This window comes from Cyprinus carpio, chromosome B14 (genome assembly GCF_018340385.1).
Source record: "Cyprinus carpio isolate SPL01 chromosome B14, ASM1834038v1, whole genome shotgun sequence".
Classification (NCBI taxonomy): Eukaryota; Metazoa; Chordata; class Actinopteri; order Cypriniformes; family Cyprinidae; genus Cyprinus; species Cyprinus carpio.
In genome coordinates, this window is record NC_056610.1 from 9,493,552 (window position 1) to 9,550,719 (window position 57,168).

At 35.1% G+C, this 57,168-nt stretch overlaps 1 protein-coding gene across 5 annotated transcripts; it reads right to left on the reverse strand.

Annotated features, from left to right (window-relative positions):
• Window positions 1-269: 269 nt before the first annotated feature.
• On the reverse strand, window positions 270-56,678 carry LOC109112056 (gamma-aminobutyric acid receptor subunit alpha-2-like). Of its 5 annotated transcripts, none has more exons than XM_042737989.1 (10): window positions 56,369-56,678; window positions 55,918-55,995; window positions 50,315-50,430; window positions 40,155-40,222; window positions 25,362-25,582; window positions 21,858-21,940; window positions 21,610-21,753; window positions 13,264-13,416; window positions 6,368-6,570; window positions 270-578 (listed from the first exon to the last, which is right to left on the reverse strand). In XM_042737989.1, exons 2-10 carry the CDS (start codon window positions 55,977-55,979, stop codon window positions 273-275), a joined length of 1,356 nt encoding a protein of 451 aa, XP_042593923.1. In that variant the 5' UTR covers window positions 55,980-55,995; window positions 56,369-56,678; the 3' UTR covers window positions 270-272. The 5 variants fall into 5 exon arrangements, with proteins under 5 accessions (XP_042593923.1, XP_042593921.1, XP_042593922.1 ...); XM_042737987.1 differs by lacking the exon at window positions 56,369-56,678 and adding an exon at window positions 56,248-56,319; XM_042737988.1 differs by lacking the exon at window positions 56,369-56,678 and adding an exon at window positions 56,072-56,190.
• Between the last annotated feature and the right edge of the window lie 490 nt (window positions 56,679-57,168).

Consider the following 57,168-nt stretch of genomic DNA (forward strand, 5'->3'; position numbering starts at 1 on the left):
CTCACAGAGCGCAACACAAACACGTCATTTTCATTTTCACTACGTACATATGTACAAAGGCAAATGTCATTTCAAAAGCACTGCTGAAAAAGCTGTAGAAAAGAGTGACGAGAGATAGAGAGAGATAGAAAGGCATCTTGCAACAATCCATGACACGTCTGTGTGGAGCAGATGGGAAAGAGTGTCGGAGCGTGATTATATTCAGTCCCTGGGTGGTTTTGGCCTAGTCTTTAGTCCTGCTTAGTGGAACCCGTCGCAACCCTGGACACCGTCTAATAAGAGGGCATCATGTCTTTGATCACGGGTTCTCTGTTCAAATATGTCGCCCAGTAAACCAGGTTGAATGTCCCGAAGAGAACCGGGAACATGATGCGGGACATGCGGTCGATTTTACTCACGCTGTTGAAGGTTTTCTTCGCCTCGGCTGGTTTCCCGTCAGCTTTGGTCTTTCCTTGTTCGGCTATGCTTCCCTTTGCGATGGTGGGGAGCACAGTGTCCTTGGTGATGTTTGGGGCATAGTTCGCCACGGCGACGGCGTAGGCATTGTTCTTCTTGATGACTGAAGCTTTCTCCTTTTTCTGTAGGGAAAGTAAGAGTTTGTCACTTTTAAAAAGAAATTCACTTGTCAGTCCTATTTGGAGTCCTATTTGGAAAAAACTCCGATATTTTTTATACATTTTTCAGAAACTACAAACCTGGATTCAATGTAAAAAGTAAAAATAAAAATCGATTCATGTTTAAAGAAGCAATGACCTACTCATCCCTTGCCAAACTGCAAATGATGTAGAACCACAAAAAAACTACATATTAAACATATAAATGTTAAAATGTATAAATATTATGAATAAATATTAAAAATAAAACCATTTAAGTGTGACAAAGCAGAAATAAAATACAGATATTCTGCAATTAAACAAAACTTACAGAAGTCAAATTAAATTGCTATTTATAGCCAATTTTACTTCTGTAAAAAGACAAATTTGTGAAATAGAATATCCAAAACAAACAAACAAACAAACAAAAAAACAATAAAACTACATTAAATATGATTGCTAAAACAATGATTAATATCTATGTACTGTATGCTCTTGGTTAACATTCTCTAATAGTCTGTATGGCTTAAGTGATTAAAAGAATAGGATTGGCTGCCATTCACACTGACAGATTTCAATCTGAACAGGACAATCCCAGTCTCAAATATGAATGCCAATCCCAAACACTGTGGGAATGCAGTCTATGTGTGTTATACATCATCCGTTTGCCAGAGAAAACCACACAAGTTGCAAAACACGAGTGGTATTATGATAAGGAGTTGATGGGACAACTGGAGGTGTCGAGCATGAGCAGACTCATGATGAAGAACGGGAGGAAGATTCATGATTCAATAAGTTATTGTCATAACAGCAGTGGGAAAATTCAGCTGTGCCTGCGCCACTCACACACAGAAATATAACAAGATCCCACACAAAACAAACAGTCATTAATAATAACTTTCTCTCTCCATTAACATGTGCGTACACACACCCACACACCCACACATAAAAAGAGACACATGCAATTTACACAGATAAGCCTGGGAAATATAGGTTTATATATATAAAACTATCCTTTTACATACAGTATATTTTTTTTATATATATTTACATTTACATTTAATCATTTAGGTTTTATTTTTACTTTAGTAAACTATAATAAGCCTGACACACACCACTATCATACATAACATTTTTCATGACCATATACACACACACACACACACACACACACACACACACACACACACACATGTATATATATATCATTAAAGTTCTGTCATGAAACTCTAATTGGTGCAGGCCGATAGGTTCTAACTCAATCTGACATAGGTTTCTTTTCTTATTAGCAGCCAATGATCTGCTACTCAATATTCAAATACTTGGCTAGTATTGGTTGTGCAAGTGACAGCACATCTCAGAAACCCTCCACCTTCCCCAGCTCCACCTGTATAGATTTGCTAAGGGGGAATTTCATGTATGTTATATATGGAGGTTATTTCACATATGTTAGATGTGCAGCAGCAGTATTTCTTACATGCTCACAGCAGCATGTCTATGGTTGTATTGGCAGTAGCAAGTCTTGGCACTTGCTCTGTCGCAGCAGCAGCGTAGCAGATCTATTCAGCCAAGACCAAAACACATTAACATTGCCATGTATATTCCCATGCTTAACTCTCAAAGAATTGTCATGACAAAAATACTCCCCCCAAGCATCCTGTTTCACATGGAAAAAAGTCATATCATGTGCAGGTGTTTTGATGGCGAATGCGCTGAGCGTTCAGTATGTTTCTCCAGCTGTGTTTCTTCAAAATGCCACAGACAGCACTCCACCTCCCCCCTCATCCCAAGAGCAGAACCTCTCCCTGACGCGCTGATGAATGCGCTGTGGTAATTAAAGAGACTGACAGGAACTAGTAATGCATCAGGCTAAATGCAGGATGGTTACTAAGAGAGGGATGTTTGATATACACTGTCGGCTCAAACTCCACTGAAATTCTGCACTTAAACAATACATGATCACTGCAAATGAGTCTGACAGCTTGCTGCTCCGTAGACATCACTTGCATACCTTAGTTCAAATCAATGAAGATCTCCTAAAGGTTCTGGTTGGGCTGAGATTCAGATTAGAGTGCAATACAAAGTTTGATAGCATTGAAAACCATGTCTTGTTTAGCTGTGCATGTAAAAATGAACACTGACAACGTGAGCATATTGTCAAACAGCCTTCAGTTAAATGAAATTACACTTTAAAATCCCACAGAGCCCATTTCATGCTTAAATAATTTATTTATATGTTGTTTTAGAAAATTTATGTGGCAGATTCTGAGTAAACAAGTCAGACACTATGTGTATGTGTGAAGTGTGTTTTCTGTGCCTCTCGGAAATTAATCTAACAAAATCTATCAAGAAAATAAGCCAAAAATCAAAGTAAAAAAGGTTTTGTTTAATATATATATAATAAAATGTATGTTTATGTATATCAATAAATACATAAGTAAATACACGCATACATGTATTAAGCATATTTTTGGCTATTTAAGATATTTTTGTACAGTGATATCTTTTGGGATTACAGTAATGAGATTTGTTTGCATTGCAATGAGTATAGGGCTTCATTTTATTTTAATTAAACATTTTGGAGTGAAAACATGACTTTATCTTAAAAGTTTATAAAATGATTACTGTAGTGGCACCAAATCTATTAGACAGATGAAATCTATTTTAGGTGCATCAGACACCAAAAACTTGGACTAAGAAACCAAGAAATGAACATGTACTCTCTGTGATTGTGACGGAGGAAGACAGTGACGAAATCTGCATAAACATGACAGTTCTACAGGTTGTCATTTCTGATTGGCTGACTGACCTTTAGTGGGAAAAATGTGATTTGTGGAGATTTGAAGGCTCATGAATAAGCAATGATCTAGTGCTACAGAGTCTGTCTAGGGGAAGGAAGAGACCCTATGAAACCGATATTAATCAATCCCAGATAATGAGAATAAGACTCCAGATTTGATTCTGTGGATGTGAGGACAGATGGAAAAGAAGTCTGTCAGAAAAACAGGGTGATGGTAAATTTCAGGGTTGACCTCACTGAATTGCAATAATTCTTTGCAGAGTACTAAAATCTCAATAGTCATTAAAATCATTTGACTGGAAAATAGCACATAATGCAGTTTTGCTTGGGCTTAATTTTAAGTGACTGTGCTGTCATAAATCTTGTCTGCAAATAAATGTCCAATGCTGGTCTTGGATCATCTTTCTCTCATTATTGGTTTATAAATGAGTTTAAAAAAATCTTTAAGGTTAAGTATTAAACTTTGGAGCATAACTTTTCCCATACAGTTGGTATTTTGAACATGAATTTCAAACATGACATTTCACACCATATCTGCATCATGAACCATATCTAGACCATGAAATCATTTTTGACCTCAGCAGTAAGCAACCATCTAGTAACCACCCTAGAACACCCCAGCGACATCTAGAACATGTTAGTAACACATAGAACATGCTAACAACCCCAAATTAATGCCTAGAACTCATCAGTAACCCCATAGCAACACAAAGAAGATGTTAACAACAACACTGTAACACCTAGAACTCATTAATAACCCCATAGCAACACCTAGGATATGTTAACAACAACATTGTAACACCTAGAACTCATTAGCAACACCATAGCAACACCTAGAACATGTTAGAAACCACATAGCAATGCCCTAGCAATGCCTAGAACTTGTTACAACCCATTGCAACACCTGAAACAAATTAGCAACCACACTGCAATACCCTAGCAACACTTAGAAGTTGTTAGAACCCCCATAGCAACACCTAGAACATGTTAATAAACCCATGGTAACGCCTGAACTCATTAGCAAACCCATGGCAACAGATAGAACATGTTAACAACTCTATAGTAACACCTAAAACTAATTAGCTCTCCTTTAGCAACACCTAGAACATTTTATAAACCACATAGCAATGCATAAAGCAACACCTAGAACCCCCACAGCAACACCTAGAACACATTAGCAACCACATAGCAATGCCTTAGAAACACCTAAAACTCAGTAACAACCTATAACAAAGCCTAGAACATGTGAGCAACCACATGCAATTGCACAGGCAATCACTACAATTTCTTTATAAACCATAAAAATGACATTTTCTTCTGTAATCAATCAGTCCAGAATGTCTGCATGAATAATCACTAATGAATCTGTACTAATTAGATTTAGACAAACCCTCAGTGTTATCTGAGTCTCTGTAGTTTCCCCTGGCTCAAATGAGCAGGATATGAGTGAAGTCTGCAGTGCTCCATGATAAGATCATAATGGACTAATCTATGGTTATTTCATCCGGACCTGCAGCAGAAGTACAAAGAGCTACATGTATCATAGACGGTATCAGAATGGCTTTACAGTCAGGATATCAGTGAAGTGTCTTATAGCTGCTGTTCAGCATATAAAATCAACACCTATCTATTTTAAAAAAGGCAAACCATAATGAGACACCCACATTTTTTTTTCTAAGGTTCCCTAAACAGTGGGAGGAACATAATGGAAATGCAATAAAGCATAAAATGTAAAAATAAATTAATTTACAATATGCATAAGCATTAATTTAGGTATCAACTTTGTCTCTGATGTTTCTCGTAAAATAAACGATTGTCAAAAAGTTGAATTTGACAAGAAATGTTTCATATAAAAATTCATATCAATATCTCAGATGTGAGATTATTTTTTATTAATACATTTATAATTATGGCCTGTTTTTCAGGAGGAACATCTGAGAACCACGCAATTAAGTCTCTGTTTAACACTGTAAAGTCTGACATATATTAAATAATTGTTAGAAGAAATCAAAAACCTTATTTTTTAAATTTACACCATTTTTGAATCTTTTGAGAAAATCTTTAAAAAAGTGTGTTTTTTGGAGTATTATATTTGATGCATCAGTCTTTTATGACTCATATACAGTAGAATGATATATGAGAATATGGAGCTCATATGAAGAGGAAAAAAAAATCTCAGTTTTTTTCAGAGGCCCAAACTGAGCAAAAATAACCAATTTGTATTTGGCCAAATAGTAAGATGAAATTCTAATAGCTTGTAACATAAATCATTGCGATCCTAATAACAGTATTGCTGACTAGTTAAATAAAATGATATAAACATCAGTTGCCACTCTATATCTCCCAATAATATGACAAAACATATAATGCAATGCAATACAACAATGATTGAAAGATAACAAAATAAACATTCCTCAAATGCCTGATGATCATATTTGTTAATCACATTTGAAAATGATTCTTCTAAAGAATGATGTCTGGATAATCAAATACACCTAAGTTGCTTCAGTCCAATAAGTGTTCATCTTGAAATATTACTAACAATATAAAATGTATTGTTATGTTTACTTTACAAAAATCAGTCAAGATTTCACAGCAAAAAGACACATGAACCACAACCTGAAAGTAGGTGTATTTATAATTACAGTATACTTAAAGGTCTTTTACTTCCTAAAAAAAAGCTATCAATATCAAGAAGACAACAGAAGGCATGCAATAGATATTGTAGGCTTTATAGGGATAATCACGTTGCTGTCCAGGAGACAAATAAATGAGGTATTCAGGTGTTCTACTAGACAAGCCAAATTCACATCAACCTGAAGTGCTCTTAAATTCCCATCAGTCACTTAATTTTTTCAGAGATGTCACATCACTCAAAACTTTACCGCACTGTCACCACGTCAATCAATCTGTTCCAAACGCCACCCCACCTGAACAACACAAAGCATGCTGGGACATGATTAATGATAATTACCTTGTCATTGACCACGCTCTTGCCATCCCAAGCCCAGCCACGTTTGGTGAAGTAGTTGACTGTGGCGAACTCAATCAGGGCGGAGAAGACAAAGGCGTAACACACGGCAATGAACCAGTCCATGGCTGTGGCGTAGGCGACTTTCGGTAGGGAGTTACGGGCGCTGATACTCAAAGTGGTCATTGTCAGTACAGTGGTCACACCTGAGAGGAATACAAACAATGACAACACAATGCAAATTATGATGATAAACTAATGCAGAGCTCTATTCAACTCAGAATGTCAGAATTACTTGAAATTGGAATTTCTACTTAAACTTGTAGAAATCTTGCATCACATGAACGCAACTGCACTTGATTCCACCACTGCATGAAAAATAAAACCTGTTTAGCAAACGTTTGCAGAAACAGTTGTGTAAAACATGGTTTTGACAATCACACACACAAAAACAAATGTGTAGTAAAAAGAGTTATAAAGAGTAAAACATCATTAAACAACTGAATGAATGAATGAATGAATAAAAGTAAAAGCAAGTAATTAAGTATATAAATAAATAGATTTTTTTCCAACTTGTGGACTTTTTTTAAAAAGTCAAAATTGTTCCCAAAAACATTTTACATCTGCCACTGGTTGTAAAATGCAAATAAATAAATAAAACAGTAAATAAATTAATAAAACAATAAATTAATGAAAAAAAAGAATAAAATGATAGAGAAATTGATAAATATATAAAACAATAAATAAAGCAATAAAACAATAAGTAAAAAAAAATGAATGAATGAATGAATTTTTCAGACTTTTTCAAACTAGTCAAAACTGTTGATAAAAAATGAATGAATGAAAAAAAAATATATATAAATACCCCCACCCCCAAATCAAACTTGTTGAATTTTTCAAAACAGGTCAAAACTGTTCCCAAAAACATTCTACCTCTGCTATTGGTTGGAAAATACAAATAAACAATAAATGAATAAAACAATAAATAAAACAAACTAATTTAATTAATTGCACACAACAGATCTTTATACGTCTTTAAGGAGCAACCAACCCAATCTCATGGCAATTCGTACATATTTTACAAGGTGGCTAATTCGTTCAAATTCGTATGACCTGATTCATATAGGAATTTGTACGAAGGACCACCCCTAAACCTACCCATCACAGAAATCGTACAAAAACATACGAGTGAGGTCATACAAATACGTATGAATTTGCCACCTCGTAAAAATACGTACAAACTGGTCATGAGCCCCAGGAGAAAGTGTTTTAACATCACAAAAATTACATCAACTTCAATGACTTTGAAAGACTGAACACCTCTTAAGCTTGAGTCTGTAAGGACCCTGCTGTTATATCTTCAGTGCACCACATTTATTTCCAGTCTTGGGGCTTCAAATCATTCAAAAACATGACAACCCTTTGGCCTCTAAACGCCTGAATTCTTTTCCATTTCTGTCCCTTTCTAAGATCTGTGCTGTGTTTACTGAAATGGAAGTATTCTTAGAAAGTGCCTTGTGAATTACAAGGAAGGCCTCTGTTTTTGAGGGGAATAATACAAGAAGATGACAGCCTTGTTCAGTCATGGGTCCGGGGAGACAATAACCTTAATGAGAATCCTCCAGCATTTTCACGCTCTCAGATGAGACTCTGTGGCATCGTAAAGGGATTCTGGAGAGGAACCTGTGCGTTCCTGACTCCTGCCTGATCCAGGTCGCAATGACAGATAGGCCTGACAGACGGCAAGCTTGGGGACTCCGATCGCGACCATACTCGTAAACAAATGCCTCCAATTAATTTCCATCGCCGTCAAACTCTCCAGTATTCAATCCCAGGTGGGATGAACATGACAGCAGTTTGAAACGGGCTGACTACCAGAGAAGAGCAGATAGGGAGTGTAGGGTGGATCACCTTCCCCTAGCCATATTGCAGATATCCATCCAATGACAAAGCAGTCAATGCATCAGTCAGAAATATGCTGCAGTGAAATGCGAAAGAGATCAATATAATCTCACACAGCAGATACATTTCAGCTGACCATCTTAAATGTGTTTACAAATCGTAGGAAGTGCATTAGCTCAATCTGCAAATATCATAGAGAACACATTTACACAGGAAATGGAGAGAAATTTACCCATCAGTCATTGTGAACCATCTCATTAGCCCCACGTCTTAAAATATGGCTAAAGTAAATGGTTACTAGGCAAGTAAAACACATCATTTATGTCATTATAATCTTATTAAAACAATATTCAAGATTAAATTTGAAAGTAAAAAGACACAAACTAATTCACAACTAATTGGTCAATTAACCAAATATTTTATATATTTAACATTACAACAGCCATTAATCAATAAAATGTAGGTTTTAAACAAATAAAACACTTATGATTATAATTTAAATTAAAATAAAATAATATTTTTTTTACAGTAAAAATACACACATTAGCCAAATCATTGTTTTAAACCTCACATCAGACATTAATCACCAAATCTAGGGAAATAAATAAATAATATTCAAGTGTGCCAGTTTAAAGTGCAACAGTTATGTGATTATAACTGTAATAATAATAAAAAAAACAGTAAAATTTGACTGAAAAACACCTGCTGTAAATTAATCTGAATATTTTTTTATATTAAATGACATCTGTCATTAATTGTAGTGAAATAAATAAATAAATAAATAAAAGTATAGTAGAATATACTGTAATTTATTGAATATGGAGTCTATTATACAGGTGTACTGGGAGCAGTGAAGACTGTGCAGGAACCCTGATTGCCTGGGTAACAGGTGATTTGCTTGCTGAAGTGTTCAAATCTTTAATCATCTCATTCGTAGAGATGCTGTTATACTCTAGACTGCAGGATGGAGAAGTATCAGTTTTGGCATGGAGAGAAATGTAATGGAACACACTTCAGCACTTTAGGGAGATGAAAGAAACACACTCCAAACTGCCTGAAACGACTTCAAATGCCTCTGTTGGCACTTTTAAAAAAGGCAAAATACCATCTGAAAAAAAATAAACATCATCCTAAATTTAGGTTATAAAATGGCATGGTGACCAGCAGATTGGCTAAATTCTGTGTAATTATTTTTCAGTTTCCATCAAGTATCATTATTGACTGAGCTGCAAATAAACCCAGCTGAACCTGTAAAAAAAACCATAATGGCGAGACCAGCTGCTTTCTTTTTCACCAGAAAGTTAAAGAAACAGTTTACCTAAAAATTAAAATGTACTCACCCATCCAAAATGTAAATCAGTTTGTTTCTTCATCAGACAAAACAATGTTATAGATAGAAGCAACAATTTGAAGTTAAAAACTTCTTATTTGTTTATCACAAACATGCAGCTTTTCACTTCACAAGGCGTTAATTGATGGGCTGGACTGGTGTGGATTACTTGTGGATTATTGTGATGTTTTTATCAGCTGTTTGGACGCGATTGCTGATTCTGATGAAAAAACAAATTCATTTACATCTCGCATGGCTTGATGGTGAACAGATTTTCATTTTTAGGTAAACTATTCCTATTAATTATGCTTTCATTTCCTAAAAGCCTTTGCCACATTTTCACGCAAAAAATTAACATTCTTCTCTCATTATCTCACACACGTTGCTCCAAACACGCATGACTTTCTTTCTTCTATGAAGCACAAAAGACGATATTAGGCGGAATGGCTGCTTATTTCCATTCAACAAAAGTAAATGCATATAAACGTGCTGTCAATCTCCAAAAAGAACAAACAGTTACTACTGAATTAGTCCACATGACTCACGTCTTTTAAAGTCATATAGCTTTATTTAGCATTTATTCAAACCTGTCACAATGCGATTGATCACGACATGAAAAACCAAGGCATTTGGCATCACTGTCGTCAAACCTGGTGCCATGTGTTTTTTTTAGACACCATGTTTGAAATGAATGTGTTTGAAGATTTGAGAGTTGTCGCTGATGGCAAGATTTTCCGCAAACGGCTTCGTAATTTTGGTGTGCTCCTTTTATGAAGCTATTGCATCACATCACAGGACTAGAGAATGTAACGCATGAGTCATACAGATGGATTTTATGGTGCTTTTTTGTTATTTTCGGAGCTCGAAAGCCCCAGTCCCCATTATAAAGAGCACTCTGGGCATTCCATCTATATACAGTAACTGTTTTTGTAAAGGAAACAACATGCAACAACATGCGGGTGAGCAAATCAACAGAATTTTCATTTTCACCTGGAGTAATCCTTTAATACTTTACAAATGCAACAAACTAAAAAACACATGGCCGCGCTGCATGTGTACATACAAGCGTCATAATAAAGTATACATTAGATAACGCTCCAGAGCTATTTAGCCTGGAGCAAGATTTCAATTATGTAGCTCTCGACTGCCTTCATGCTTATCTGAGCTCCATTTTAATGATATTCTCTCTATTTCAACTTTAATATCTCAACACCTCGTAAAACTCGAAAAAGCAATCTACGACATGGTAAAAATGTCATAGAGGTTTTTTTACAAATTCATCTGATGCTTTATAATTAATACACTGACTTTTCAGGGTTATTATTTGGCAAGGCAAGATCTCTTTTGGGAGCACTAACTTTGCACACATTTGCCTGATGGCAGGTTGTTTAAAAGGCTCGTATAATAGACGGATAGTGTGAAAAAGATAAGAAACAGAAAGAGTGACTGGGACAGCTGAAGAACTGCCAGAAGACTCTAGGGACAGAGAGAGAAACCTACGACAGAGAATAAAGACACAGGCAAAAAGAGGGAGACAGGCGGTAGGCCAGAAAGACATCTGAACCTATGCCAAGAGAGCTCATCTTCTCAACGTTACCTGCCTAGCAACACAGAGCTCAGGGAATCTCCACAGTAACCGAATTGTTCCGTACCTGAGCTCCATAAATCCTTACAGAAATGCTCAGAAAGGACCGGCATCCCCGCTAAAGTCTCTAATCTAGGGCAGAGGACCCTGGACCCAGGGGCTTCCAGGGCTCCTTGTGCATTTTATGGCTTGAGGGTCACCTCTTCAGCTACAATAGTGTTTCTCAGTACTGATCCTGAAGCATGGCAACATTGTGGATGTTTTCAATACCTAAAATAACCAATTTAGGTCAACGAGACTCTATTAGTGAACTAGAATCAGGTGTACTGCTATATTGGAAAACATGCTCCAGTTTTTCTTCCACCAAAAAGTCATGCTTTGTATATCAGGACTATTTTCCATGGTCTTTTGGGAGAAATAAATAGCTTGTTTATCCTACTCTATATGTAGATATCCCCCACCATTGGCTAGCTTTTTGTTTATAAAGGCAGGCCAGATTGCTGAAAACAGATGTTGATAGATAAATGTACATGTGGGGAAAAACAAACTTATTAAAGTTTCCCCATGCATTAGTACACTCTTGTAAATAAAAGTTTCTATGATGCCATAGAAGAACCATTTTTGGATCTCCAAAGAACCTTTTACTAAACAGTTCTTAAAGGGGTCATGAACTGAGAAATCAAAATTCCCTTGATCTTTTGATATACAGAAGATCACACATGACAAGTTAATCCAGGTCTGAAGGGTTACTAGGAAGCTACAGACAGGTGAGTTTTTATTAGGGTTGGAGCTTAACTCTGCAGGACTGCAGCTCTCCAGGACCAGAGTTCTTCAACCCTGTTCTACTCTATGATGTAATAGTGTGGATAAACTCCGCCTCCACAGAAGAAGATCAACACTTGCTTCTACATCACTGCCTGTTTAGCGCCACCCACCGATTTGTGTACGTAGTGGAAATAATGGGAGAGGCAAACGCAGGTCTACACAGAAACCAAATGATAAACATTATTTGATGAACTTTATTTTTAATGAAGTTTCAGATCAGAGAACAGTACAAAATAAAAAATCCAAAGGCAGTTCATGACCCTTTTAAAATAAATTTTTCTTAGTATGAAGAACATTTTGATTACCCAAAGAACCTTTTTCCACTATAAATAACCTTTTGTGTAATGGAAAGGTTCTTTATTGGCATCTACGTTTTCACGAAGAACATTTTACATTCATGGAACTTTTCCATTCCATAAAAAGTCTTTATAGTGGTGACATGTTCTTCAGATTTTTTAAAAGTTCTTCACAGTAAGAAAAATGGTTCTTTTAAAAACGTTTTACTGAAAGGTCCTCCAGGGAACCAAAAATGTGTTTCCCCCTTTTTACTTATTTAACCTGTAAAAGGGCCAGATAACATCTGGTAATCAAAGACTGGGATTCACAAAAATCTTTGTTTATTATAATTATATTCCAGAAAAGTAAAAGTATATTTTTTGCATGTTTTACTTTCTACAGATAGTGAAAACATCTCTTAAGTTTTCCCCTTAGAAATTAATGGGTAACTATGGTAACTGGATTTTTCTATACCATACATTTTTATTCAGTTAATTCTCAGTTAATTTCTTCAGTGAGATAAATTATATATAGACACACACTACATACAGCATATATATCTATTGTTAGAATTGTAAATCTAGACTCAATCTCAGCCATGTCAATTTTAATTTACAGTGTGACCTTAGTCCTCCATTAATCTGTCACACTAAATTAATTTATGCAGATTTTCTGCATCAGTTTGGCTGGAGGCCAATAGCGCATCATAAAATCCTGCAGAAGTCACAAAATCAGTTTGGCAACAGTGACAACCAATATATTCAAAACTCAACATGTAACATGATAAACACACTCAAGATGATGGTTTCTGGTTATTACAGTTCCATTTATGGTATCAAAACACCTAACATTGGAATTTCAAGCCAAAATACACATAAAAATAGGCTTTTTTCACTTCTTTGAAGTAGCTTCCAAAGTATGAAATTTTCCAAAACCCCAGATCAATCTGAAATTTATGATTAAGTTTGAGATTAAACTCACCAAAAACAGTCCGGGCTGGAACAGACTCTCGGTTCAGCCAGAAGGACACCTGGGACAGGATGACGGTCATGATGCATGGCAGGTACGTCTGAATCACAAAATAACCGATCTTCCTCTTCAGGTGGAAGTGGGCTGTCATCACAGTGTACTCACCTGTGAGGACAAAAGAGAGTTATGGGAAACCGTCCAAAATAAGACTAAAAATCGGCTTTAAGTAAATAAGACCAACTAGCAAGTAACTTTTGAGTTCACAACATAATAAATGGTTTAAATCGGAATATTAACTAACAATAATGTGTAGGTAATGTGAGCAATTCAAGTCATGCATACAAGAGGTTTACTTATAAAGCTTAGTGACTGTCACATGACTTCTGATTTAAATCACAATTTGACATTGACTGTGACATTGACTGTGATTTAAATACTTGTAAACCTGGGGTTTGGAAAGATACACACTTTAGTAGCTACACCAAGAATGGTGAAGAATTCTAAAAAAAATATGAGAATCAAAGTTTTGATGAATCGTGATACATTGACTGCAAAATATGATTAATTTCCTGCAAATACACAATGGAAAAACAGCTAAATAATTATTTTGTCGGGTCAACAAATGATATAATATTAATGGAATAATGCCAAATACAGTTCCATGATCAGTAAGAAATATTTATGTCTGATGAATTTCCCCAATTCACCAGCCATCAGAAAGTGCTGACAAAAATCTAATTTTGGATCCTGATGGGAAATCATAAGTAAAGAGTGTGCAAAATGGGACCAGGTGAAGAAGCGGCACTCTGTAAATAGAACATCAAAGAGCAGGATTATGAAACGCATATTGCGACCGAGGATATTCCGAAAGAGCTGATGTCACAAAGCAGGGGAGGGAAAGATAAATGTAATTATAAGCCGGGAGCTCTTTGAGGGATGCCACAATTACACCTCATCTCACGAAGCCCTGGATGAAAAGATCAGGTCAGTTTTTTTACCAAGCAAAATGGCATAAAGAGAGAAAATCTCCTCAACATCATCATGAGGTTTTTAACCTCATTATCACAGAGCAATATCCCAACTGCTCAAAGAGACACAGAAACGTGGCAAGCCGCCTGGAAATAGAGAATCTCTACCGGCGAGCAGCCCACAAAACAGAAAGAGAGGGGGACAGCATAACCAAAAGATGGAGGAAGACATTGGTTGCCCATGGCAACGGAAGAGAGAAATCTATCTGACGCCTTTGGATCTTGGTGGAGGACGCCATGCTGGTGCCATTTGGCAAAGGGGGGGATCTCCTCATCTTTTCTGCAGAGGAAGCACAGACGGATTTTAGCCAGCTCTAATCCTGTAAAACCCACTCTTCTACTCTTCCTTTTCTTGTTCAACTGCACACAGCACCCTCTCTGAGTTTGTTTCCTTCTTTCACAAGCACCGGTTAGCTCAGCACGAAACCGTGTTAGGGAAAATAAGCACAGATGAGTCTGAGCCACATCTGATTTAATTTAATTAACAGCAGTCCACAAGAGAAACGGCATGATGAAATGTAAATGTGCACAGAGAGAGACACAGAAGGTGAGAGTTCAGGCCTGTATATGTGTAAGAGAATGTGCCTCTACAGAGTAAAAAGCTGCGTTTTTTTAGAGACTGTGGAGAAAGAAATAGATCTCTTTCCAAACCTAGTGTGCTGCCTACTTTGGCAGGATTTTAAAGCATCATACGCTCACTCTTGACATGAAGACTGGTCCAAATGGTAGGCACAAAACTTCTTGGATACCTCAAAAAACAAACAAACAACAACAACAAAAAAAAACCTAAAGCAAAACCAAAAATCATGCCCAAACATCAAAAAGCAATAAAAACAAAAACAAAAAAAATAAAAAAAAAAAAAAAAATATAATAAAATAAAAATAACTAAAAAAAAAAAAAAAAAAAAAAAAAATAAAATAAAATAAAATAAAATAAAAAAGTCACCATGGCAATTAACTGAAATAATTTAAACAACTAAAATGACTAAATGGAAATAAAAACTAAAACTGAACTAAAACTATACTGAAATAAAAATAAATAACACCTAAATAGAAATGTTTAAAAAAACAGTAATACAAATGACTAATTAAACTACATAAATGAAAATAAAATTAAATGAAACAAACAAAACTGAAAATATAAAAATAAAAGCTAATTAAAAAAATAAATAAAATAATAATAGGATTTTGCCTTTGTAGGCAGCATTCAGTGAGGAAGCTCATTAGGTTTTGTAACTAAACTGTGTTAGTGTGTGTCCGAGCCGCAGTCTGTGCACCGTGAAGATGTTAATTAAAGCGTGAAGATGATGATCAGTCACAGGAGGTCACAGGAGATGCTGTGATTCCAGAACACACACTGGCTCCGTTCCAAACCCCAGTGAGCTGCTCTGCTGTCTACTATTTACATAAGCAGATGCTTTACAAGACAGCATCATAATCAAAATCAAACCCCATGAGTGGATGAAATAAATTGCTTTACAAATACACTCCATTAATGCTTACTTAAAAGTTACAGTTCCTTTAATGGCATTGATGCTTCCATGAAGAACCTTTATTATTCATGAAAGTGGATATTTGAAAGTGGAAAGTGGAAAAAGTTGGGAGCGTGCATGATACCTAAAAATGTTGTCTAGATAGACAGCTCCCTAGGGTTTGGAAGGGAGCTAATATATTACAGCAACTCTACGCTCGACACAAAGATTCTCATTAAGAAGCCCGACCTTACCCTGACCTGAAGACCAACACAGTAATAACAGGAGAAAGACGATCATTTTTTTTTACACATCATTTAATGAAGACAAAGAAACGGCCCTCTGAGACACGACTATATGGAGTCTGTTTGAAAAGGTGAGTGACGGAGCAATAAAAAAAGCTCTTGAAAACTGTCGTCAAATAAAATTTTCTCAACAGTATTCAATTAATTATACTGAAAAAAAAAACAATTTTCTTACTCAATATTTAATATTTTTTCCTTGTGTTCTATCTATAAATTCTATCTGTCAGTGGGGAAAGAAACATAATCTTGTTCAATTTACAAACAAAATTAAAAGTCATTTTTAATACAACAAAAAGTTCAATTTTCATACCACATTGATAGCTATTTTTTTTACCACTTTAAAACAAGGTCTCATTAAAGTTATTAAATTCACATTAACTAAGAATGAGCAATACATTTATTTCAAAATGTATTATCAATCTACACTGTAAAAAATAAGTGTCATTTTAACTGTAAAATTTTGTAAAAAACGCTACAAAAAAAAAAGTGTTAATAGGTTAACAGTAAGTTCCTGTACTATATACAGGGAAAAACTGTAAAAGATCTAACCAGACATTTCATGTAATTTTACAGTAAAATGCTGTTAATTTTACAGTTTTTAGAAATAAAAAAAGAAACAAATCAATGTATAATTTACAGTCAAAAACTGTAAACTGATATTCCCAGAATTCCCTGTGTGACGCTCCACATTTGAAAGTATTTTGTTTAAATAATCATGTTTTTTTAATAGTTTTTTGTTATCAGTTGTACATTTGGGCTTTATGTTTACATCTTCTGCTGTTTAAAGAAAGTTTATTGAATTGTTTAAGTATCGTGTGTCACCATGATGGTGTTTTGTGTTTGCATGAATGACTTTGTGCACCTTCTATATATTATTATATAAACTTGAACTTCGAGTCGTCATGTGGCTTTCTCTTTTACCACCTGCATTATTATGGTGGTTGTCAGTATGTTAAAGGTACAAAACAGATTTTAATAGCAGTGTCGCGTTGTTGAATTTACTGGTTTACATTCAAATTTTCTTGTTTTGTAAATAAACAGTTTTATACTGTAAAATTTACAGTTTTTGGCCGTAATTGTGTTTACAGTTTTTCTGTATTTTTTTACAAAAGTATTCTGGCAACCATTGTTAGTTCATGTTAGCTCAGATCAATTAAAAAAAATCAAAAATAAAAAAATAAATAAATATTAATAAAAGTACAACTATTCATTGTTAGTTCATGTTAGCTCAGATCCATTAAATAATATTAAAAGGCACAATATGTATTAGTATGCATTAATAAATAAATAAATAAACTTGATAAAACATATACAATAAATTTTTAACATAACATTTTTAACATCTTACATAACAAGGCTACTGCATTTAAATAATCTTAATATATTAGTAAATGCTAAAATTAACATTACCCAAGATTAATAAAGAAGTATTCTTCATTGTTAGTTAATATTAAATAATGCAGTTAACTGATATTAATAAATTTAACCTTATCATTTTTTTTTCTTGTTTCAAGCATAGACTCACTTAATTTAGATATTTTTTAATATCTAAATCAAAACATAATTTATACTTGCTTCTCAAGTAAATGTATCTTGATTTAAGAATGTTTAGATATTTACAAGACAAAAATACTAAATAAGAATTTTTTTTGCAGTGTGAAAAAAGCGAATTATTGTGTTTCAGATTCTATTTCCATCACTAAAAAACTATTTCAGATTCTATTTCCATCACTAAAAGAAGATAAATTGTGGCTGGTCACTTTTATATATTTATCAGACAATCTCTTCATATCTAAGTGGGTGTTTTTTGGGCCATAATAAGCTGCTATGTACACTAGACTTTATGCTGAGAGTCAGAAGTCTGTTCCTTCACATACAAACACAAAAGCATTGCAAACGATGACAGATCTACACAACTAATTACCGCTAGCAAGCGTGTGTCGCTCTCTCCTACTGCAACCATGTTGCTGATCATCATGGTGATGCTGCCTGAAATCCAGATGTCTCATCTTCTAAGCACGATGTCACTGACAGTATGCCAACATCATTTGATCTTTCCCCTTCTCTCTCTCTCTGTCTCTCGTTTTCCATCTTTACGCAGGGGAAGCCAATACACTTTGATGAAACCATCGCCATCAAGCATGTTCGCCAGTAATGATCTCACAAAAACACACAGATCTCAGCTTGTGAACATCATGATAAACAGAAAAGAGATGAACAAAAAGAGAGGGGCGATTCTGTGATTAAAGCAGTAGTTCACCAAAACATAAACAAAAGAATGTGTCATAAACTCACCCTCATGTTGTTCCAAATGTCTGTGGTGCTTTCTTGTCATTTTGTACATTCAATAACATTTTACCATTAAGGTTTCAAAAGACATTAGGGTGAGTGAATAATAACAGATTTATCATTTTTGGGTGAACTGGACATTTAACAATTGTTTTGTGCAAGTTAATTTCATGAAAAGATCTAGGACATACATAACTTAACATATAACATAACATAACATAACATAACATAACATAACATAACATAACATAACATAACAGATCATAACAGAACATAACATAACATAACATAAAACCATAACATAACATCACATAACAACATAATATAACACAACACATAACACAACATATAACAGCATAACAACATAACACATAACATAACATAACAACATAATATAACACAACACATAACACAACATATAACAGCATAACAACATAACACATAACATAACATAACATAACATAACATAACATACATAACACATAGCACATAGCACATAGCACATAGCAAACACATAACATAACATAACACATAACACATAACAAAAAACAAAACAAAAAAATAACATAACATAACATATAACATATAACATGTAACATAACTAACATAACAACATAAATATAAACACAAACACATAACACATACATATAACAGCATAAACAACATAACACATAACATAAATAACATACATAACATAACATAACAAAAAAAATAAAAAAAAAACAAAAAAAAAAACAACAAAACAACAAAAACACAACATAACATAACATAACATAACACAAAACATAAAAAAAAAAAACATAACATAACACCCCCCAACAAAACAAAAAATAACATAACATAACCATTTTATAAATTAAGAAAACTAAGACTAATTTAAAGAACCATTAAAGGGTTAGTTTACCCAAAAATGTACATTCGGTCATCATGATTGTTCAAACCCAACTTTCTGTGGAATAGAAAATTGATATATTTTTATTAAGTCATTGGGATTAAATGTTTAGACCCCACTCTTCTTTCTTTCTTTCTTTCTTTCTTTCTTTCTTTCTTTCTTTCTTTCTTTCTTTCTTTCTTTCTTTCTTTCTTTTGTATTCCTCATTATTCACAATGGAACATCCCATTAGATTCTCATTAATGTAACACTGCTGATTTTCATGAAAATAATGTCATAAAATCTTAATGGTCCTAAAAATAGGCTTAATGTTCTTTAAGCAAAATATTATTTCAAATATTTCCTTTCCTGATTTTTGGGATGAAATATGACCTATAAAATAGATTCACTCATTGATATACAAATGTGTATTCGTTGTTATCTTAAAGCCAAGACAAGCCTGAATAACACATGGGCATCACGAACCCTGACATCATGTTTAAGTGCCCACCTGACATTGGGCCTTTCGACTGCACTTGGTTTTTTCCGAAACACACCCCTTCATTGCATCATTAATCAATGCGAACACATGCGCGCACACACACACACAAACACACATACACATACTGGAGTGGTTTTACTCTAAGTGGTTTCCCAGCCTGTGGCCTCAAGGAAGAAAGGTATTAAAAAATCCTTCAGATATTACAAACACTCAAGTGTGCAAAATGTAGTGCACACTCAAGTGTGGCAGATGACCCAATTTCCTTCACACTAGACGGCATGTTCACCCTGTTGTAATGAATGATTAATCTCACATCACATGATGGGGACTTACAAGAGCCTCGGGAGAAAAGCCCCAAAGGCTCATGCATGTGTGTTTTAATGCACACATTTGTGTGAGCATGTCGCCGGTACCGGTTTGAGTACATCCGCTTGCTATGGATGATGTAAACGGAGCTTAACAAATGGGTCTGAGCAGAAGACACCAATCCCGCAGGACACAACAAGCAAAGCCATTGCTCGGCAGGGGAATACTGTCTTAGGAAATGAAATGGAAACTGTTTTCACACAGTGCGGCCACACAACTGTGTTCAAACACCTTATAAAAGTGATTTTTTGCATTCTATGGCACCTTTAAACCATATTAGTTTAAAATTCTGGTACTATATACGGTTTTCTGAGCACACACATCCGAAGCACATGCATAGAAAGCAGTTGTGACATGACATCGTCACACTAAGGTCTTTAATTTGCTATTGCACATAAACTGTCAAATATACAAAATTTTATGTTAAAAAAACACGAGTTGTGAAAACAGTTGGTTATGTCTGTGAAGGTAAACAGCTGGGAAAGAAACTGCATGTTTATATTAGATCTGTGTGGCAGCACTATAATATACAGTAAATAAATCTTGTCTCCTGAGGCTGGGACTTAAAATAGTGTTCAACGGAACACTAAAAAGTCACATTTTCATGATATGTATAAATCGAAAACTAGAAAGTAGAAAAAAATTGAAAAACAGTTATTTACATTGTTTTTACTGTTTTACTGTGCATCAAATAAATGCAGACTTGGTGAGCATAAGGGACTTATTCCAAAAGCATTAAAAAATTTAACTTTTGAAGAGTAGTGTATATTAGTTATATATCTGCCATTAGTTACTCTGTTCTCTAGTTATCAGTATCCATATTTTAATAATCCCATACATGTTTATCATTACTGCTGAGCAAGAAAAAAATCCAGAATGTCTTTAATTTCTTATAAACTGAGAATATGCCATCCATTTGTAAAGATAATGTTTTAAACATGACATGAGGTGTGTCTTTTGGGTGTTGTTGTTGTACAGTCCCTGTACTCAACTGAAGTGGAATATGTTGTACGTGCTCTGGCCTTGATCTCACCCCACGTTGAGGATATGTTCGCTTTACTGAGCTACCAAATGCCAACACGCAAGAAATGTCACTGCAAACCAAAGATGTGCATGAGAGAGAGAGAAAGACGGGAACAGACAGACAAAACCACTTGAATCTACACCAAAGATCTTTTTAAACCACACCAGAGACAGCATAAAAGCACACAGCAGATTTGGCAGAACAGAACGAATGTGTGCTTGATAAACTATGACAGAAAGAAGGACAAATCTGCCGTGACATCAGACAATCCTTCAATATCATCCTTGTGTATTTATCTAACGTGTCTGTTCAGTCTCTGAGGCTTTCAGAGATTTTGTTTGAGGACAAACTTAACCAAAAATGTAACTTCTGTCATCTTTTACTTACTGTCATGTTGTTTCAAATACATGTGATTGACTTTGGAAGCATCCTTGAAGAATCTTTTGCTTGTTTTCTATATAATGAAACCATATCCATCAATCTGTAAGAATCTAGACTCACCAGTGCTGGATCTGATGGTTTCGTTGCCCACGGTTTGTCCCAGCAGGTCATACTGGTTTAATCTAGAGCTTTCCTCTTCTACCACCACAGAATTGGATGCGTTCTTTGTCCAGGTGTACGTCACTTCTGTTGTTGTGTAAGCATCTGTAGGAATGATTTAAGTGGGGGCCACAATTAAAACTTTGCAGATGATTGTTTGAAAGTTTAAATCAATCATTACAAGCAAGACACTCCATGCTGTTACTCACAGCTGCCAAATTTGAGAGGACAGGAGTGGAAGTCCATGGGGAAATCTTCGAGATGCATCGGACACTCAGCGTGCACTGTCAACCTGTGATTTACATTTACAAACACAGCAAAAGCAGACATGTTATGCCATTACTAGCATGAGTGGGTGGTTCTATATAGCTTAGAAATAAATAGAAATTAATTATTCAGCAAGGACACATTAAATTGATCAAAAGTGACAGTAAATACATTTAAACAGTTAGAGAAGACTTATATTTCAAATAAATGCTGTGCGTTTGAACTTTTCATTCATCAAAGAAACCTTGAGCACAACTGTGGATTGCAGTAAAGCATATTACCCAGCATAATGGACTGGAGCAATGACACTGAAGACTGGAGTAATGATGCTGAATGAAACAAAATGGTTACTTCAAAGAGTAATAATATATTTTTATATATATAATTTTTTAAAATGTGCAGTTTTATCACACAGCACAATGCCACAGATGTCGCAAGTTTTGAGGGAGCGTGAAGTTGGCATGCTGACTGCAGGAATGTCCAACAGAGCTGTTGCCCGTGAACTGAATGTTCATTTCTCTACCATAAGCCGTCTCCAAAGGCGTTTCAGAGAATTTGCCAGTACATCTAACTGGCCTCACAACCACAGACCATGTGTAACCACACCAGCCCAGGACCCCACCATCAAGCATCTTCACCTCCAAGATCGTCTGAGACCAGCCACCCGGACAGCTGCTGCAACAATCGCTTTGCATAACCAAAGAATTTCTGCACAAATTGTCAGAAACCGTCTCAGAGAAGCTCATCTGCATGTTTGTCATCCTCATTGGGGTCTCAACCTGACTGCAGTTCGTCGTCGTAACCGACTTGAGTGGGCAAATGCCTACATTCGATGGCGTCTGGCACTTTGGAGAGGTGTTCTCTTCACGGATAAATCTTGGTTTTCACTGTACAGGGCAGATGTCAGACAGTATGCATGGCGTTGTGTGGGTGAGCAGTTTGCTGATGTCAGCGTTCTGGATTGAGTGGCCCATGGTGGTGGTGGGGTTATGGTATGGGCAGGCGTATGTTATCAACAACAAACACAGGTGCATTTTATTGATGGCATTTTGAATGCACAGAGATAGCATGATGGGATCCCGAGGCCCATTGTTGTGCCATTCATCTACGACCATCACCTCATGTTGCAGCATGATAATGCATGGCCCCATGTTGCAAGGATCTGTACACAATTCCCGGAAGCTGAAAACATCCCAGTTCTTGCATGACCAGCATACTCACCGGACATGTCACGCATTGAGCATGTTTGGGATGCTCTGGATCGGCGTATACAACAGCGGGTTCCAGTTCCTGCCAATATCCAGCAACTTTGCACAGCCATTGAAGAGGAGTGGACCAACATTCCACAGGCCCCAATCAACAACCTGATCAACTCTATGCGAAGGAGATGTGTTGCACTGGAGATGTGTCGGACCCCACCCTGGACCCCCCAATACAGTAAAACTGCACATTTTAGAGTGCCCTTTTATTGTGTAAGGCACACCTGTGCAATAATCATGCTGTCTAATCAGCATATTGATATGCCACACCTGTGAGGTGGATGGATTATCTCGGCAAAGGAGAAGTGCTCACTAACACAGATTTAGACAGATTTGTGAACAATATTTGAGAGAAATAGGCCTTTTGTGTACATAGAAAAAGTTAAAAATGGGGGCAAAAACAAAAGTGTTGCTTTAATAAATTTTTTAAAAAATATAACAAAATACAAAACCATACTATAAACAAATTATATAAATATAAATAATCATCCAAAACAAAAATAGTAAAAAATATTTAAGTCATGTTCTCCACACTCTCTCACTCACTCCTCATTTTTTTTCACTGAATGAGGAACATTATTTAATTATTTTTATTTGTGCACCATAAAAATAGGTCGTAAGAAATGCCACACACTATTACACTCAAAACTATATCACACCCATACAAAAAACTCAAACTCAAAAAAAAAAGAGCATTTACAAAAAAAAATCACTGCGATATTCAAAATAAAAAGAGCATTAAAATCACTGCGATATTCAAAATGCTGCCTAATTCTATATTCTCAATAATATTGTGTATATTCAATAGATCAACAATCTCTTACTAGTAGTTTATTACTAGTCTCTATTCTACCCTCTACTCTATCCTATAAATGCAAGTTCATTTTCACATCCATTTCTCCTCAATTTTACTCTGTCTGCTGCTTTCTCAGTCTCTCTCTCAGTTTGTCTCGTTTTTTCTTCCTGCACTTCACAACTGAGTCAGGCTCTCATTGATTTGGCAGCGGCGAGGAGCATTTGTGCTCACAGGAAGAGCTGGGAGCGAGAGAGCGATTTAGAAGAGAGAGAAAAAAGCAAACGGAATTGAGAGTGTACGTGTTGGAGAGTGTCATGATGTGTTCTGGAGCAGCGTCAGGATAAACAGAGGCGAGATCGAGTCATTATGAAAGGCCGTGTTGTTTGGGGCTTGTGTACATGACACACAACAATATATTACAGATTCTGCTCTTCCTGTTTCATCTGCAGGTAATTAAGGAGATTGATGTGAATTTTGGCAGACTCTTAAATATGTTAATTATAATGAGAACTGTGCTTTACTAAGAAAAAGTCACTGGTTTCAATGAAATCAGCTCCTATAAAAGTGAGTGTCACATTTCTGAAAACAGATGAAACATCTTAATTACTGGCTAAATCAATAGAGCTGCCTGTCATACTGTGGGAGCCGGTGAGGAATGAATTATTCTAATTCTCGGGGATACAAGGTGATTCAGGGATTTACATGAGGAATGATTCCATTTGCCACCCACAATATGAGCTAAATGGATCGTTCACCAAAAATATAAATTCTGATAACATTATGTCAGGAACAGATGAAAATTAAAGTCATTATTCACTGAAAAATCACTGGAGGGCAAGATTCCTTCAGTTTGGGTATGTTCCTCATCCAAAAAAAGAAAAAAGAAAACTTGGATTGTAGTTCAAGATCATAGGCCAGATTTTTGATAGTGAAAACAGACAATATTACTATAAATCATATATGTTTAAAGATGATCTGACTTTCTGATGTAATGTCATGGTAATATTTTAGGTTTAAGACAATTAATATTCATTAATATCATTGGATGAGAACAAAACTTGAACTGAATTGAGCTGGATATGAGGTCAAATAAATGGTACTATTAAAAAATATAAAGTTTTGAGGGTGAGTAGATGTTACTTTTTTACAATTTGAAAGACAGTATGATCATAAATCTAATATTTTTACAGTAGGGGGTCAATATTCTGGGTTTAAAAGAATATATTTATTAATATTCAGTAATATAATCGATTCAACTGCACCGGCACTGAGAATGTCAGATGAGAATAATTTCAATTTGAAATTTTAACCGCACAGCATTTTCCAATGATGTTACGTGGGGTAGCTTTTGAAACTTTGAAAGCACTTAGTGAAAATAACACCTTGCTTACCTCATGGTGTACAGCAGGGTGCCGTCATCTTGGATCCGCAGCAGTTTGTTGGGCATGGTCATGTTGTGCGCGACAGATTTCTTCCCGTTGTGAAAGAATGTGTCTGGAGTCCAGATCTTACTGGCCATCAGGTTGTTCAAACGCAGAATGTTCATCGGACCCTCAAACTTCAGCCGTTCATCCTTCCAGCTCTGCCTGAAGAAGACATCAATGGTATACTCCTGCAAAAAGATGAAACAACAGCACATTTTAGACACATTTAGAGGTTCTGTTGGATGTTTTCGGTTGCTAAGGGCTCGGATGGTGTTTTGTTTTGTGATAACTGAGCACACGATACCCTCTTAGAGTGACTGATTGGTGGTGAATTTGCTGTTGTGTTGTTCACAATTGAAACAATCCAATCAATTGGACAACCTGGGTTAGTGTTCCTCTTCAAGCAAAGCCTGTGAATGCAATTCATATTCAGGCATTTTCTTACCCTCGTATGATCTGTAGTGTAACATTTTCTATCCACTTATTTTTGCTCTGGTGGATAAACACAGTTTGCCAACTGATTTGCAAATTGACTTTACTGCATTTGAGACTCAAGCTCTGTAGGGCAGAGTCAGTTGCTCAGACCTTTAACTAGTGCTGCTGAGGGTGATCAGATCCCACTCTCTTCTCCATAAGAGAGATTGTGCTGCCCAGAGATACCATTATGGAGCTCCTAATGGCTGGTAGAACAGGGAAAACTTTTAAAATGCTTTAAAGATAGATTACAAGAAGGTTTTGGGTTTAGATTGGGAGATTAAAAGATAACAGAGTACTATCTAACAGGCAACAAGTTTCCAGCAACAATCAGTGGCCACAGTGAATGTGAAACTGCTGAGACAAATTTCTGTAGAACTGTGTGCTATGTACTCAGTTGTTTCTATATGGTATGAGTATGTTATATGGATACTTTTGTAACAGAGGCCCATCTCCAATTGCCGGAAACATTGGTTTGAATCCCACTCGGAGCGTGTTGAGTAGAACCACAGAGGTTACACTTGCAATATTTAGAAGCAGTGCTGACAGTATGTTCATTGTTCGTATGTTGTTTATAGTGGGCTATTTTTTTGTTTCAGTGTTTTGAAAAATGTAATTAAAAACTAAATCAGAAAAATGAACATAACTGATGCTTAATATATTGATAAGTGTAGTGGAATTTTGCACCAATAAGATTTCACTCATATATTTTAGCTAGTTGACAAAGCAGCATTTCTCATTTTATTTTAGTTTAACATTATGTATTAAAATTAAGAAAACTGAAATAAAAAAAATGTAAAAACTATTTATATAGATTAATAAAAACTACTAAAAATGACAAAAACACATAAGGAAATTACTAAAACCTTAACTAAAATTAAAATATAAAAAATAAATATATATAAAAATATCTATTCTAAATATAAATTCTACCGTGAAAGCAGTTCAGTTCTAAATTCAAAGAGCCATTTGGAGAACTTTTTATGATGGATTTATGCACTTTTATTGGACTTCAAAATCTCGACCCCCATTAAAAAGATTGGAAGAACAAGGACATTTTGTAATATTACGAGTGTATTTGTCTGAAAGGACAAAGTCATATACACCTGGAATGGCTTGAGGGTGAATAAATCATAGGGTAATTTTAATTTTAGGATGAACTATCCCTTTAAACTACAAGTAAATCTAAGCAGTTCTAGACTAACAGAAACTGTAGAATGTTCTAATACTGAAAAGCAGATGTAGAGAAAAAGCAGTTCTAGACTTAAAACATCTCTAGAATAAAAGCAGCTACAGAAAAAGAAAGAAAAAAAGCATTTCAAGAATAAAATCAGCCTGACTAGAATCAGGTCCTGATTTAAAACCAGAGCTAAACTAAATTAAATTGGTTCTGCATTGAAAGTTCCAGACTAAGAGTTCTGGGTTAAAGCAGCTGCAGACTGAAGTGTCACACTGCAAGCAGTTATAGAGAAGCACTGCGACAGAATTTTTATGACCACTCAGACAGTGTCTGAACACTACAGGGACTGTGGCCAGATTCCTTCCACCGCTGCAGGTGCTTTTTTTTTGATGGATGTATAGCTCATTCTCTGGCACGTCTCTCGTATCTGGACGAATCGTCCAGTCAGCATTCTGCAATGGTTATGACCGTCTAATTTCAGTCAAGGGGCTTGTATTGTCCCAGTTGAGGAGGGTTTATATGAACATCCATTAACAAGTAAAGATGAACCATGAAACCCCACCACCATGCCATCCCTGCACTCACATTATTAAACACACACACACACACACACACACACACCAAATAAAGATAAGTAGGTAGTGAGGTCAGGAGTGTTTATGAGATTGCTTCACAGGTGCTGAGTATGCATTTACATTGGATTATTCATAGACACATCAGTTATATGTGTGTGTGTGAAATAACTGTTCATTTAAAAATATTTTAAAATGTTATTTATTACTGTGATTCAGAGTTGAATTTTCAGCATCATTACCTGTCTTCAGTGTCACACAATCCTTTAGAAATCATTCTAATATGCTGATTTGCTGCTCAAAAAAAAAAAAAAAAAAAAAAAAAAAAAAAAATATATATATATATATATATATATATATGATAATACAGCTATATATATACATATCATATATATTATATATATATACAATATTATACATATATATATATATATATATACACACACATATTATTATATATATATATATATATATATATATATATATATATATATATATAAATGCTGAAAACAGCTGCTTCATATTTTTATGGAAAATGTTTTACATTTTTTAGGAATATCTGATGGATCGAAAGTTCAAAAGAACAGGATTTATGTAAAATAGAAATCACTTGTGACAGTATAAATGTCTTTACCTTCACTTTTGATAATTTAATGCATCGTTGCTTAATTTAAAAAAAGCATTACATTTTTTACATTTCTTTTCATTTCATTAAAAAAACAAAACAAACAAACAAACAAAAAAAATTTGCATGGTAATGTATGTAATGTAAGGATTGAAAACGTAAGAAATGTATCAATTCTGGTTCTTGAATTGCAGATTCCATTAATGATACTTTTAAGCAAGCTACTGGTCCTCACTGTATGCTAAATAAAAATACAAAAACAATGCCATTTGTCATCAAAAAAGCACTTCATGTCTCAAAACATTTCTATACTGAAAGCAGACCTAGAATAAAAGCATATGTAAACTTAAATGAAAGCATTTTAAGAATAAAAGCAGCCTGACTCAAAACATTTCTATACTGAACTAGACTGCAGACAAAAGCACTGCAACAGAAGCCAGAAGTTTTATTACTGCTCAGACACTATCAGAATACTGCAGTGACTGTAGCCAGATTCATTCAAGATGTGTTGTCTACTTTATATTGTCTAAACAGTCTTTCTGTATTCAATTAAGACTCCAAACACAGTTCATGGATAATATTACTTACTTTGCGGTGGTGCTACTACTAAATCCTAGGGATTTTAGATCTAGCTAGATTGCATTTATTTAAAGGGGTCATCGGATGGAAAATTCACTTTTACATGTTGTTTGAACTGAAATGTCTCTTGGCAGTGTATGTACACAACCAGCCTATAATGATAAAAATCCACACAGTGCTTTTTTAAAAATCCCCATAAATCATAATCACTTTCTCAGAGCAAGCCATTCACAGATTATTGGTAAAGTGACGTTAACTTTGCCATGCCCCTCCCATGTCAGGCATTTTAGCCAGTGTTAATTTCGTTGACAAATTATTTTTGTCATACTTTTTGTCAACATTTTCTCACCGACCAAAACGAGACGATAACTAAATAAAAGCTAGTTTTTAATGACAAAAAAATAAAAAATAAAAATAAAATGAAAATATACTCTCATTTTCGTCAATGAATACAAACATGATGAAAGTGTTCGGGAAGGACGATTTGGAAAGATATCCAGTCAGGCAGACTGATTTCATATGTGGTAGTTATGTACATTTGCATTGTCCTGATCTAACAGTGAGAAAACAGCTTCAGACTGCTTCAGTGTGGCTTCTAATCAATGAACAGCGCACATTTATTCCAAGGGCCTGCTTATGAACAAATGTTGATGAATTATGATTCTATAGGATATTTATATGTAATATGTTTTAAATGGTTGTAAGAATGTAAGTTTTAATTCCGTCATCTGAACTTGAATGAGCAGCCTGCAGCTGTAAAGTCAACAGTGCAGACATTTCAAAATAAGAGTCACAGCGTATTTCGATTTTTTCCTGGTCATTACTGATATTTTGGGTACATAAATTATATTCAATTTAATTTCATTTCCATTTAATTAACAAATATTGTAGATTGTGTCTGGGATTCCCTATCACAGGATGGACAGACTAAGAACATTATTCAAAATATTATTTAATAAATAATTTTTACAGGTATCAGGTTTCTATAGTATAAAATATTCTTCATTAATTGAAGTAAAATTAGCGTTAACTGAAATAACAGAACAAATCTTTAAAAAAGTAAATAAATATCCAAAATACATACATACATACATATATATATAAGTGGTGGGCATAGATACATTTTTTTAATCTAGATTAATCTCACTGTAATCTTGGAATTAATCTAGATTAATCTAGATTAAAATGGGTCATTTGAATTCTGCCGAAGGCATTCAAATTATGTTCAATAAGATGTACTTTTAGTACTGATAGAGCTGTGCTGCGTTGAGCTAAGGGATGCAGTTTGACTCTTCCCCTGCTCTACATTGCTTGGCCTGGCATCTTCCGCATTAGCTAAGGGATGCTTTGTGTTTAGGTGGTACTTGAGACTGGAAGAACTCCTACAGTAAACTAATTCCGCCTGTTTCACACATACAGTACTACGTCTGCATTGCGTTTGCGTTGCATTTTTTTAGGCACGCATGTTAACGGATTCCAGCGTTCACGCGGTTGTGGTCTGTCAGTGCGTTCCAGGAGCGGTGCAGCGATCGTTTACGTACTGAGTCTAGTTTTGCTGTGCTGCATGCGCTGAATTAAAATGACAGCGCATTCAGTTCGTGGTTTTCAAAAGTTAACATGGATTGACACGGAAATGCAGTAATTTCACAATAAATGAATACTAATTAAAGGCTTCTGTGTTATATACGCAACACATGGGTTTTTGGCTAGGTTTAAAACAAGAAAGAGCACCTTTAGATAAACGGGGCAGCATGATTTCATCACAATGCACTTTTAAGGAAGCAGAAAAAACAAAGTTCAAAAAACAGCCAGAACCGTGCGATTGCTTGTATCAGCTAACTTTTTAAATGCAAAAGGCACGAGAGTCGTCTGTTTCTGTCAGTGATGCTTATTCAATTTTAAATAGATTTGCGATATCCCGGACAAGAAACAAGTCCTTGGCTAATTGTTGTGTTTAAATGTTTTTGCTGCTTTCTTGAGCAGCTTATTATACAAACCTAGAAGTAATCCAAATGCATGAATAATATTTTTTATGATTTATTAAGTTTACACGTAACACCTATGATTATGAAAGATTGTTACTGTTCTGTGATAAGAGTCAAGATTTTTTTTTTTTTTTTTTTTTTTACATGGTTTGAAATATAGAATAATGAACAAATGTTGTGTTTGTGGACTAAACAGCCGCGGATCAGTAGCGGACTGTAAACGCGTCCTGTGTGAAAGCACAATGAGTCCCCGTGCTGCTTCTGCACTGCAGACGGAGTATGTGTGAAACAGGCATGAGTCTTGTCGAGTTTTTTTTTGGGAAGCTTGGTAATTTCACAGTAGGCATACACACAGGTTCGCCATCTCGTTCTCGCCCCCTACAGTGCAATTAGTCTAGGTATTTACATCCAAAAAAAAAAATCACGATGAGAGTCATCATAGCTTGCGTAGTATAGACCCATCTCCCAACCCAAATTTACAATTTGAGAATAGATTAACGGCGAAATTTTTTTTATCGCACGTTAAGAGTTTCACGTTAACGCAGCTTTTTAACGCCGATAACGGCCCACCACTTGCTATATATATGCGTTTATATATATATATATATATATAGCATATATATATATATATCTATATATATATATAAACTTAATTTCATTTAGTCTATAAGCTTTAGCTTAACCTGATGTACTAAAATAACCAAAACAGAAAAAAATAAAATATAAATAATGCATTACAATTTAACTAAACCCTTTAGAATTTAGTCAACTAAATTGTATGATATTTAATCAACTAAAAGTAGACTAAACCTAAAACAATTCAGATGACTAAAATATGACTAAAACTAAATGGCATTTTCGTCAAAAGACTATAACTAAAACTAAATCAAAATTTGCTGTCAAAATGAACACTGGTTTCAGCATCGACCTGCCCTGAGTGCGCTGTAAACAGTCTGGCATTGTTTTGAGAATGTCTTCTAAGCGATTGAGGTGTTTTGTTGTTGGATTCAATAATGAACAAAGCAGTCGCCATTTACTCCCGACATCTGAGCTGCTGAAGATGTAGTGGATTACTTTTGTTTTTGAAGGGAATGGGCCGATCCCAATCTACCTAAATGCATTTTGTTTGTGCGTTTCATTTTGCACTGGACTGCTTTGTAAACGAGGGCCAGTACAACGCAGGTTTTGCAAAAAAGTTGTTCCTGAAGGATGGATCAGTACCAACTGTTCATGGTCCAGCTTCACCTCCAGAAGTTACGTGTAAGTTTTTTTTTTTTTTTTTTTTTTTTTTTTATGAATCTTTTGCAAATCGCCTTTCCATCTGCTAGTTAGCAAGTTCCACGACGAATGCAGCTAAAGTGAACAATCTCAAACCATGTCTACATCAGACGCGAGCAGCGCAGTGTGACAAATTACTGTAGAACTCATCATAATCAGTGATGCTGTCTACACTGGATGCGGCGTGGCATGATGCGTCAAATCCCTGACAGTAAACTGCTGCCTTGTTCTATTTATGAAGTACTGACACAAGGTTCAAATGATTTGCAGTGCTCGCTTTGTCACGTCCACTACACAACATTAAGGTTGCCTTCGTAGAGGGTCTTATAAAGGTGTTTGTTAATGACTGATAAGTCATTTGCAAATGTAATTTAAATTGTTTTTGAGCAGTTATAACTGCATTAATAAGAATGGTGACTTTAAAGCAAGAACGTAAAATATTATCTAGACTAACAGAAATTCATTTAAAATTGTGTTTTAATTCACCAAAAAGAAACGCCGTGAACAGAGCTGTTTTTGACAAGGTAAAAGGGTGTTGTTTTACACTACCATTGAGAAATTTTAACCAAAGTATGTTATAGACTTTGATGCAGTCAGATGTATGTGGCATTATAGCTTGGGAAGTATGCTCAAACTGGTCGCAACCCTCCTTCCTTTCCATCTATAAGTATCAAGCATATTATTATGCTTCTGCCTGTTGTCTACTTTTTATTTCAGATTACCAAGACTTTCAAGTCCTAGCTGTCATGGACCTCACTGACCTCATTGTCCATAGCAAGCTACATTATAGTTGTCCTGGGATTCACATCCACATATACACATTACCACTGTTTCGCTTAAGACATTTCTTAATTATGTTTTCAGCTCTCGTATGTGCAAATAATTATGGAGTGAGAACCTCCATAAAGAACCATACCATCAAATATAAATAAACTCCAATAAACTTAACATAACTTGCCAAAGTGGTCCTGCCTGAAAAAGATTTAAATTGAAGCTGATTATTATTATTATTAAAGAGATTTAAATATTGGTTGGATTTGTTTTATTAAAATTTAAATGTTCTATTAGGAAATGATTTGCAAAAAGTAAGAATGAATAGACTGAAATGTCTTTAATGTCAAGGAAAACATTCTTTCCCAGAATTTTAAAAATATGGATTCCTAGACTTAAGTGTGTGTGTGTGTCTGTGTGTGTGTGTAAGCACAGTATGACAGCAGATATCAGTTCATCTGAATCTCAGCTGTCCTCATCCCACTCTAGCTGTATACAGAGACTCCTGAGGGCCGTAGGGCAGTACAGGGGCAAAACAAATACTACTTCCTCTCTAACCTCCCTCTCCACTTTCCTTGTTGTCCTTCCATTTCACTTGCCTCCTATTCCATACCGTCTGCTCCATGGCTTAGAGGCACACAGCATTAATAGACATGATGACCTTCTGTGCTGGTGTGTGTGTGTGTGTGTTTGTGCATCGTGGCTTTGTTTAGCCCAGATAAAGTAGCACTGGAGGCTCAGTTCAGAGCAGGTTTATCAGGATACAGAACCACCAGGTTCACCGTCATCCATCACAACCACACATCTCACATGAGGATGATGTTGGTTTAAGATTCCCAGTGCTACCCAGAAGTCATATCTGTCACCGCACTGGCTGACAGAAACTAATGATTATAAAGAGAAGGAGGCATGATGGAAAAAGAGAGATGCTGGATCCCATAGGAAAGAGAAACCATAAATGAGTCTCAACGCTATAAAACCTACTGTATCATTTTTGATACACAAAAGCCTTTAAATGATCAACATGATTAAAAACATTATTAAAATATTTGTAAATAATCTACTACATTCCTTTTGTTGTCTGATTGATAGTTTATACATTTTTAGCAAGTAATTGTAAAAAAAGGTTCCCCTTCTGGTCGTGGATCATGTGTCTTTATACTGTGAAATCTTTACTGATTTCTGTAAAGTAAATGTTAGAATAACTCTTATATCAGTTAGTGTTATTTCAAGATGAATAATTACTTGACTGAGACAGGTTCATATTGAGATCTCCGATGTTTGATGGCAGAGTTTGGTAAACTGACAAATTTGAGCACAGTTTTAGACATTGTTGAGGTCTTGACTTCAGCAAACATTCCAATTGTTTTCATTTCAATTCCCATTGCATAGATTCACAGTGCCTTCGCTGCACCACCGTCGAGGGTGGTGAGGGAGGATGAGCCCACCAGCCGGTTTCTGGCAATAAAAGGTGCCGTCCACGACCTTGTGAGCTCCCGGAGGGTGGCAGCGTGGCCGAATCTTCATCGAACAGCTCTCCCTCCGATGCTGAGATCAACATCTGGTTGGGGGGAGGCACACTGGATACCGCTGGTACGCTCTTGAAGAGGGCCCAGCTCATTCCGTGGGTTGCTCCACTGGATAGGAGGTGCAAGAGGAGTGATGGTCCCAAGAGGGTTGGTTCCCTGCGGGGTTTGCCACCACTGTAATCCTCAAACCCCCCGCGCTACTGCTGGAAGTGGTTCTCGTCTGTCGGCCGCCAGAACGAGCCCCAGATCGCGGCAACGAGACTCTGCACCCCTAAAGGTAGAAGATCTAGAAATCTTCCCACAGTGGGAACATGACTCATCGACGAAGGCCACCTCAGTGTGTGTGTGTGTGTGTGTATGTGTATATATATATATATATATATATATATATATATATACATATATATATACGTATACGTATATATATACATATATATATACATATACATATACATATACATATATACATATACATATATATATACATACATACATATACATATACATATACATACACTTTTACTGTACACTGACAAAAAAGGAATTAGTATTTTCTAGTAAAATGTACTCCAATAATCTTACATCTTTAAAAAAAATTTTTACACTGTGCATTTACACTGCCATTTCTGTCTATTTGATAGAAATATTATTATAGAATATAATAGAAATATTTCCGGCAAGCAAAGGAAATCTGTCTTATTATGCAATAAAGTCTCCAAAAGCAACCCTTAAACAATAATATTTTCCTCCAAGAATAGGTGATTACCTGATGCTACCTGGAAAAGGTGTGATGTTCATTTGACATCGCTCTGCTGAATCCTTCTGTGAATGCTATTTGTGTCACCTACAGTGCAATTTAAACAGAATTACCCTGGTACTGCTTCACATATTCTAATAAACCCTCACTGACCGATGTCAACCTGACGGCAAACATGCAAACGCTCAGCAGCCACACCTACCCAACCGCTTCAGCTCATTACCCACAAGTCTTTTCACTCAGCTGTTTACCTGAGTGTCAAACAGTTCCCAGCAGGGTCAGCTCTAATGATGAGGGTTAGCATGGCCACAGGGCATTGACACAGAGAGAGAGAGAGACAGGCCTTCATTGTAAACCCACAGCACAGAAAACTAAATCCACAGGCTTTTGCTAACAGCTCAAAGCTGTTGCCGATAACAATGTGACCTCTGACTTGAAATGAAATCACAAAACACCAAGCAAAAGATATTGTCACTTGTTTACAAGCTATTTACAAGCTAAGGAATCAAACTTGGACATGTTTTAGAGCACGCTACGCTCACTGTAGCCATTTATTCAAATTATTGACATGAATCATTCATCAGGGACAAGAAATCATAACAGGCTTTGTATGTGTATACACAAGATCCCTCAGAAATGATTCTAATATGCTGATTTGCTGCTCAAAAACACTTCTTCTTATTATTAGTGTTGAAAACAGATGTGCTGCTTCATATTTGTGTGGATATATTTTTCACCATTCTTTGACAAATAGAGAGTTCAAAAGAACTGCTCTTTTTTAAATAGAAATCATTTGTAACATTTGTAACATTATAAATGTCTTTACTGCCACTACTGTTCAATTTAATGTGCCTTTGCTAAAAGCATTAATTTCTTTGAAAAAGGACTAATCAAAAACCTTTGAAAGTTAGCTTTCATTCTATAAAATTACTTATTAAATTTTTACTTTACGCAGTCACTACCTAGCTACTGCTTACTTACTCATAATTAAACTAATCCCTAACTTTTCAACAGTAGTGTAGATATATTTATAATATTCAAATTCTGGAACAGCCTTTGCATTAAAATGCTCCCTAGGTAGGAAGGTCACCAGGTTTCGAAGCAGAGCTGAAGTTGACACTGAAATGTGTATTTGCATGTTGAATTCATAATGAAAGCATAATATGGAGAAGAGCTATGATTCAGTGAGGCAGAATGAGTTCTTTTAAATAATTGATAGTGCAAAGATTTACGTGCAGAATGAGGAAGGACTATCTGCTACTACGTTGAGAGGGAATCTATTTCAAAAAGAGTGGAGAAAAAAAATTACCGTCAACTGTCAGAGCACTTGAAAAGAAAAAAAGAGAGAGGGATGGTGCGGCAGAGGAGGATGATAAGCTCCGGGGAATGTGGAGAGGCAAAGAAATGGAACAATTTGTCTTTGAAAATGAAAAAAATATATCAAAGACTTAGACGTGCCTTTGTGAACTGCTCTCCCTCCTGCCAGACAGGGTCAGCATGCTAACGCGTGAAGGCATGGCAAAGACGTCGCTGTACAATGGAGAATGCCATGCATTGTATGTTTCCGTATGGGCTGCTGAGAAAAAAATGACAGAAGAGCAGCCATTGACTCGAGAATGGAGGGACAGAGAAAAGAGTGAAGGGTGGATGAGCAGAAGCAAAGGAAGGAGGAAAGCAAGTGATAAAGGGATGGAAGGAGGAAGAATGGTTTGTTTTCTTGGGTCTGAGGAGCAGAAGGTGTAGCAACTGGGTCTAATCTCAAAGACACAGGAGATCAGGGCTGAGACGCTCATGCTGAGACACACACACACACACACACACACACACACACACACACACACACACACACACACACACACACACACATAAATGTAGTATGGTAACCATAGTTTCCAACCAAATAGCACAACTACTGCTGTCATCAAAACAAAAATTTGAAGAAAATAGAGGTGGAAAGCATCTTAAAATCTCAGAAATGTCTCTGTATTCATTTTGGTCCAGTGTTTATATATATATATATATATATATATATATATATATATATATACATATCATATATATATATATATATATATATATATATATATATATAAAATATAATATGCCATAATATATGATAAATATATATATATCTTCAGGGGTTCTCAGGGAGTCATTATGCCCAAAAGTAACCTTTTCTTCAGACTTTTTTGCAGGATAAATCACCTACACTGTAACAAATAAAACAAATATTGCAGGATGTTTTACAATAAAATACTATTTCAGTCTTTCTACATCAAAAATTCACATTAAATTGAGAGCATTTCTGATTCTTTGTAATTATTTGTGAAATCTACTAGGAATTCCTGCGAAAAATGATGAAATTGCTTCCACATAATTATTATTATTTTTAAATATTTTTTGACATAAAAATGCATTTTAATTCTGAAATTGAAAACACATTTGGTACAATAAGATTTATTCATTTCATCATCTTTAAATTCTGCATTTTTAATATTGTTTAACAACAGAAAATGAGTATAACATCAAACAACTAACAAACAAAAAAGTCAAAAAACATACAAATTCTATACAATTCTGCAATGAAAGGCATGAACAAGCTAACACTGCATAGCCAAACAAGACTAATGCAGCTGCATGCGCTGATTGTTAATTTGCTTTGTTAGTTTGTTTGCAGCTGAATCAAACTTACATTTAATTTAATGGCTTTCGATTAAAGTTCATTTGAAGCTCCAGGGTGGGCTGTTAAGTATGCATGTAACGTACATCACGTGTAAGTACAATCAGAATGCATTGTTAGCACACATATTCAATGCGGCTTACATGAGTCATACGTTATCTCCTCAGAACAAAAACTCCATTAAGAAGCTCTGAATCCATTGAGAAGTGTCAGAGCGACGGCGTGAGTCATTAGAGTCACAGGCACTAATTCACAGTGTCACGGATGCAGTCAGGTGGCAAAGCATTTCCTGCCTCGGTTCTGTCAGATATGAAACTCATCTGGGTCGCAGTGGACCGCTGGTTATTTAGCACTGACCGTGTCCCCACATGGATCCGAACAGAGCTAGCTGTCACAACTTGATATGTGTGGACATTAAAACATTTGGAGTGGTGCTTTTCAAAAAATGACACCTGTACATATGGCGGCCCTCTGTAGGCAGCAGTTAGATAAAAGACTGATCAGCTGTTGTGTTATTCACATTTACATTTATGCATTTGGTAGATGCTTTCCTACAAATCGACTTGCATTGCACTCAAGGCGTATTCCCTGGAAATCAAACCCATGACCCAGCCATGATCCAATGTTTGAGCTGCATTATGAGCCATCACTAGACATAAAGTAGTCTAAGCCTCAGACATCACGTCTATGGACTGTCTGATGCTCAGTGCATACAAAAATAGATCCAGTCTTAATGGTTGGCGTATTTGTCGAAGATTGCAGATTGCACTGCGCACACACATTAACTTGTTGTCAACACTTCCCCGTGATCTTTATTAATAAAATATCCTAGATACTAGATCACTACATTATATTTCTCAGTAACGAGGTGGCACTGTTTTTGAAGTAATTAATTGTTTGTAGAGCATGCATGTAAAGCTGGCCAGACACTAGCCGATTTTCAAATCTTAACCGATCGGAGACCATAGACATGAAGACAGATGAACCGATTTTTAGCCTTATAATCCTTTGAATGCACACACTAGATGATTCAACCAGACCACAAGACCACAAATTTGATGATTGTAGGAACGATTTCATAGTGACACGAGATCTCACGGAGACTCGCAAGATCAGTCGTGACCAGAAAAGGAAAACAAATAGAAGGCAATCGATGTTGTCAGCTGGCTCTCCAGTCGTGCATTCTGTTACACAGTGGAAAAAAGAATATGGGTGATGTATTCAGCTTTCAAGGCATGTTTGTGGCTGCCAAGTTTCAGCTGTAGATGCACGCAACATCCGGTAAGTGACGCTTACTCGCTCTCATTGGCTATCGCGGGTATCACATCAGAGGCAGCCGTAAAATATCAAACATGTTTAATATATATGATTTGAGTTTGGGGACGCAATGTCTCAATAGGGAGCAGTTAAATAATTGTAATGACACCACACAATAGAGGAAGTTTTGGCCAAAAAAATCTCTAAATATATTTGACCCTGGACCACAAAACCAATCATAATTGTAACTTTTTTGAAAATGAGATTTAGACATTATCTGTAAGCTGAATAATTAAGCTTTCCATTAATGTATGGTTTTGTTACGATCGGACAATATTTGGTCGAGATACAACTATTTGAAAATCTTGAATCTGAGGGTGCAAAAAAATCAAAATATTGAGAAAATCTCCTTTAAAGTTGTCCAAATGAAGTCTTTAGCAATAAATACAACAAATCAAAAAAAAATCTTCAATAAACAAAATCTTTACTTAATATCCTAAAGATTTTTGACACACACACACACACACACACACACACAAACACACACACACACACACAGATTTTTTACTACTGTAGTTATTTTAGTATATCAAATTCACACAACTAATAACTAATTTTAAAAATACATACAACTTTTCACTACTGTAGTTATTTTATTAAATCAAGTTAACATTTATTTCAAGGGATGAAATTTTTTTTTAAATTTTTTAATAATAGTTTCAATTTAATTTTAAATATAATACAATATAAACAGGTTTTAATTTTAGTTTCAATTTAATTTTAGTTATACTACATTATAATTACTATAATAATCCTTATATGAAATTTAGGTAACTATTACAACCCTTATGTGTACTTTCTAGTCATTTATTGTACTGTAAATTATTTCAGATTTACTAGCCCCTTTACAGGTAAACAATCTGTGGTTGGTCAGGCAGTCTGTTCCTGTCTAGGTAGGTGGTTCTTGGCTTGAAAATTCTGCGAAGTGCTGGTCAATGACGCTGATAGTGATGGCAAAGGGATGCTATCTGTCCACCTGTGACAAATAAGTGTAAAAAAATAATTCCACTCACCATGTCAGTGTCTGAAACAGGGCCAAAACTGGTGACGTAAATGTCGGTCTTGACTGTGGTAACTCGATCTGGAGAAACAAAAAGAAGAGACGTCAAAATGACCAGTATTATTTGTGCAACGGCAACAGCCTTGTCTCATCTACCTTGAAAGGGGCATCTTTGTAAAACTGCATTGTCCGAGAGAAGAAATTATTTGTGAATCTCACATTTTCTTTACAGGTTCACAGCAGAAAGAGCATCTTTCTTTCCTGAGATGAAAGCGTGCATTATAGGCAGGGGTAAATGTGCTTACGTTTACTGGCCCCGTGTTAGGTTGGCTAGTAATCAAATCTTTCTGTTCCTGCTTCAATATATTCATTTTCCCCTCCTTTTTCTGAGCTTTCTTTCTGGCATTCAAAAGAGCGCTTGATATTTTCTTTGCTTGCTGCACTAAACAACACAGGCCCACAGTAAGTACATTCAGTCAGACAGACAGCAAAATATTAAATACAGAACTATTACAAAGACTATTCAGAACAAAAGACAGTCTGAGAAATACACACACACACACACACACACACACACACACACACACACACACACACACACACACACACACACACACACACACACACACACACACACACACACACATATAACTACTGCATTTTCATTGATACTTTAAAACAGAACCAAATAACTGTAAAACATAACTCAAATAAAAATATAGCATAATTTCTAAATTAATTTTGAGGACTTTCTGAATAAAACTACAAGTTTTCTGCACAAATGCACCTGTACATTCATTTAACTGCCATTTCGAGGTGAAATATCCACTACTGGCAATAAACCACCAAAATTTTTGTTGCTTTTCATATAAATTATAATTGCAGGGGCAGATACTGAAGAATAGGCTTAAACATCACTTAATCCACTTCAAATGGTGTATGAATACTGTGAAGTCACTTTAAAAATGCTCAAAGTCTTGTAGATGGGAAAGCAAAACTGGCATGATTGCTTTAGCAAATGCATTTTGTGGACCGTTTGATTTTTGATAACATTATCGGTTAGGTTTAAGGTATTTTAAAGCATAATAGAGCATTAACATTTAAGCGCCACTCACTGGACATTTCATTCTTGAACCTGCATGTTACATACTACAACGTTGCCACTTCAGAATGACTGATTGACCGGTTTTGCTGATTAACTGGAACCGATAACCAATTTCTGAAACAATCGGTTATCAGCAAAAATTCATAGTGATAGTTTTCCAGGTTGAGCCCATTGCTTTTGCACTTTTTCTTGTCATCCCTGTATTACATGTTATATGTGTAATGTATATTACATGATATAGCTTATAATGCCTCTTGTGGATGTATCATTTAAAAAAAAGTGAAGTAAAATGTACTCTAAGCAATATATTTCAAGTTTTGCAGAATTGTAGGCAGAGTTGCATATTTGTAATAAGCCTAGGTTGCAAGCTACTTGCTATAACAGTCCTAAAAATGGATTTTAAAATACAAATAAATTACACAGCAATACAAAATACAAAATTCTTCTTTGCTACACAAAAAAGGAGTATCAATGCAAACAAATGCAGAGCAGCATTCTGTCCCATATGCAGATAAATGAATGAATGAATGAATGATATATTATCATAAATGAGCTCATAAGTTCAAAGTGAGAGTCCTCAGCGCTTCTTTAGTGCTTAAAGTTGTGTATTCTGAGATTGGAGAGGCTGGTGTGTTATATTAATAGCTGGCTAATGTAAGGGTGGTTTATTCAACGCTGAGAAGGAGGAGAGAAGCTCAGAGACACCAGGATGCTTAGATGTCTTTTCTGTGTGGTTATTATTCACTTTATTCTCCTGTTTCACAAACACAAGCTGATAAAAATACTGTTCCGATGACAACAGCAATCAAACAAACAAGAAGAAATTAAGACTGCTCATCTTAAAAACAATGTCACTCTGTTTTTCTGTCTGTCTCTGTCACGTCTCTAAAATTGCCCTAATTATACAATGTCGTGCGCTCGGTCTGGGCGCCGACCCAACGAGGATAGAAAAGGAAAAAAAATGCATTGATATTCATCTCTGGCTAGATTTTGCATGCCGTTTCTGCACAGAATTGATAGACTGCTGGGAAAGTATAAACTAGATGCAAAACTGGATGTTTTCATCTTCTCAGGTCTATTCTGTATTAAGGGTAGTTGCAGTGGTGTTGCTATGCAGTTTCTAAGGTGTTGGGAGTGGTTTCTTGTTTATTGCTATGAGATGTCTAGATAGTTGCTATAGAACTGAACATTGATTAAAATAAAACTGAAATGCATTGTGGACTTAGAAGATAAAAAACAGAAAGACTGTAATTTCATGTTCTTTTACACACAAGCAGCTCTTTATCTGATGCTTTCAGTGTCTCAACATATCACCTTTTATCAGATTTGAAATGCAAAGTTTTTCAACCTGTTGCCAACAAAGGAGATGCTTTAAAGGGCTCCCTGGACTTTTTTCCCCACCAAAATAAAAGCTTAATTGTTTGAAACTGAAATTAAGACAATTAAGACAACACACACACACACACACACACACACACACACACACACACACACACACACACACACACACACACAAAACATTATTACTGCTATTTTATACTTATGGTTACTAATACTAATAAATATTAATATTTCTACATTTTTATTTTGCAGTAAAATGTTATTAATAATAATAATCCTCTTTAATTTTTATTATAGCTCTTTATTATTTTTATTATAGCTCTTTAAGAGAAGGGTCACATTTGAATCACAATAGCAATTTTATCAGAAGAATCACAAATCAGGTTTTTTTTTGTGTTCTTTACTGACCCAAAAGTGTTCACCCTAAAATCTCTATGATATTCTGGTCTTGGGTTCCTCCTTCAGTGTGTCTATGAGATATTCTTCATCCATTTACTAGGTGACAATTATAAATAATTTTTTCCTTAGAAACCTAAACAAGCAGTTTTAATAAAATAAAACATTAAGCAACAGTAATGATTATGCTAGTGTAGTAATGGTACTAATAATTAAGACTACTCATCTTCAAAACAATGGCTGTCTCACTCTCTACAAATGCCCAAATTACTCAGTGCCACACAAGCGTCTGGGCACCATCCCAACGAGGATAAAAACGGATGAAAAAACAGAGAAATTCAACTGAATTGACATTCATCTCTGACAGAGATGAAAGACTGCTGGGAAGGCATAAAAAACCTATTGTTTTAAGTAGCTTTTATAGACCCCAGCTTATTGTGCATGGCTATCAGGTGCCATTATTCTGCGGGGTTAGACGGTTGTGTTGTTAGTGGTCTGTGTGTCTGAGTGAATGTAAAGTGGCTCGGCTGGCTCTCAGAGGGACGGGGGAAGGGTTGAGAGACTGTCTGAAATTAGATGGGCGAGGGGGGGAGGGGGTTATAAAGAAGTGCTCTTATATACATGACATTATTCACCACCCAATGTTCTTCCAAAACCTAGTGAACAGTTTACTCTCTACATCACCAGCACCAGCTTTTTAAGGCTGGGCTCTATGTAGTCTTCACCTCTGCACGTTGAACATGATGTGAGACAATCCAGTCAAGAAAACGTAGTTTGCGTCTCGTCTGGCTATACAGCGGTGGGATGTGTTGACAATCCGTTCAGTCTGTACTTCACACAGTGCGACGTGTGAGAGCTCGCGCTCTTCAGAGACAATCACAGGATATGACAGAGCGTGTGTTTTAAAGTGAAACACACTTATTAGCGATGTTTTGGACGGATTGTTTGAATGCATTCGCTTACTGGATCATTGGACTGAAAACTTAAATTGTTCTAATCGCAAGCAGAGAAGCAAAATTGGGTTAAAGGGTTAGAATAGAAATTGTGCTTCAATAATTTTGAGTTAATTGCATTAAATTATTTTAACGCCTTAAGGATTGTAAAATTAATCACATGCGTTAACGCATTAATGCTGATATATATATGACCCTGGACCACAAAACCAGTCTTAGGTCGCTGGGGTATATTTGTAGCAATAGGCTTTTGTATTGTATAATACATTGTATGGGCCAAAATTATCGATTTTTCTTTTATGCCAAAAATCATTAGGATATTAAGTAAAGATCATGTTCCAAGAAGATATTTAGTAAATTTCCTACCGTAAATATTAATTATTCAGCTTTCAGATGCATAAATCTCAATTTTAAAATTGACACTTAAGACTGGTTTTGTGGACCAGTGTTAAACACACACACACACACACACACACACACACACACACACACACACACACACACACACACACACACACACACACACACACATATATTTCACAGGCTTTTGATCAGCTAAGGACAAAAAAAAAAAAAAATTGAGTAAACCATTAATACCAAAAACACAAAACAACATTAATATTAATAATCCAAAAAAAAAATAAATACAAAAATTTTAAAAAAAAAGAAATACATTAAAAATACAAAAATACATATAAAGTAAAAAAAATAAAAAGAGTATTTAATAATAATACGATCAATAATATGATTATGAAAAGTCATAATCAATAAATTATTTTCAATTTTATTATTATTATTATTATTATTTAACTGTGAAAATAGTTAGTATCTAAATAACTACTACTACTACTACTACTACTACTACTAATTTATTATTATTATTATTATTATTAAATACACATTTTAACTACAACAGTGTTATTGCAACAGTAAAGTATTTACTGTTAATAATTTAATAATAATAATAATAATAATGTATTATTATTATTATTATTATATTATTTTTAATTATTAAATTATTTTTGACGTACAAATTAAATCAGTAAAGAAATTATTAAAATTTTAAAAAATAAAATAAAAAAGAAATACTTTACTTTTGCAATAACACTACTGTAGTTAAAAAGAGTATTTAATAATAATAATAATAATAATAATAATAATAATAATAATAATAATAATAATAATAATAATATGAATTAAAAATAGGCAATGACCAAGATATTATTTCCAATTATAATGTTATTATTCAACTGTAAAATTAGCATTTTATTATTATTATTATATATTATTATTATAATACTACTACTACCACTATCACTACTACTAATTATTATTATTAATTTATTTTTGACGTAAAAATTAAACCAGTAAAGAAATTAAAGAAAGAAAAACTGCAGAGAAACCTTACAGCTTCTCTTTTTTTGTTTATAATAGAGAAGATCATTTATTTATTTATTTAATTTTGTATGATAACTTGTTTAAAATTTGAGACATAGATAATATGAATAACATTCTCACAACATGTGACACACCAACATTGCCATCTATACAGGTCTATAAGCTAGTTTTTGCCCTAAAACACCTTGCCCTAATCCTTTTACCTCTCCAGTTCTTGTAAAACAAATCTTTGATTTTCATACAGTAAATGAAAATCCTCTCTGATATTTTCTGACCTTAGTCAAGACCATTTATAACTTACATACTCTTTTCTCGCTCCTTCACTCTTCTTCACACACACACACTCCTGTTTTGTCTAAACACAAGCATCAGTGTACAATTAATCTACAGTGGCAAACTCAATTAACAGCCTTAAAATGGTTGCCAGGTATTCATTTCAAAGATCAATACACATTAGTAAAAGGATTCATGATCATTTTTCATTGTCTACAAATAAGCCTTTTGTGGCTATAGTACATTATAACAGTAATAATAATAATAAAAAAAGGCAAGAAAAGGCAAGTAATTTTTCTTGCGACAGCATTTTTAAAATAGCCCAGTGTGTGGGAAAAAACGAAACCCTGGCAACACTGACAGCTCACTAGGTTTTTGAACAGAGCTTAAATTCCTTTTGTTCACTAGCCAGATCACAGTGAATGATTCAGTCTGATTCATTTTGTGATGCTCTCTGTGCTCGTTTGTAGCAGAAGGCGACAAAGACTCCATCACATGCTACCAACTGCTTTTCAATCTTCATCAATAGAATCAGAAAGAGCAAACATTCTCGATCCAACCCCTCCAATGTAAGAAAATGCTCGCAATGGCAATAACAACACCATGAATTCACCTTGAACTAAATCAATAGACTCCTGAAGACAAAATGATTATGAAGTCTGGTTTATGCTTCTTCTAAATGTTTTATTTATTAGATCATTATATCCTCATTCCAGCAGTGCTAAACTCCTCTACACGGCGAGAGATGCTCTTTGATTCGCTCGCAAAAGTTAATCAGCCATAAACATTAAACGCTATAACAACACATGCACATTTACTGACACATTCATCCATCCTGAGATTGATTGACTGCCGTATTGGATTGAGGAACAGGGGGTTTGTGGGAGTTTGGCCTAAGGAATAATGAGTATATTGACCGCCTGTGTCTGGTGCTGTGAACGGATGGGTGTAACGGAGGACGACAAAAAAACATTTACATAAACAAACACACCATTTACTGGATTAAACGTTGTGCACACAAGACACAAAAATCGGGTAATTTAAAAGATGAGAAACATCAGTGGATCCATTTGGAAATAGACATTTTGACATTATATTTTAATAATTTAGCAATTCTAATATTGTTAAATTTTATTTTTTGGTAACACCATTTGTTAACTTTATTGGTTAACATGAATGAGAAATACTGTACTTCTAAAGCAGTTATTATTTTTATTTAATTTTAACATTTACTAATACGTAATCCAGTATCTGTTAAAATTATTTAATAACCAGTGTTATTTTAGTATCATTTAGATACAGAATTCTTATTAATATTTTTTTTTTTATATATTTTAGAAACTATTAATATATTAGTTATAGTATATAAATCATAAAATAAATTAATTATATAAAATAAAAGTAATTAGTAATAAAAAAATAAATTAATATTTAATATATTATTATTATTATTATTATAGTTATGTCTTTACAATTTTTAATAATTTATTTTCCAATTTTCAGTAATTTGCAATGGTTATTTAATATTTGATTTTTAGTTGAATTATTTTTCTTTTAGTTGATGTTTATTTTATTTATAATGGCATTTGTATTTTCATGGTTTTAGTTAACAGTTGTATCTCTTAATATTATTTAATAACCAGTGTTATTTTAGTATCATTTAGATACTATTAGAACTTTTATTAATATTTTTAATTAGGTTTTTTTTTTTTAGCAAAAGTTTTAGTAATTTTGTAGTGTGCTTTGTTTTTATTTAGTCTTATTTTTATATGCCTGTAGAATTTGTATTCACTTTTATTTCAGTTATTATAATACATCAATTTAATCTAAATAAAATGAGGCCAAATAAAATACATTTTAAAAAAATATTTTAATTGAATTAGATTTTTATTTAAAGTAATGAAAATTATTTATTGGTTTTAGTTAACTAACCCTGTAACAAACATTAAATAAACATAAATTAATAAAAAAAAAAACAAATTAATAAATAAAAAAAAACATTTATCACTCATAATTAAAATTAATTAATCAAATCAAACTAAACTAAAAGTAAATTTTCAGATGAAATCACAGAATCATTCAAGAGTTGCTTATGAATCATTCAGACTAATTTAGAGAATCTGTTCAGCTGAATTATTGAAATGAACGACTCAAAAATAAACGAATGAAACACCACTCTTACTCCAAGAGCACTATGGTGGAGACAGATGGTACCAAATTTGCACATGTCTGGGAAACCCTGAGGTTTGCAAAACATGTGACTTGTAACAGTAATTCTTGTGACCAAGTCATTGATTCAGTTATTGATTTTTTGATGAAATGTTGACAGGATGCTGCTAGAAACTAATCTTTGACCATGAATGAATAACGTCTAACACTGAGCGTCATCACAGTAATGACGCAAGTCGGTTCACTCGGTTAACATGAACAAACAACCCAGACCCAGCCCTTGACCTCAGGATTAATGAGCCGGTCTGACCAGACCTGGGGTCAGAGGTCATGGTTTAAAACTGAGCCGAGAGAGAGCGACTGAAAGGACCAGAAGAGAATTGAGATTCAACACGTGTCGAGTGCAAACAGCTCATTCAACCGTAACATTAAAAACTGTTCAAAGGATGTGAAGAGATGAAAAGATTCAGTCCTCCTCTCTCCTGAAAATATGCACCTTGTCTTTGAATGGCTGAAACTGTATTACTTATTCATTCTGCTTTGTGTTTTCAAGCTCTCGTATCATCACCAAAGTGTCAGCGGCAGGTAAGTTTTATACCAGCTGGTTCTTTAATATGCTAAGACCAGCTTGAACTTCCTTTGAGCTCTAAACACAAAACCGTGAAGGCCCTTAATACATTTCTGCAGCTATGTTTCATTTTGGTATAATTTTGATTTTGGTATATTTTCTGTAAAATTGTGATGACTGTATATACAGTAGTTCACTGCCATGTGACACTGAAGGCTGAAGTAAAGATGCTGAAAATCAGTTTTGCATCACAGGAATAAATTACATTTGAACTTATTTTAAATTATTGGAGGAAGGACAGTTATTTTTCACAGTTTAACAATGGTGTTTGTGATTTTTAGCAATTGCACCTCTTTTATGGATGTTAGCTTTGTGAATTCTCTGTGGTCGGTATTTAGAGTAAGATACTGAGGTTTGCTGTCTCTTTGTTGCAGTAGTTCTGTGTCATTTGGACACAGTCCTTCTCAGTGTTTGACAGTCCTTATCAATCACTTTCAGTTTATGTTCACCATTCTCCAGGTCGCTCAAATTATTTGGTTCTCCAGCACCTTTTGCATATTTGAACCCTTTCCAGCAGTGACTGTTTGATTTTGAGATCTTTTTACACTGACAATAACTGAGAGATATGCAACTATAAGGAAACATGACGTATTAAGAGCTGGGGGTGAAAACTTTTGAACAAGATGAAGGTGTCGATTTTTTTTAACTTAAATATATATATATATATATAAAAAGAAACTACAGAAGATACTTACATGTTTCCCAGAGTACAAAATAATTACAATTTACCCAGATCTTCAAATTATTATTATTATTTTTTCAAATAATAAAACATTGAATTTTTAAAAATAAAATTGAAATTTGCAGGTCAGATGGTTTGTCTCATCTCGCTCAAGTAGCGCTGAGTGAATGGGGTTCAAACTGTGATGCACCAATTTCTGGTTTTATTAGTTGAATGAATATTTTTGGTGAACTGAATCAAATTAGTCAGGGTTTCAAATGAATCAAACTATTTAAGTGAATCTAACAATTCTAATTAATAAAGCCATTCAAAATAATCAAATGATTCAAATGAACCGAGCTACTGGGATGAATCAGACTCCCTACTACTAGCAAACTGATCTGTTCTAGAAGGCAAAAAGTAGCTCAGATCATTTGGTCTTGGAAGAATTTGAAGAGAAATGCTTGAGTCCATGAGATCTGACCTCTGATTGCAGACTGGACACAATTTGAGACATTGCAATCTCTTCTAAAACCCCAGAGTAGACAAAAGTGAGATTACAGGGGTCTTTTTCTCAGGAAAGAAAAAGTTCAGCTAAAGTCTCCATTAATTTCATTGATGTCTAAGAGACATTAAAGAGATTTTCATTTGTGATTTTCTTTTCTATGATACTGCTGTGAGCTCACAGTCCTTCTATGCCTATTAAAGGATGAATGACTACAGCGGCAGACAAATCCATAAGGTTCAGTGAAATCCTGCATATCGTTACGGCCTTTGTTAGCTAAACTAATCCACTAATGGAAAAATGTCAGTGACACTTAAGTAGTGACAAAACATTTGAAAAATGCCTTCTTTTATGCCAGTCAACAGAGGGCTGCTTTATAATAGCACCGCGTACATGACCACACAAATCAATAAAAACAGCTACTCAGTATCTCTCTTTAATCCGGGCTAATGTACTTCTGTTGTCTCCATAAGCACTATAATGTGTTCCTGCCTTCATCATCACAACATCAGACACAAACTACACTGATAAAACCACTAGAGATAAGCTAGATCCGAATGCACTGAAGGTCTTTGTTCAAATCCATTATGCTACAGATTTAGTGATGCTTGAGGAAAGATAAACTTGATTCTGGAGAAGAGCAGAGATGATTTCAGCCTTCATATGTTGCTCTCATTACGGCATCCTTTATCTTAACTCGGGATATCAAAAGCAAACCATTTAATTCAGACGCTACTAACTCACCTCCCAGTCCGGGTCTCAGCCGGTTGTCGTAGCCATCCAGCAGGCGGTCCAGGATGCGTGTGAACAGGGTGATGTTATTTTTGAAGGCATCTGTTGTGGCATCTGCAGACACTGACCTACACAACAAAGTCGAGAGTGTGTGTGTGTGTGAACTTAACAGTCACATGAACAGCACGGGAAAGACTTCAAAGAATTCAAAAATGAGAGCGTCAAAATATACAAACTAATTTAAATAACCAAGTTTCATTATAACCAATCACGCACGATTCTGTTGAGCTTATGAATGGAATGGCCAATCAACGCTGCGAGTTACAGCGCTCATCTAAGATGTTCTGAGAATTATTGCACCAGATTCAAATGAATTTTCCATCTTTGAGACTCATTTTAGCTGTCAGACTTGTGGAAAGCTACTTTGCCTTTACAATTAAGTTTTTACATGTTATGGATAATAATTAGATTGTATCATTTAGAAAATTAATGAAGTTTATTTTTCTGACATAAAAACCATAAGGATCTCAATTAAGGAACAGGCAACCTGTTTACACAGTAAATTTACACTGAATACAGCTAATAAAACATTGAACGAATGGCATGATGATTCATTTTATATATTATATAAAAATGGTTTAAAATTAGTTAAATTACTAAATTAATTAATAAAATGGCATGCAGGCAATTTTATGACTTAAAGTATGATTTTATGATTTTTTTAAACACTACATAATGACACAAGAATGTTAAGCATAATGATAGACAACATTGTTTAACAATGTATTTAAATAAATAAAAACATAAATACATACAACATGCAGACAATTCAGAGGCATCATGCCTATTCAAAGTGAGGGGGCATGTGCACCCTCAGATTTCAGGGCCAAGTGGATTTTAAATGCAGCTTCCAAAAGACAAAAAAAAAAAAAAAAAATTGCAGAATTATATCCTGCGGCACAGGATCAGCTGCTAAATTCAAATCGGCGTTCGCGTTTTGGCTGGCACTGAGTCAGAGACAGACGCAATTCTACACCACTGCATTATAACCAATCACGCACGATTCTGTTGAGCTTATGAATGGAATGGCCAATCAGAGACGTTCAGATGAGTCATCACTGAAACTCGCTGACTGTACAGATGTGCGTACGAATGTATGTAAGATATTCATTTCACAGTGCAAACAGCTTCAGTGATTTAAATGGAGTTTTTTTTGAGAGAGCATGAACTCTGGCTCGACTGAAGTGAAAATGTTCTTTGATAATGTAATGTTCTTTGCTCTCTGTAAAATGAAGATGTTAGTAACTTACAATATTATCATTAAATTCACATTAAATACAAAGACAGTCATATTAAAAATATTTTTATGGCATGACACCCATATCTGGTTTTTAAGTAAAAAGTCATGTTTTTATGTGTACTTAATAGATTACACTATTACTTTGTCCATCACCCATTATGGTTCAAATAACAATCTGGTGCAAAACGCATTTACTTAAACATGTTTGAGAATAGAGATATTTCCTGACATGTTTGGAAATATTTCAAATAAAAGGAAAAATAAAGCATAAGCCTATATCAGTTATACAGTGCTATTGTGGCTGTTGTGTCACATGACAAGCATGATTCGTGCCCCCTCAAAAATCATGAGACAATTTAAAAACTTTTATAAGTAATGATTTTTAACCACTTTGTTATAAAGCACTGAATCAAAAGCATTATGTGAAAAACCTGCATTTTTCTAAATATTTATTTTACAAATAAAATTATTTTAAACAAACAAACATGTATGTGTATGTATGTTTGTGTGTGTGTGTGTGTTTCTGTTAATTGAGGTTTCAATAGACTACTATTACTTTTATACTTACCAAACAATATTTTCTATACCCTTATCCAACCCTTACCCTTAACCTACCCCTTACAGGAAACCTGTTTGCATTGTTACATTTTCAGATAAACATCATGTAGTATTTTTAATAATTTTTTCCCCTTGTAGGGAATGCAGGCCGGTCCCCACAATGTAAACATTTTCAGGTTTTACTGTCCTTGTTGGGACATTTGGTCCCCACAATGTAGCATAAACACACACACACACACAACATAAAATGACATGCAGGTAATTTATAACTATTTTTAAAGCATTAAAGGGATACTCCTACCCAAAATGAAAATTTTGACATTAATCACTTACCCCCATGTCGTTCCAAAACCGTAAAAGCTATTTTAACAATTTAAGATATTTTGGATGAAAACCTGGAAGCCTGTGACTGTCCCATAGACTGCCAAATAAATAACAGTGTCAAGGTCCATAAAAGATATGAAAGTCTTTGTCAGAATACTGTATCTGCCATCAGACGTGCAATCTGGGTTATATGAAGCAACAGGAACACTGTTTGTAAGCGAAGAAAACAAAAATAATGACTTTATTCAATAATTCCTTTGTCAGCAGTCTCATCTGTGTCTCTCCATATCACCGTATGCTGTGTATGTTCTTCTGTATCATCCATGCCACAAGGATGTGCTGTTTCTACGTGTATTTAGCTTTGATTTGAAAGAAAACAGCGCTGTTTCAGAGACCGTTGACAAAGGAATTATTGAATAAAGTCATTATTTTTGTTTTCTTCGCTTACAAAAAGTGTTCCCGTCACTTCATATAACCCAGATTCCACATCTGATGGCAGATGGAGTATTCTGATGACGACTTTCATACCTTTTATGGACCTTGACACTGTTATTTATTTGGAAGTCTATGGGACAGTCACAAGCCTCCAGGTTTTCATCCAAAATATCTAAAATTGTGTTCCGAAGATGAACGGAGCTTTTACGGGTTTGGAATGACATGGGGGTAAGTGATTAATGACAAAATTTTCATTTTGGGGTGGAGTATACCTTTAAAATGCACAGTCTAATTGAATCGCTTTGCTGAAACAGGATTTTCCAATGCTTGAGAAAGAGGAAGGAAATTATTTTAAGAGTGTGCTTTTAATTACTGCCTTACAGTAGCTTGCTTGTGCATAACATAATGAAACATGAAAACAGCAAGTGTTTTGTCAAACTACATTGCTACTTTTTGGAAAAGTATCCTTCTTTCCGGAAATATTGTTGCTAACTCCCCAACACTGCTGTGATGCGATTAGAGCACTCTTTCACTCTGTTTCACATGTTCTACTTACAGGAAAGTTTATGTGAAACGCTTCTCAGGAATATAATTAACATAACATAATTGGCTTAATTAGCATAAGCAATCATGCATGCATTATGAGCGTCAACTTGATCTGTTTGCTAGCTGACTGTTAAACCCCTTTAACTCGCTCTGTTTCAAAGTCTATGAGTGGACGATTGAGAAAGAATTTATAGGCATCTTTGGTGCATTTTCTTCCAAAGCTACCTTCTAAGGATAAATTTTTTGGCCAAATAGCATGCATGAATGCAACAAGCTAAATAACAAAGCAAGAAAAAAAAAAAATCAGTTAGAGCATCAGTTAGGTGTTGAGCTGTCGAGCTAATGAAGTTGTTGCCTACATAGAGCATTCCAAATCAGTCAGTTAGGAGGCTGCAGTGCAAGGCAGCTGTCTATGTAGGCAGCAGTGAAGCAGCTCACTAGGTTTTGGAACAAAGCCATAGATCATAAATGGACATGACTGAGCAAGTTCTTCTGAACGTGATTTCCGTCCAAAACGCTTCAAAGTAGCTCAGCTGGGATACTGAGCATATGTATAATACTGTGCTCTGCCACGGGGTAATACCTCATTATAGAGCAAATTTGTAGCTAATTCCTTCATAAGCCTCCCATACACTGAGAGTATTTAATAGCTAATTATGCAGCTTTAAAGCCGGTCATACTGCTACCATCTGGGGGAACACAAGGGAACCTGAAGGGACAGTATCGACCCATTTAGAGTTATAGAAAGCACTTTGTTTTACGGTTCCTCTACAGTTGGAGGACAAAACACCCCCTAGCACTCCTTTCACGGGGCGCATCCATGCATGACCCAGATTAGAAGGAGGTTTATTTGATGCCATCCCGATTCCAGTTATTTAGAGTGAATTCACTGCTCGTGGAAACCAGTAAAGCATATTTCATGAAACGACTTTATGACACAAATAGGAGGATGGGGTTGCTTAATCACATGAATTATCTGGATTTATATGATATTGGTTTATTGATTGGCAGCCTATGGCACGGTGAGACCATGTTCACTCCCAGGAGAGAGTCTAAGTCGATGATTTAATATGAATAAAAGGAAAACAGGCCATCATATTAAGTTCCAGTTAAATTGGCAGTGAACCTGAGTTGCGTGTGTATAGAGCGGTCAGAGTAATTATAATCCATGTGGTCACTATTTAATCATGGCTTTGCAACAAAATCAAGGTTGCCCCTCTTAATTATTGTTTGATCAGGATCAAAACAAGCAAAACTTCGACCAAAACACTCAATGTGTGCTCCAAAACACTTACATTGCTGTTCACTGCACTTAAAGTAAGGTAGCCTACTACAGGCCTAAACAACCACTTTGATTTTACAGTTTTACAGACTTGGATTTTACAGTTTGCACTTTCCACAATACTTGCAATAAAAAAAACTGTCTAAAACACAGAATGCTAGCCAATAAAATATATAAACATTCATTTCAATGGTTTTGTGTCACCTTCACCTGCTATATTAGCCTCAGTATCTAAACATAGTATTTCATATATTATAATAGTTAGAGACCCCTAATTTGAAATTGCAGGTTTGACATTTTTCATTTTTATGAATACATTTCTGAAATGAGGGTTTGGAAATTCATGATTAGTCTATTACAGTAAGTGTCATTCACAAATGAAACACATATAGAATAACATAGAATATTACGGAATATTTAAAAAAAAAAAAAAAATAGCTTTTTATATCACAAAATCTCTTTTCCCGAGACATAAGGCAAAACATGTTCATACATTTTAATATGCATTTATATATGAAAATATGTATTTTTTTTTTATCAAAAATTGTGTTAAATAACCTATTGACAAATGGATATGGCAATTACAAATCACTGCGATCGCAATAACAAAAATAGGCAAAGTAACATTTTATGCAAGACTTTTGATGTAATATGTAAATACGTTTAATAAGATGTTTAATATTTAGTAGGATTGTGATAATTAGAATTTTAAACGCTTGAATGGGTACATGTTTAAGCTTTAATAAACAAATGTAAAAAATAAAAATTAGCCTATGCACCTGTAGTAGCCTACCTCCCTGAATGAAAAAGCGCTCCTCATGGTTCCACGCTGTTCTGCACCACCTAGAGGATTCATTACCGTTCATGTACAAAAAAACAATGATTTCACGAAGCCTCTCAAAAAAACCCCAAAGATAATTTGCATGAATTAAACTTGCAATAATTAGCCCTCATCAAATAAACATGAAGCCAATCTTTGTCAGTCTTTGTCAGCGGAGCGATTTCTTTCGGTGACCACCAGTGTCGTGCGCGTAAAAGTATCCAGTTACGCACGGAGACGAGAGGTTTCGAGTCAATCCCAGTATCCTCAAATTAAGCTTATAGCAATTATTTTGATGCATTATATCCTCAAGCTCATTTAAAGAGCGAAGTCAAAACTGTCAGTCATACCTGGTGTGCCAAAACAGCGGCAACACGAAGATGAGAAGATGAAACGCGAACCTCTCCCTCATTTTCTGCCACTCAGACCTGTGTATAAGAAGACAAATCCACAAATCAGGTGAAGAAACTGGGGATTGTTTTAGTAAAATATTGCAAATCACACATTATGGTCACGGGCTAAGTTGGTCCATAAGCGCACACGGTCCGTACGATCCACCTGCTGATCTTAGATGATGGATCCCAGACATTTCATTAATATTTACAGCGTGTAACAATTCATAATATGAATATCAAGATCCCCTAAAAACATTTCAAATCATAAGATGAGAAAACCATGACCAAGTGACCACGGCTCGCGCTGTGATGATGATCTCCATGTAAATGGCAACATATGGCTGGGCATCATTTACACACATGGCCAGAAACACAATATGCTGTACTTTATGGAGAGGACACCCACCTGTGATCTACCAGATCCGCTTTGTCCTTATGATTAAAGGATGATAAATAACAACAGGAATGTGAAAGTTTATTCCCAGCCGATGAAACCGGATCACGAGTGTTATTCAAGAGCGCGCACGTGGATCGGGAACGAGCGTTAATGAATTCCCATAATAATTCACTATAATATTAGAGGCATATGAGCATCACTGAGGGTCTCTGATCCTCCACCACGTCTCTTTCTCTTTAACTAACGCACCGTACGCGCCTTGACGCGCCGTGATTTCAGATCTTCTTTACAGAATCTCATACTGGTCACTATTTATTTTTTTTCTCCTGAAAGAAAGAAAGAAAGGGGGATAACTACAAAGAAAGAGAAGATAGGGAACTGGGTCCTAAAGACAGTTATATTAGGGCGCTGATCGCTCGCGAGCGCTCTCTCCTACACACATACACTTCACATAATGACACGTTGTGTGAAGATGTGCATTTATTTGCAGTATTACGTTTTTAAATTAGTGTTAATTAGAATAGAATGAAAATGTTGCGTTTTTGTACTTGCTGTCATGTTGTGCTGTCAGAATGAGTGTCTCAACAGCTGAGAAAGCAAAACAATAATCCACAAGCAATCCACACCACTCCAGTCCATCAGTTAATGTCTTGCGAAGTAAAAAGCTGCATGTTTGTAAGAAACAAATCCATTATTAAAGCATTTTTATCTTTGAACCATTGCTTTCAGCTAAAATATGAGTTCTCCATCCATTGCTTTCTCCAGTGAAAAAGTCTCTGAATCAGGAGAGAAATATGAACAGATCAAGC

Coding starts and splice junctions, on each gene's coding strand:
- LOC109112056 (XM_042737987.1), bottom strand. CDS start 56,285: ATGGAGATCATCATCACAGCGCGAGCCGTGGTCACTTG. Junction 21,754..21,857: donor TCCTCTCAAATTTGGCAGCT/GTGAGTAACAGC, acceptor TCATTCCTACAG/ATGCTTACACAACAACAGAA. Junction 6,571..13,263: donor TCCAGCCCGGACTGTTTTTG/GTGAGTTTAATC, acceptor TATTCCTCTCAG/GTGTGACCACTGTACTGACA.